Source organism: Adiantum capillus-veneris, chromosome 21, assembly GCF_014529385.1.
Source record: "Adiantum capillus-veneris isolate H3 chromosome 21, ASM1452938v2, whole genome shotgun sequence".
NCBI classification, from domain to species: domain Eukaryota; kingdom Viridiplantae; phylum Streptophyta; class Polypodiopsida; order Polypodiales; family Pteridaceae; genus Adiantum; species Adiantum capillus-veneris.
The window spans coordinates 18,754,042-18,826,130 of NC_140951.1; positions in this window are offsets into that span (position 1 = coordinate 18,754,042).

The window sequence follows — 72,089 nt, forward strand, 5'->3', positions numbered from 1 at the left end:
CTAAATAGTGTTAGTGAAGCAAATTTTCTGTTATTTACTTATGCATTGTCTTCATGTAGAGACTCAATCTATCCTGACAAGGAAAACATTGACCCCAAAGCCAATATAGGAAAGAGATTGAAGCCACTTATAAGTAGAAGCCTGGCAGCAGATATAGTACATGACAAGAAGTTTAAGGTTCTACAAAGAAATGTAGTGGACCGCTTTATTTCAGAGAACTCAGTGCCTGCAAAAGAGATACAAGGCACACTTGATTCACTTGGTGTAAGCAAAAGAGGATATTCGGCTATCCAAAAGTCTGTCTCATCCATCTTTGTTAGGAAGGGTATAAAATCCAAACTTCTACCATCAGCCTCAAGTGTTTGGAAAGAGAGGCTTCAGCTTAACGAGGCACAGGGAGACTATCTTGGACAGCCCTTTCATATTAAAGCAACTTACAGTGGCCATGGAGCGAACATGGCATATGATGAGTTCAACAATATTTTTATGGACCTGCGGATACTACAGAAGAGAATGGTGGAGTTTTACAACATCACATTTGAAGAGTCACGTGGACTATTACATTTTGTGTTAAAACTGGATGAGTGTGAGCTTGTTAAAGAGAAAAAGCTAGAGCGTGTTACTATTACTTTAATGAATAGAGCCCTCTCAAAGTGTCCCAGTGATGATCCTTTATATTTTAGTGTTCAATCAGAATCTAACATATGGTGGCTTGGTGCGTTTGAGGTAAGCGATATTCTCAAGTAAGCTCAAATGTTCAGATCTACTTAAGTCTCATTTATTTTGTGTTGCAGGTAAAGAAATAAGATCATGAGATTCTATATTGGGTGTTCCATCGAACTAATATTCCGGAGCTGATTGATCGACAGACTAACCAGGGAGAGGTACTACGTCTAGATGGAAGGGGAGACTTTCAAGTTCAGTGGCATCTTGCAGGTGACCTTAAAACATTAAAGTGCATGTATAATTGTGGAATGGGTGCAATGGCAAAGTCACCGTGTTTGTTCTGCATGGAGCCTGCAAAGGTCATGGACCCAAAGTGGTGGAGAAAAGCTCCAACACGTCACATTGAGGATCCTGCTTTTCGACCAGTTTTGAAATACCACTTGTGAATGTCCACATTTGTACAATGCATGCCCTTTGTAGAATTGTAGAGAAATTGGTCTACTTATACATCGGGTTTGCTTGGAAGATTAAGAACTCTGCAAAATGACAAGTAGCCTTGCAGTGCTTAGAAATGGTACTGTCGGATATGGGGCTTCATGGTGGCAATGTGAAAATCCAGCGGGATGAAAAGAGATCAACTGCTGAGAAGGATGTCCCATGCAAACCATCCATCGGTGGGGTGAAGGCACGGAGGTTTTTATCTAAGCCCCAAGGTACAAGAGATCCAAAGCTAACAAAACATGGAAAAATATATAACACATCTTATGTTAGCAAGGTAGAGTATCAGAGCTGGAAAAAGCTACATATTGCAGTCAAAGACCACGAACCAACTACTCGTAACGCGAAGGCTGAGGTTTGGCGATCAATAGACATCCTATTTTTGATGTGCAACAAAGATGACTGGTCACAAGGTGATATGAACAAGTTCAAGGAAAATCTCAACCTTCTGAAAAAATCATTCAAGACAGCATGGACAGACACCCAGATTACTCACTACATGGTATTATAATGTATTCTTTCTCTCTTATGTGCAAATATGTGACTGTAAAACATTCTAACTAATTTGTTTTCATATCCAGCACATCATCTTCAATCATTTGCCATATTTTATACAGAAGTATGGGAACCCGGCAATATGGAATACCCAAGGGATGGAAAAGTCTCATTACATGGCGAGAAATGCTTATTTCAGGCACACACGACATGGTGGCTCTCGAATCAAGGCTAACAGTTTGAGAGAACTATTTGAATGGTTCTATCGTAGAATCATTCATCGAATGCAGGCAAAAGAAGTCTTGGCAAATTCAGCAACAGCACAAGCCATCAGACATTTACAACAACAAAAAGCTAAAAGATCAATGGCATACAACAACTCCGGAGCTCGTGAAAGTCAACGAAGGTGGAGAGAGACAATGGTGTATGTGAATCACAAGTGGAGAAAGATACTCTGAGTGGATGACATTGTACAAAATTTATGTAATACATGATCTTATACAATTGGTACTTGAAGTGTATCAAGATTTTGCAGGTTCAATTTTGTTTTTTGGCACGTCACCCTTGTAACGAATCATGAGATGTTTGCCATACTCTAAAAGTTCATCTGGGTTTTGTCTACCAAGAGCTAGTGCCATTGCTGTGTAGGTGTAGTAATACGCTGCCCGACCACCTGTATAGCCTGGGCAGTAACCAAAACAATCTCTAGCAAACACTTTGTCCACAAGAATGACTTTATCTGCACTTTTGGGCAGCACCGGTCCACCCAAGAAGCGTGATAGTGTCTTGAATGTGTAAGTTGCTATTGAACCCTCTTGTGACATGGAATTGTGAAAAACTACTATCGGTGACTCGCAGAGCTTTAAAAGGTACTGTGCTAGGGCCGCATCCCTTCCTCGATACTCTCTTGTCCGGCGCCGAAGGAAGTCATCCTTGTCAGCAATCCAAGACTGCACATACAATGTCAGAAATGACACAAACAGAGAGAGAGAGAGAGAGAGAGAGAGAGAGAGAGAGAGAGAGAGAGAGAGAGAGTTACCATGAAGCTCTCATCCTGCAGAAAGAGGTTTTCTTGCCACAGGTCTACAGATGTAGTTGACCCCTGACCTGAATGGTTAAACCAATCCTCCACTTCTTTGTTACTTTTCGATGGTCTTAGGCTTTGTCTTATTGCTTGGAAGGTGGCTTCATCAGGTAGTGTCTCCTTGTATTTTTCAGCTTTCTCAAAGCATCTTCGAAGGCATTCCATTGGATTGCTGGATGTTTCCATTGCCTCATCATCACTACTATCCTCTGAAACAAATCCACTCCTCTCCTCTTGGACTCTGGAAATAATAGCTAGGGAGAAATCCTCCCTTAAATAAAACACACTTTGCACATCATGTAAGAAGATATAGGTCCTGTCTCCAATCCTGAAGTCAGGCACAGCTGGCAACATCATCTGAGCATGCTTCTCAGTGAAGTTACTGACATCCAATGGAAGTTTGATTTCTGTGGTTTTCACAGAGAGCATCTTACTTCTTTGTACTTCAATTGCCTCAACCTCAAGGTCGACTGTGTCTTCAACCTCCTCGACTTCTTGCATATGAGTTGTCTCCTCGCATTCCTCATCTGGTGCTGCATCCTGCTCCTCTAACACCTCATCAGGATTCTGCATGAGGAATCCAAACAGGCTGTTGAGGTAAATCATAAAGCCAAAGGCTTCCTGAATGAGTTTGCATTCTTTTTGGTGCAAAGGGCAGACTGAATGTCGGCAAGAGGGTGGTAATTCCCTATACTTCTTCACTCCCTGTCCCTTTCCACCACAGTCATTTAAATGCACAAGTGTCATAGTAGGCAGAACAACCCTTCCTACCTGCACCATCACTTCAAACTTATCTCTGTAGGACTGCAAGAAATTACTGTGCTGAGCTAACAGGTCTTCAATGTCAAACTTTGGATTAAACATAGAATGAACTAGATCATACTTGTCCCCAGCACCACAAGATGCTGCAAAATCAAACAGCCTCTCATCAGTTGCAGCTGGGTCTTCCAGAGAAGACACATCCTCCTTTTCTTTACATTTTGTACTTTCTAGCACATCTGCATCATCTGAGAAGTCTATATTTCTCTTTCTTGTATTTTTCTTGAGAAGTACTTTACAGGGCACCACACCCTTGTAGGGTGAGGGATCTTCTTGCCCTGGTGACCTCTCTGATTGATCTTCACCAAGCGACTTTTCCTCAGATATGTCCTGACAAAAGTCAACAGTTCTTTTGGCAGATACATTAAGCAACTGAGCCTGCAAGGTTTGAAATCCTGGCACAAGCTCTGGATCTGGTTTCAGCCTCTTCTGCCTACTGGACCTTAATCCTATTCATCAAGAAACATAACAAGTCAAAACCATGAGGAAACATGATAATTCTGCCAAAACCAATCCATCATGATCTCTCTCTCTCTCCTGATAGATATAAATATATCTATAAATATATATATATATATATATATATATATATAAATATATATATATATATATATATATATATATATATATATATTCATATATATATATACCTGTCTCTCACCAAAGCACAAACAGAAACACACCTAGTCTCTCTCTCTCTATCTCTCTCTCTCTCTCTCTCTCTCTCTCTCTCTCTCTCTCTCTCTCTCTCTCTCTCTCTCTCTCTCTTTGCATTTGTCTATTGGACTAAAGGCGCGCGAGGAAGGAAAAGTGCCTTTTGCAAACCTCTCCGCGCGCCTTAAGTACAACTGAGAGAGCAATAACAATACTAACGGCGCGCAGAGAGAGTTGCAAAAGACACTTTCCCTTCCTCGCGCGCCTTTAGTCCAATAGACAAATGCAAGAGAGAGAGAGAGAGAGAGAGAGAGAGAGAGAGAGAGAGAGAGAGAGAGAGAGAGAGAGAGAGAGAGAGAGAGAGAGGCTGTGTCTGTGTCTCTGTCTATGGAACTATGGGTATTGAGGTGTGTGTGTGTTGTTCAACACACACACACACACACACACAATTTGTACCAACTGCTGGAAATACAGAGAGAAAGAGTGAGAGATCACCTTTTTTTGGTGGGGTGTGCAGGAACTCAAAGAGAGGTGTCTCCTCCATTGCTTTTCTCTGTGTCAAGCGGACTCGGTCTTTCTCCCTCCCTCTCTCTCTCTCTCTCTCTCTCTCTCTCTCTCTCTCTCTCTCTCTCTCTCTCTCTCTCTCTCTCTCTATCTCTATCTCTCTCTCTGAGAGTAAGGACTCCCTCTTTCTATCTCTCTCTCAATCTGTGTCTCTCCCTCTCCCTATCTCTGTGACAATCTGATCACGCTTTCTCTCTCTCTGTCTCTCTGAGACTCTCTCTCTCTCTCTCCCTCTCTCTCTCTCTCTCTCTCTCTCTCTCTCTCTCTCTCTCTCTCTCTCTCTCTCTCTCTCTCTCTCTCTCTCTCTCTCTCTCTCTCTCTCTCTCTCTCTCTATTGTTCTCTCTCTTTCTCTCTCTCAAAATCATACTTATAACGGATACACACGGCGGCGCCCCACGTGTCACTATAAATTAAAATATATTTGCATGCTGTCGCACGTGTAGTCATTATTGAGACCGTATACTTTTTGTACGCCATATAAAGCGGTCAAGAGAGAGAAAAAACACACCTCGTGAAAGAGAGTGAGTGAGTGAGAGAGTGAGAGAGAGAGTGTGCAAGAGCATCGCCTGCGTCTCCGACGGCAAGGCCACGCAGCGACATAACAAGAAGGTCTGCTTCTCCCTCTGCCTTTGCCTAAATCTCTCTATCTCTGTTTCTGTCACCCACACACAAACACACAGACTTACATCTTTAAAATACAAACACACACACACACAGACACACACATACACACCCACACACTCACAAACACAGACACACACACACACACACACACACACACTCACAAACACACACACACACACACTCACAAACACACACACTTACACACAGACACACATCTCAAAAATACACACACACACATTCTCTCTCTCTCTCTCTCTCTCTCTCTCTCTCTCTCTCTCTCTCTATATATATATATATATATATATATATATCAAAGGCACGCGTAGAGAGCCATACCGGTAGTGCATGTGTCTATGCGCGTCGTTAGTACTGTCCATTGAGTAGAGAGAGAGAGAGAAAGAGAGTATGGGTGTGTTATTTTACCCTATACTAACGGCGCGCGGACGTGCTTGTTGAGGTTAAAAAGGGGTCCGTGCGTGCCTTTAGTAATGTGGATTCTCTCTCTGTCTCTCTCTCTCTCTCTCTCTCTCTCTCTCTACTTATATATGCTAAGCTATAGAAAGGAGAGAGAGAGAGAGAGAGAGAGAGAGAGTAAGAGAGAGAGAGAGAGAGAGAGAGATTCATAGAAAGAGAGAAGGGGATTGAGACTCTTCTTTTGGTGTACAGTAAGATGGCTAGAACAAAAGCCACTGCAAGGAAGGCAGGCAAGGGTCCAGGATTAGCATCGAAAGCAAGTGGTAGATCTGCAACCCCAAAGAAAAGACTTGGAAAACCAAATAAAATTCTGAAAGGGCCAAGGATGAAGAAGCTCCAAACCTGCATGGGACTTTTCAGAGAAATCAGAAAGGCATAGAAATGTGTAGATTTATGCATACCAAAGCTGCCCTTCCAGAGGATGGTGAGGTCCATATGTGATGAAGCTACCTGGGGCACCAAAAGGTGGAAGGTGGTGGCATTAATGGCTCTACAGGAAGCAGCTGAGGACTTCCTACTGGAGTACTTCAGTGACATGACCATTGTTGCAGCCCATGCCCACAGGGTTACTATAATGGACAAAGATAGTGAGACATTGAAAAGAATAAGGTGGAGGTATGACAAACTGCTGGTCCCCAATGTCTGCAAGGATAAGAAAATGAGGGAAATTTTGTATACAGCTAGTGCCACAGCTCACAGTTGTAGATGTCACACATATGTGCCAAGGGCAGAGACTATTGCTCGCCAAACAGAGGAAATGAGGGAAGCAGAGCTTCAGGAGAAAGCAAAAGTAGCAGTGGAGTCCCAGAAACAAACAGAGTGCAATGTGACCCTGTCTATAGAGGCAATGAATCAAGAAACTCTACTTTCAATGAAGAATGGTTTGCTTGCAGAGATAACATTTGTAGATGGAACCAGAAAGCTAGCTCTGGAAAAGGTGGACATTGATTTATTGCAGAATCCAGATGCTGAGATTTCAGACACAATTATCTATGCTTGTCTTAAGTAAGTGTTACTATCTTGCTAGCTTTGAAAACTCAGATAATAGGTTTGCTAACTCAGGTAGAGTCTCTGCAGCCTGATCAAAAGTCAACTCCCATTGCACACTCACACAGAGGTGTTTCTCCTTGATCCACAAATGTCTGTAATTATTAGACAAAAGAATAGTCCATCTGGGACCTTTGAGAGCTGGTTTCTCCACTGTGCTATGCTGGAAGTTACTGTGATCATCTTCCCATATGAGAACAACCATCACTGGAGTCTCATATGCCTTGATGTTGACCAACCAGCAGTGTGGGTGTTCAATTCAATAAAAGGAACCCACCCTGAAATTAGGCTGTAAGTGTTTTGTGTCAGAAAGTGTTTATTATAGATATCCATGTAAATTTGAAGCCTCATGCTAACATCTTGACATTGCTTTGTGCAGTTGTATAAAGAGGTTGTTGCTTGCCTATGGCAAGCTATGTGGAAGGTATGAACGATACAAGGCCCCAATCAAAGAAGTACCTGTCCCAAATCAAACCGATGGGAATTCTTGCGGCTGGAGATGTCTTCTCCATGCAGAATATGTCCTGCAAAGCTACTTTGCATTAAAACCTTTCATGACTAAGGTACCCATTTGGCAATGCATTCAGTTAGTTTTGGTTTAGTCTATAAAAGAATTCTCATCATGTGGTCTTTCAATTTTGCAGAGTGCTTTAAAAAACTACACATATGATTATTTGCAAAGATACCGGGTAAGTTTAATACAACACCTGCTTACTATGTCTAGCCCTAGAGAGCTTGAAGATAACGGCTTGGATGAGCGCACTATTGATCTTACAAAACATGACGTGCCACCACGACAAACCCCTACATCCGATACAGTGGAATCGCATCGAGCCGAGGGTGTCATATCAGCAGAAGATCAAAGAGTCGAGGATGAGGAAAGGACAAATGAGCATATGGAAGCTGCTAAGGTTCAACCGGAGGAGACAATGAAAGAGCCAAGTCAGCCAGTGGAACAGCCAAAAGAGCCTATGGCTGAAACCCAAGATGAGGAAAGCAGGCCTATAGATGAGCAAAAGGATATGGATGAGGAAAGCAGGCCTAGGGATGAGCAAAATGATATGGATCAGGGAAGGATGTATGAGGCAAGCCGATCAACCTTGAATCAGGCAGAAAGGGCCATGGGGGAGACCCCTGATGAAGATTTGAATGATGACTATGAAGATAAAGCGGAGGAGAGCAACAACGACATGAACACTACAGAGACCCAGTATGGACCCTTGCTACCTGTAGATACGGTTGTTCCGGTAATGTCTATTCAAGTATGGCAAAATATGTTCAGCTTCTAACTACTTATATGTACTTGTCAACTTTTACAGAGGTTGATTATCTTGGACGTCAATGGATTGCTGCTGATGCGGGTGCCTCTCGGTGACAGAGGACCCTTTGAGGATTTGCAAACGTTTCGGATGGGAACTTGTCGAGTCGTGGTTTGTCTAGGAACCAAGGAATTTATTGAGTTTCTTCTTCCGCGCTTCAAAGTTGGCATATGGTCTTCAATGCAAAGGCAAAACTTATCGCCACTAGTTGCAATAGTTTGCAGTGTATGCCAAGCTCACACGTCAGATTTTGCCTTTTTGTATGATCAAAGAAAATGCGTTACCGTTGAGGGCCACTACCACCCTAAAAAACCAGGATTACCTCTTTTGTACAAACCGTTTAGCCAAATCGGTGTACCCTTTGATGCAACTAATACACTACTAATTGATGATACTCCCGAAAAGGGAGAACTAAATCCGCCGGGAACAACTATCTCACCACCTTCTTTCGAGGGGCATTCCTTCGATTTTTACCTTGAAGACATTCTGATTCCATACTTACAGAAATTGTATCTCAGTCCATTGTTCACGGACGAGTTTGTACTTTCTAATGAATTAAGATGATTCTTCTATTTGTCTTTGTCTTGTCTAACATATATATATATATATATATATATATTATATATATATAGAGAGAGAGAGAGAGAGAGAGAGAGAGAGAGAGAGAGAGAGAAAGAGAGAGAGAGAGAGAGAGAGAGAGATAGAGATTTGACGTGGTAAAGAAATGTATTTCAAGCACACTTTTTCACAGGGCACAATTGAAAAATGAGATCAATAAACTTCATGTCTTGAAAGTCATTTGTATACACTTGGGTTTACAAGAATATCTGTTACATTGACACTACTTCAACCCGACCATCCAACTCTTTGCACAAAATATCTTTTTCTCTTCGCCGCATCACCTTACGGCCAGCTAAGAAAAAGGAAAAATCTGATAGTTCCTTGTCCATTGACTCTTCAATGATGTCATTTCGCAAATGCTGAAGACTGCATAGCTCCCTTATTGTAACCACCAATAGTAGGCCATTCTCTTTATCAATCACTTCCACATCCACAATAGGATTATCTTCCAAACCTGCAGAAACTTGGTCCATAGGAATGTACTTACCGTTTAGCATTTGTGATCGCATATACCAAAATGAGAGTAATAGTGATTGGCTTGCAATCATGTACTTGACAACTAGAGTATCAAGCGCGACCTCGCACCGTAAACCAATCTCTTCCTTTGCATACCATCCTTTGTCAAGAAGTTTGTCACAGGATGACTGCTGAAATGACTTGCACATGAACATAGTTTTTGTAACTCTGATGTTGTAGCTATGAAACAGCTCTATGAAGAGTGCAACAGGACAAAAGTTTGCAATTCTAACCAGTTTGGTAGGAATAGAGCTACGTAGAGACCTTTGTATATCCTTGTAGAGCTTACTTCGCATTGCCTCCACCATTGTTTCCTCGGGAACTGGCCAGTCCACAGTGTTCCAATTGGTCGGTAGAGGCAGTTTCACCAACATGCCATTCTTATTCCCTGAGCTGAGTTGGTAAAAGTGGTCATAAAAAAAGATTCCCTCATCAGCCAATCTTTTGCTGCTCCTCTCTGAGTACTGTAGAGAACCAATATGGGCATGTACAACATGGAAGAGGCCTATTATGCACTCCACAGGCTCCCATTGCTCATAAGAAGAGGGATAAACATCTGCAATATATATAAGAAGAGTTAAACTAAGAGTATCAATAAGTACAAATGACAAATCTAATGTAATTGAGTTGTGAAGAGTAGAGACATTACTCATAACAAGCGGGAGAAACATTGCAAAATATATAAGAAAAGTTATAATGAGAGTATCAGTAAGTTCACATGTCAAGAGTACTTACAATTGCAACGTGGTTGATGTATATTTGATACATTTCCACCGTTTGCTATCACCTCTGGATGGGTAAACACATGCTGAACAAGAACTTCCTTTACAGATCTTTTGCCGATCTCAACTTTGAAATCCAACACCCTGGCCTTCCATGCTGAGCGGTAAACATTGATACCACTAGACCTCTTGGGTCTTCTTGGTTGCATGAGGACCCATGAACCTTTGTTTATCCTTTGTCCAACCCATTGGTTGTCTGCACTTATTGAAGCTGGTATTGTAATTGAGGATATGCTACTACTTGGCCTTCTAGGCAAAGTGCCGTTGTTGTTTTTTGGTGTGAGAGACAGTAAACACCTTGAGGCTCTTGGGCGAGAAGACGTGGATGCCATAACTCTCAGAGAAAAGCTTTAGTGGAGGGAGATTCACTTTGAAAGCATTCTAATGGAGGGAAAGTGTTTTAAAATTCTAATATCTTGTGCAGGCTTAATGGTCACCCTCCAGTACGTTAATGACCATGAGAGAATATCAGAAGTGGGACCACACGCAAGCACCTAAAAGCTCGGTAAAAGGAAGGAAATTACTATGCTACAATCCTAGTTTCGTGAAAGTTTTATGCTATTTTCCTATTTTTTGAGTCTTTCCAGGTACTTTCCTACGTAACGTAGCCTTCATGCTCATTGGACGCGCTCTATTTTTCTCTCTCTTCATATGGCCCTCCAAATGACCTCCAAAATTTCCTAATGGTTCCTGAATCATACTACACATACTACCCTCATTGTTCCTGAACACATACTACCCTCATTGTTCCTGAATCATTGTCAATGTTGCTTTCTATCCTCCTTACCTCCGAGGAGAATACCTTGTTCAGTGGCAAGACTATCCTGAAGAAGATGCAACATGGGAAGATGAAGCCACCCTAAAGAAGGACTATCCTCAATTTTTCTCGAGATGAGGACATCTCGAATCCCTAAGTTGGGGAGATTGTAATGTACCCAACATTTTTCAATAAAAGTATTTCATTTACTTTGTAAATATTTGAGGCTTGCATTTTAATAGTCAAAGAGAATTCTAATGGAACGATAGGATCAAAAATCGAACTTTAGAACTATTAATTATGAACCTTATTCACTTGAAAACAATAAGGTTAATGGGAAACTTAAGCCTCAAGATTGTATCTAAAGATAAGAGTTGACTCTTTTGAAAAGAGAGAGTAATTTTAGGAAAGGGAGAGCAATTTTAGGAAAGGAGGAGTGATTTTAGAGGAGAAGGAGTAAGAGGAGTACTTTTAGGAAAGAAAGAGAGGAGGAGCTTAGTTTAGAGCTCTTTTAAGTTGGAAGCCAAGTTTCATCTGAGAGGTTTGAAATCGCGCATCGGAATTCAAGTCCAAAAAAAAACTTTTTTAAAAAAAAATAACAGCCGCAAACGTACGCAAGCTTATCTCTCCTTGCTTCTCTCTATTCTTACCTGGCCTTGAGAGCCTATATAAAGACCCCTCTCCTTTCACTTTGAGGACACACACTCTCAAAAGCGGAAGCCCTCTTTCCTTGCGTCGGAGTAACCTCTCTCTCTCAAGCTCTTACCCTCAAGCCATCTCCATCTCAAACTTCTTTCTCTACCATCATCGTGTTATCCCTCCAATTCTTGAGTTCTCTTTCTCACTTTCTCCTTTCTCTTTTGCAATACGATGGCCCCGAAGCGAGTGACTCGAAGCTCGAAGGACGCTCATGTCGCTCCTCCTCCGAGAAAGGTGCAGAGGAAGGCAGCAACTACTCCAAATGTTGCTCAAGCAGAGGTATTGGTTGCGGAAGAAGTCAAGGCCGTCCAACCTCAACCACGAGAGTTAGTCGAACATGTTGCTAATCCGGTAAGATGAATTTATAATTCTTCATCGTTATACATGATGACCGGTAAGTCAAGCCTAAGAATTCCCTTAAACTGTCCAGAAAACGTGATTATATCACAAGAAACAAGCATATGATTTCATAGAGTAGAGAAGGAATTGTTTGGATTATGATTATTGTTTCATAAACTATCTCTGTTTGATATTAGAAGTTAGTTAATCTTGTTTGATAAATCACATAAAGAAAACAATTGCTAAAAGAATATCTTGTTTCCAAATGGAACTCGCGGTTAGTGAGGTGATTTTGCGATTAGCGAAGATTAAGCTAAGGTTATTAGCTCTGCTTTTGTCTCTTGCAGTTAGCAAGATACCTTGTGCTTAGCAGGATGCCTTGCGGTTAGCGAGATGCTCCCTTGCGGTTAGCGAATGGAGAAGTATGTGCATTTCGTGGTTAGCGAATAAGTAAATCCTTTGCAAAGGCTTTGTTTGTTAGACAGAGAAAGTCCGCGAGTAGCGGCAAACTCTTAAGAACAATTGAAAAATTCATTTTTGTTGAAATATAGGATTGTCTTCAGTAGACCATGTTTGATAAAGAAATGTTTTGGTGATGTTTGAAGGACTGGATAAAAGAACCTGTGCCTAGAATTAAGAAAAGAAATTATTTGTGTATGTGGAATAGTGTGGTAGTAATTAGAGAACAAGCTGAAAAGTATGAGTGTGGGGTGGAAACTGGGGACTGGCTCAAGTTGCCAGTCAAGGATGGGTGGTCTCGATTAGTCAAGAAACTCTCCACTCCCTCTTATTAAGAGAAGTTAAATTAGAGACTCATTGTGCCAAGAGTCGAGATGGCCCAAATCTATGTGACACAAGATTACTATTTAGTTTAGACTAAATCTCATATCATATTTATGGTTTATGGATGGAGGCCGTGCCTCTTTAAAATGGAGAAAAAGGCATTGTTTATGGATTCTAAATATGTCAATGGGATTTCATCTTTATGTTAAGAAACAGCTTCATTAGAGTCCTAGATTTATCGACCTGGCTTGTGACGTATGACCCTTATAAACACGTAAATGATGGATAGAGGAATTCCTCTCTTGTGTTGCTCGTATCTCTACTTTGTGGAAATAGAATAGGGTGTCTTCAATGGAAAAGGAGAATAAAGGAAGGCCATCTATCAAGTCGCCCCAATCTTCTCGAGGTTAAGGACCTCACAATTTGGAAGCGTGTGTTAAAAATCAAAAATTTGGTCATTGAATTGTTACCATTTGTGTGTCTAGACTATGTGTGTTCAATTTGCTGCATAGTGGAAAAACTAGTGAAAATATAGCCGAGTGATTGCTTTGGTGATAAAAGGTGCTTGAGAGTGAGTTAATTAGTGTGTTTGAGATTGTTTTGAGAAGTGAATTAGGATATATTAATGTCAGAATGGACTATATTAGTAAGACTTGGAAGGCTTAGTCATCTCTTAGGTATTAGGCAAAATGGTGTCTGGTTCAAGAATGAGGAGATGTATCTATCTACTTAGGGAAGGAGCATACCCAAGGCTACTTATAAATGAAAAATTAAATGATAAAGTGCCTTCAGGAAAATTAGTGAGACAAGGCTACCGCATCATCCCTCTCATGTATGTTGTTTCCTCACATCCCCCTTTTACCTACTTGGAGAAGTTGGCTAAATACTAGGTCTTGCAAGGTCTTTTGATCCTCAATAAACAATTAATGGGACAGGGATATGTAGATGACACATTTATGTTCCTCAAGGCCAATAATGTAAATTTCAATAGAGCTACTACTTTTTTGGAACTGTTCTCACTTGCATTGGGGGGTTTACAGGTTGATCATGGTAAATCTTCCCTTGTGGATGTCAGCGCTAGGGACTTACATGTATTGATATGGAGGGGACATAGAATCCCTATTCGTACCATATTTAGGAATTTAGGCTATCCTATTGGAGTCCATGTTCCATGTGACTCAAAAAAGCTTGCAAGAATGGGTCCTGAATAGGTTGTATAAAAAGAGCTTCCTAACACTGTGAGGAGAGGCCTTTGTATGTTAGGGTCCAATAATTCAGAACATTTTGATTTCTTACATCCTCTACTTTTTGATGCTCAGTAACTGGTCCAAAACTCAACTACAAAAATTTAACTCCTCCTTGGCTAAGTTCTTGTGGGGAAAGAATAAATCCTCAGCTACTTTGGTCGCCTAGTTATCTGTCTCTCAACTCTAACATCATCGAGGATTGGACATATTTGCCAGGAGGGCAATGTAAATAAAGTATTTGCTAGATAGAAATAGAGATTGGGTTGAATGTATTTGGTTTGCATTTGAGCATTTTGTTGTGTATTTTTTGTGGCACTTGTCCTTTGACTGCATGGAAGAAACTGTTCTTTGCTATTAAAATGAAAACTTGGTACGAGGAGTTGAAAGATTCCAAAGCCAATAATAGTTTCACCTTCTTCATGCACATATTTTTTCCATTTTCTATGTATAGAGTCGCAGGCTCTCTATGCGTTCCAAGTTGTATCTATTACTTTACCTTATGTGCCTTGGGTGGGTGGACATTCATTTTTTAAACCCTTTGCATATAAGTGAGTTGTAGGTCATGTGAAAAGGGGAAATCATTTTGTAACCCTAGTGTAGAGAAGAGAGCTCAAGGAGATGGATCTGGAAATCGCCTCTCATGTACTCATTAAAGCTCAATGCTTGGGCTCAAAGCGTCAATGCTAGCTAAGTCTTTCTTGCTTTCCCTCTCTTGTCTTTGTTGCTTATTAGTGTTAATTGGGTGCCAATTAAGCTAAATGCTGCTTCTTGATTCCTTGAAACATGAAATACATTGTGGACTTTGATGTGAGCTGGCAACTTCAACTTGTAAGCTTGGGTTCCTATACACTTGGTCACTTCAGAAGGGCCACAAGAACATGGACTAAGCTTCTTGTACTTTCCAAGTGATAAGGTACTTCTCTTTGGATGAGTCCAAAGAAAACCTCATCACCTTCTTTAAATCTTCTTTCGGATCTCTTACTATCTACATACTGCTTTTGATGATCCTAAGCTGCCTGAATATCCTTTCGGATGGCTTTTGTTTGATTTTCCATTTCTTCCAGCATCTTCTTAGATGCTTCAACTCTGATGGTAGGGTTAGAAAAGTTGAGTGGAGAGACACATTCTTGACCATACAAGGCACAAAATGGGATCATACCAATGCTTTGATGATAAGAAGCATTGTAAGCATACTCCACTAGAGGTAAAAATTGAATCCATCGCTTTGGTTCTCTACTGCAATAAGCTCTAAGAATATCTTCGATGACTTCGTTAACTCGTTCTGTTTGACCATCTAATTGAGGATGATATGCGGTACTAAAGTTTAACTCTGTTCCAATTTCCTTGAAGAGTGAGGTCCAAAAGTTTGAAGTAAACTTCACATCTCAATCTCTTACAATCCGTTTGGGAAACCCATGCAATCTGAAAATCTCTTTAACAAATAGTCGTGCAATGTCAGAGGTGGTAAAGGTTGTCTTGACTAGTATGAGATGCGCAACCCTCGTGAGTAGGTCAACAACTACCATGAGTGAATTACAACCTCCTTGTACCGTAGGTAATCCGATGACAAATTATGCATTCCCATTTCATTTGGGGAATGTCCAATGGTTGAAGTTTACCGCCAGGAAGTTTAACTCTCTCACTTTAATCCTTTGGCATGTCAAACATTGACAAACATAACATAAAACATCTCCCTTTTGCCCAGTCCAATAGAAACTTTTCCGTACGGCATTGAGAGTCTTCGCATATCCTGGGTGTCCTGAAGTAGGGCTATCATGGGCCTCAAATAAGATAGCCTTCTTTAAGTTAGGGTCCTTTGGTACACATGACCTATCTCTATAGTAGAGACAAGGTCCATCGTGTGAGAAGTGTAACATTGAAGGTATATTCTTTGAATCCACAGATCAAACAAGGTTAAGCTGCCTTTGATACTTTGAATTAGATGATGCAACTTCCTTAATCTTTTCAATGATTGGGTTGTTGGGTATAGATATGAGGCTCAAAAAAGGTTTTTGACTGAGTGAATCTGCAAGCGTGTTTTCTTTTCCAGGACGATACATAATGTCAAAGTCAAATTCTTGCAAAAGTTCTACCCATCGTCTTTGTCGCATATTCAAGGTTGCTTGGGTAAAAATCCACTTTAAGCTCTTGTGGTCGTTTATAAGTCGAAACTTCCTTCCCAATAAGTAGTGTCTCCATAGCTTTAGAGTGTGAATGACTGCCAATAGTTCGAAGTCATGGGTAGGGTAGTTCTTTTCATGAACCTTAAGCTTATGTTAGGTGAAAGCTATTGGTCTACCTTCTTGAGCTAATAATCCTCCAACTACTATTCCACTAGCATCAGTAACAACTTCAAAGGCCTGATTGAAATTTGGTTGCTTTAGGCACGGTGCTGTAGTCACATACTACTTGAGTTGGTTGAATCTTTCTTGGTGTAGTGGTCCCCAGCTTATCTTCACTCCTTTCTTCAAAAGATCGGTCAAGGGTGAAGCTATCACTACATAATCCTTTATAAAGATTCTATACCATCCTGTGATTCCTAAGAATCCTCTAAGCTCACTTGCATTTGATGGCTGAGGCAATTCAACAATGTCTTGAACTTTAGCAGGGTCCACTGAGATTCCTTCATGCGAAATAATAAATCCCAAATATTCAATCCTTGGAGTGAAAAATGAACACTTTCTCATCTTTGCATATAGTTTGTGTTCTTGAAGAATATTCAACATCTTTCTCAGGTGGTCTTCATGTTCTTCTTCATCCTTTGAGTAGATCATAATATTATCAAAGAAGACAAGAACAAAGTCATCTAGGTACGCCTGAAAATATCCTGCATCAATCTATTGAATGTAGTCGAAGCATTAGTGAGACCAAATGACATTACTATAAAAATCTCTCTCTCTCTCTCTCTCTCTCTCTCTCTCTCTCTCTCTCTCTCTCTCTCTCTCTCTCTCTCTCTCTCTCTCTCTCTCTCTCTCTCTCTCTCTCTCTGTTTTGCGCTCTCTAACTCGCTACACACACACTCACACACACACACACACTTTGCATACAGAAAAGATATTAGACGTGCACACATAATATGAGCATACGTGCACAAAGAACTGTGCAATGCAACATGATTCTCTGTGTGTGTGTGTGTGTGTGTGTGTGTGTGTGTGTTTTGCGCTCTCTAACTCGCTACACACACACGCTCTCACACTCACACTCACACTTTGCATACAAAAAAGCAATTAGACACACACACACATAATATGAGCATATGCACACAAAGAACCGTGCAATGGAACGCCTCTCTCTCTCTCTCTCTCTCTCTCTCTCTCTCTCTCTCTCTCTCTCTCTCTCTCTCTCTCTCTCTCTCTCTCTCTCTCTCTCTCTCTCTCTCTCTCTCTCTCTCTCTCATTTTGGTTCTCAAATAACTGTAAGGTTTCCAGTTTCTGAAACCTTAAAGGTTGTATAAAGCTTAATCAAACTAATATGATTATTGAAAAAGCAATGTAGATTGTCCGACCATGGCAAATATTTGTATTTTTGGAATCTTAAGCACAGCAAACCCCGGGCTAGAAATTTTCAGAATTGAATTCCGATAAAAACTGGCATAGTTATGACCCCTGGAAGTTTACACTGTGAATTGAGTAAAATAGGTAAAATTGAAGGGTTGCAGTAATCATTTAAGCATAAACTTTATTAAAGGTCTCCCAGATATTTACAAGATATTTACCAATTAAGCAAAACTAGGTCAAAATATAGCATAATTGATATTTTAAAAGCTGGCAGGTAATGGGAGGGTCATCACTGACCTGCCAGGGACTCATTTAACAGCAGGGGTCGTTTTTTGACTTGCTGGGGGCTACTTGAACTTCAAGCAATTGCCTTTTTCAGCCGGTGAGAGCTTGTGAGTGCCAGAAAACTATAAATAAGACCCCTAGCTTCACATTTTACACAGACTCGGAGCCTTGCTACTCTCTCTCTCTCATCTAGAGAGAACACTACGTAAAAATCATTAGAGTTTAATCTCTAATTGATTAACCCTAACGGTAATTAACCTAATCCTTCTTAATTAGCAAGGTTAGATTAAGATAAATTGCTAATAAATCAAAGATTAAGCCTATGCATGCTCCTTAAACCTCTTTAAATTAATTAATCTCTTTTGATTATTATAATTAAGCTTAGTAATACTAAGCTGATTATTTATCCTATCATATTAAGGCGGAAATTAGCCAAATTAACCATGAATTAATGGTAGAAATATTAATCAGGATTAGATTAAGTTGAATTATTTATCAGAGATGCATAAGATAGTTATTAATCTAGAAAAATTATCCTATAATTTTCTGAGAAATTTTCCTAATTAATTAGGCATAATTACTCTATTTTTTGAACAATTTTAATAAGGGAAATTAGTAAACAAATTTCAAATGCCGTGATATAATTATCAGTGGTTAATTAGGTGTTTAAGAACCTGTGACAATTAGGAAAATCTCAGAAAGTTAATCTAGCTAATTATTTTAGCAGAAATACCCTATTTTCTGAGCAATTTAAATAGGGGAAATTAGTAAAATGATTTCAAATGTTGTGATATATTTATCAGTGGTTAATTAGATATTCAAAAACTCATGATAATTAGGAGAAGCTCAGAAAGTTAATCTAGCTAATTAATTTAGCAGAAATATCCTGTTTTTTGAAAAGTTTAAATAGGGGAAATTTAAAAAAAATCAAATGCTATGATATAATTATCAGTGGTTAATTAGGTGTTTAAGAACCCGTGATAATTAGTATAAGCTCAAAAAATTAATCTAGCTAATTACTTTGAAAGAAATACCCTGGTTCTTGAGTAATTTAAATAGGGGAAATTAGTAAATGGATTTCATATGCTATGATATAATTATCAGGGGTTAGTTAGGTGAGAAGGAACCTGTGATAATTAGGAGAAGCTCAGAAAATTAATTTAGTTAATGTCTTTAGCAGAAATACTCTATTTTGTGAGAAATGTAAATAGGGGAAATTAGTAAATTGAATTCAATTACTGTGATATATTTATCAGTGGTTAATTTAGTGTTAAGGAACCTGTGATAATTAGGAAACGTTCAGATAATTAATGTAGCTAATTAATTAGGCAGAATTAATCTATTTTTTGAGAAATTTAAATAAGGGAGATTAGTAAATAGGTTCAAATTGAATTGAGTTAATTTTTAGAGGTTTATTAGATGTTATATAACCTGTGATAATTATTCTAATCTTAGATAATTAGTTTAACTAATTATCTTAGTGGAATTACGCTATTTTTAGGGGTAAATTAAAGGGGAAAATTAGTAACTCATGCACTATAATTACATGCTATTTATCAGCGCTATATTATATAATAAAGAGGCCTTGATAATTATGACAAGGTTAGAAAAGTAGTGTAAATATTTATCTTAGTCAAATTACACTATTTTTAGCTAAAAACTAAAGAGGGAAATTAGTAAATCATGTTATATGATTATATGCTATTTATCAAAGCTATATTATGGGGTAAAGAGGCCGTGATAATTATTCCAAGGTTAGAAAAGTAGTATAGATATTTATCTAAGTCAAATTACACTATTTTTAGCTAAAAGTTAAAGAGAGAAATTAGTAAATCATGCTATATGATTACATGCTATTTATCAGAGCTATATTATAGGGCAAAGAGGCCATGATAATTATGTCAAGTTTAGAAAAGTAGTATAGATATTTATCTAAGTCAAATTACTCTATTTTTAGCTAAAAACTAAAGAGGGAAATTAGTAAATCATGCTATATGATTACATCCTATTTATCAGAGCTATATTATAGGGTAAAGAGGCCGTGATAATTATACCAAGGTTAGAAAAGTAGGATAGATATTTATCTAAGTCAAATTACACTATTTTTAGCTAAAAACTAAAGAGGGAAATTAGTAAATCATGCTATATGATTACATGCTATATTATAGGGTAAAGAGGCCGTGATAATTATGACAAGGTTAGAAAAGTAGTATAGATATTTATCTAAGTCAAATTACACTATTTTTATCTAAAAACTAAAGAGGGAAATTAGTAAATCATGTTCTTTAATTACATGCTATTTATCAGAGCTATATTATAGGGTAAAAGGGCCGTGATAATTATGCCAACATTAGAAAAGTAGTATAGATATTTATCTAAGTCAAATTACTCTATTTTTAGCTAAAAACTAAAGAGGGAAATTAGTAAACCATGCTATATGATTACATGCTATTTATCAGAACTATATTATAGGGTAAAGAGGCCGTGATAATTATGTCAAGGTTAGAAAAGTAGTATAGATATTTATCTAAGTCAAATTACTCTTTTTTTAGCTGAAATTTGAAGATGAAAATTATATAATTAAGTTAGAAAATAATAAGATAATTAACAGAGGTCAAAAATTACCTTATCTACTTGTGGTTAATTATACCATAGTTAATTGGTGAAGTTAGAAAATTATAATTGACCAAAAGTCCTATTTTTAGCAAATGATTAATTAAAATAAATAGACTTTGTGGTCAAAAGTTTTTAAGAAAATTATAGTAAGTGTAAACCTATGATATCAAGTTGAGGAAATGAAATCTTTAAGAGAAATTAAATACAATAAATATTAAGCTTGAAATAAGTAGATTATTAGCTTAAAAGTCGATGGAAAAATTAGGAAAAAGATATAGAAAATTATAAGAAAGTTAGGAGAGCTTAGAAAAACCTTAAGAAAGCGGTGGAAAAAGTTATCATACCTATATTGACAAATAAGAAATTACTAAGTCAAGCTATAAATTTAACCTTGGATGGATTACGGTTGAATACAAAGGTTAAGTTTAGATTTTGAACTATTTACCTAATGATTAGACGACCTTTTTATAAGGATAAGAAGTTATGATACCAAAAAGAACCCGACTAGCAACTCCTACATCTGATGATGAGGAAGTAGCTCCAAAACAAACTAGAGCGTCGCACGATGACGAAGCCGGGCCTAGTAGTAGGCCTACGGAGGAGAGTCTTCAGGCGCTAGCGCAGCAGCAGATGGCCAATCAGTCCCAGGTGGGTGTCCCATTGTTCAATTAAGTCTTTAATTAGTTTAAGTTATTTTATAAGTTAGCATTGCATACGTAAGAAGGATAATCTGGCTGAAAACGGAAGGTAACTTCCAACGTGCATTTGTTTATAATATAGGAAAGAATTGTTTGGGTTAAAACTAGTTGAATTAGGAAAGATATGTTTGATCATCCTTAAGACAGCTTGTCTCAAGACACCTCCGACTCCTTGATATAAATTGATGATAATGATTGGCTTTCTAGCCACGGTTAAGTCGGTTACCCCCATGAACAATGAGTTTCTACTCCGTGTCATGTCTTGATGTTTCTACATAAGTTAGGATACCGTTTTTATCCTAGGGGAGCCGCCCGGTTGTATGGGAAACTGGTTTGGTGTATGGGCACCCGGAACCTTGGGTGGGGGTTTATCCACTCCGGATTTGAATAAGGAATGGGTGCCGTTTTTTCACCCTTAGGTGGTCTTGAGACAAGACGAGTACTGGTCATGGTTATTATGGAAAATGTTTTGATTGACAATACCATGTCTTAAGTGTAAAGATGTATGTTTGCTAAAAGAATGCTTTCAATGCTGTCTTCAAGGAATTACCGTGATGGAACGTTAAAAGAAACCATTATTTTAAATGTTAAAACAATGTGATAATAAGATAAACGAATCTTGTGTGAGTGTGGGGTGGTAAGTGGGGATTGACTAAGGTTGTCAATCATGGAAGGGTGGACCTGATTAGCCAGGTAACTATCCATCTCGCGCACTAAAACGTTTTAGAAACTTCTCACTTGGAAGAGGAATCCACCAACGGCTATGCCCTCACATATGTTAGGGGGAAAAAAGCGTTGGCTAAGGAAACCATAATCTGAATGATGAAGTTATAGGGCCGGAATAAGAAATTTTTTTTAGGCCGTTTGAATACATTGTTCCGTTTCCGCTGCGAGACAGGACTAGGTCTGCTTCTAAGGCTATAGACCCAAGCCATTGTCAATGGTAAAGGTTTATTCCTTGGATTTTTTTTCTTGTTTAGAGACTCCGATTTTTATAAGGCCTAGAGACCTGTCAAGGATCCCATCCCGATCTCGGTATAGGCGGGTTGGGGACCTTACAATAACTTTGCAACGCACTCTCTTTCTCTATGAATACACACATACACTCAAGCAATATCGCAGTCACTCTCACACATGCCATCATAAGCACATACACTTACACACACAAGGCCTGGCTCCAAACCTACAACAATCAACCCTCTCTCTTTCTATTGCTCTCAAGAATGAGTTCAGCAGAATGACACACACTCTCTCTAATTCTCCTGCATTGCAAAGATAAATTCTCTCTCTAACTCCCTACTCGACACACACACACACACACACACAATAGTTTTTTTCTCTCTCCCTAGGTCTCCACTAACACTCACAACGAGTCATCTTTCTCCCTATCTCTCTAAAATGATGCACCTTTTGTCTCTCTAATTTGCGCTATAGACCAACATACAGAATGTCTCTCTCTTTCTAGTTCTCATACACACACACACACACACATACTAACAATTGCATGCACAGGAAATATCGCAAGCATTCACACACATACACACACGCACACGGAAAAAAAGTCCATAGCTCACTTTCTTGCACTACTTCCTCTCTGTCCACATCAACTCCAGAGCACTCTCTCTCTCTCTCTCTCTCTCTCTCTCTCTCTCTCTCTCTCTCTCTCTCTCTAACTATTTTGTGTTACAGCCAAGAAATTCCCTCTTCCTACTCTCTCTTAATGGGATAACACAGACCAACTCAACAAATTCCCTCTTTCTCTCTATCCTACTGCTAATTCCTCTCTCTCTTTCTCTCTCTCTCTCTCTCTCTCTCTCTCTCTCTCTCTCTCTCTCTCTCTCTCTCTTCTCTCTCTCTCTCTCTCTCTCTCTCTCTCTCTCTCTCTCTCTCTCTCTCTCTCTCTCTCCTCTCTCTCTCTCTCTCTCTACAACTCTCTCTCTTCACTCCTGCTAGCGCTATAGACAAGAGGCTCTCTCCTTCTCTTGGTCACGCCTTGCATAGTGCAGCCTCCTTTCTCTCTCCTTGATTACCTCTCCCTCACTCGCGGACCCCACACATTCTCTCTCTCTCTCTCTCTCTCTCTCTCTCTCTCTCTCTCTCTCTTCTCTCTCTCTCTCTCTCACTCTCTCTCTCTCTCCTCCTCTCTCTCTCTCTCTCTCTCTCTCTCTCTCTCTCTCGTTCTTGGGCTCCCTTTTGAGGCTCACAAACGACTCCCTTCAACTCCTGGTAACCACTAACTCCATGGTGGCCCATAACAGAAGAAGAAAATAGATTTTAATTTTTATGTTAAAAGTCAATGAGTTTAAAACATTTTAAGATCCCCTTCACACATGTTGAAGGGATAATCCCCTCGAGACCTCAAAGATCTAGCATGGTGATTCTTGATCAACTTAAGACCTCTTCTTTGCTCTCTCTAATAAAAACTTATTTCTCTCTCTCTCTCTCTCTCTCTCTCTCTCTCTCTCTCTCTCTCTCTCTCTCTCTCTCTCTCTCTCTCTCTCTCTCTCTCTCTCTCTCTCTCTCTCTCTCTCTCATTACTATCACCCCTTCTTCTATGCGTATCTAGGAACCCTCATGAGTTAACTTATGTCAGCAATCCAAATATGCCTAGCAGTCTTAACATCCTCAAAAGACCTCAAAAATATGTCCGTCAGATTTAGGAGCTCCAGATTTCTCCCTAAAGACGGGATAACACTAGCAATCAAGATTCCCAATTTTCAAACTTGGGTAATGACAAAGTTATTTGAATCTCTTCTTCTTATACGGATACTATCCTACAACTTGCGTAGAAAGAAGCTAAGCGGAAGCTTATAGAGTCTGATATTATGGCCATAGCTTTAAGCTAGTATCCATGGCCAGCGTGCTTTCAAATGGAACTCATAAATATCATCAAAGCAAGAAATGACAGAATCAAGCTTAAACACGATAGTAATGCAACTAATTAGATATGTATGCTTCTAGTATGCCCATGCATATCTCCATATTAACCCAAGTTTGGTACAAAATTTCAAAATATTGACAGATTAACATTCCTCCCCCATTGAAATGAGAAGTCGTCTTTGATGAACATTTGCTACACTTCATTACTATAGCTCCCCAGTTCTACAACTATACTTCACAGCAACTTTGAAAAAATAACTTCCTCCTCTTCTCAAATGTGAACGCCCTCATGAGCACTACATTCTAAAACACATCATACATTGCACCATAGTTTGTATGTCCTAACTTGCTAGAAAATATAAAAAAGTTTCATTTTGTAACAACTCATTAAGTCGCACAATCAATCAATGAAGTAGTCATTGATCACTGAAAAATTAACAAACACTGAACATAGTGATATAAACCAACTAACACTAGGAAGTGTACATACCCTCACTGACAAACATTTATAGAGAACTACCAATCACCAACCCAAACCTCACCAATAGAAACTAAAAATAGATAATAAGGTGATCAGTGAATCGAATAACTATAAACTGCCCTAGGCTAGACAATAAACTTATTCTTGTTCAATGGAAAGAACAACCCCCTTCCATGGCAATAGAGCTTTATAGGGGTAAAGCTATTAACCCCTGTATTACAGAAAATATAGTTGTATTCACAGCTAAGTGGAAGTCATCGCCTTTAATTTATTTTTCTTCTTTTGAATTCCCATATTTTTATTGGTTTCTTTCATGCATTCTTTTTTTTATTCTTTTTGTACTTAATTTATAGCAAATCACATCAAACTTGATTGCTTTTTCCTTTTTTTAAAAAATTGCACACATTCCACTCTCATTGCTACGTCAAGCAAGAATTATTAGCACTTTGCACTTCCACCCCATACAAAACATGGATACGGCTCGTGGATCTAGCACTAGAGACAGGTTGGACCCACCCGCCTACCAAGCTTGTACGACGACGGTCACACAACATAGAACATAAAGTTTTGCTTTCCCGCCCCCCCCCCCCCACCCCCAAGGCTCATCACTAGTGTAAAGAATCTAGAATATCACCCATAATCTAGAGTTTAAAGGTATATAATTCCAAACCATAGAGACTTGCATCACTTCTAAGGATTGCTAAATCACCATTAAGAGCATAAATGTGTTGGCATAGCTAGATTAGCTATAGTGACTCTATTGAATAATCACCCAAACTATCACTCTCAGCCACTAATCAGCTTGGTCATGAATCGATGATTAATAAGTCTATACAAAGGGAAGTTAATGAAAAAATATAAATCCCCTAATATAGCAGGTTTATCAAAACTATGGATAGTATAGTATTAATGAGTCACTGACAATCCTCATGCAGTAAGCAAAAAATGATGAAAACTTTTCAGCATTTAAAGTAATGATGAAAAGTAGACCACCTCTTTAGTTTTCTTGAACATGTTCCTTTGAATAAATACATCCCTAGATACAGTTTGGACATGTTGTCTCCTCACGTCGCAACAACTACCGCCCTTCATTCAAAATTACTTGGTATGCAAAAAGGATTAGACTACGCTCCCCCAAAGGAGTGTAGGTATCCTACTCCTAATTTTTATGGATTTTTGTTGTTTTTGTTTTGATGATTTGATTGTTTTAGTGTTTTTAGTGTTTTTTTAAATAAAAAGAAAATCAAGCATTAAAAAAACGTTTGTTTTGGAATTTTTTGAGTTTTTATTTTGTTTGGATTTTGTGAATTTATGACTTTTTCTTTTTAAAAAATTCACCTATGTATGCAAGGCTAGGGTAATTCATAGCCCATCTCCCCCTTGACATCATCATCAGGTCTCTCACAAACTTATGACGAAATAGTGCAAGTGCATTGGCTACACCAAAAGGTGCTACACGCTTTATTGTTACAAGTGGCCTTTTGTTACGAGTAACCACTCCCCATTATGTATTAAAAGTGGTCGTTGGTTCCTCTTCTACCTGTATCTAAATTTGATTATAGCCACTAGACCCATCCATAAAGGAATAAAGTTCATACCCAACCACACAATCTAAAAATTGATCCGTAAAGGGCAAAGGAAAATGACCCTTCTTTGTTTTTCCATTGAGCTTCGTATAATCGACACAAATGCGAATCTCCTTATTTTTCTTAGGTACCACCATTATAGGGGACACCCACTCATTGTAAGAAATTGCATAGATAAATCCCACATCTAGGACTTTCATTATTTTGGCTTTTACCAACACTATGAATTGCAAACATTTACCACGTGTCTTTACCACAGTTTATAGAAAGAGAGTCCAAAATGGCTCACCAAAGAAGAGAGAGGAGGATGGAGGGTGTATTTTTTGAACTGCTAATATTATCGCTAATATTACCGTACTAGTTATTACCACAAGCATTATAGGATTTTTCCACAAATATTATCGAGAATATTACCTAGGGCGGAGCTTTGGTGCTATGACATTCAAATTTTAGTTTCTTTCTATCTATATAGTTTTTGTTTCCGAGAAAAAGATCCTTCTATTAGTTAATGAAACTGCCCATAGGGCTACAACCACCTCTACAAGAGAGGGCTACAACAATCATGACGGAGAGACTCTCCCAATGAAAAAACAGCATATGTACAATGAGGCTAAATTAAGAGATGGGAGGAGGGAAAAGCCATGCAGGTAGACGATAGTGCCATCTGAGCACACCATGGACCATGGTGAAAAAGGTTGAGGATGCTAGAGTCAAAGGAAAGCCTCTTTGCGCTCCCGCATGCGATCGGAGCTGCCTTGGAGTCTCTCAAACTATCCTCTGAGAGTACAAATCAGCTCTAGCCAAAGATCCCGAACAGTCTCTGTTGGTGGTATAGGGCAAGCCTCAAAGATGCGAAAGCAGAGGGCCCGCCAGATGAACCAGAGTGTCAGGCCGCAGATGAGCTCCCAACACTCCTCTCTCTCACTGCACCACTCCTATAGTAAGCTCTGTAGCAGGCTCGAGTGTAGGTCGACCCCCCTGCATCACTATCATCCTGCTGGTAGAGGATAGCTCAAACTAAAGGGTCGGGCCCGTGAGAGTGGACCAAGCAGCTGCCTCCCAAGTGTAATGTCGAGCTATGGAAAGAGCGGGCATTAGCCGAAGAATATGAATCCAAACATGTTGTGCCAAAGGACAGTCCCAAAGACAGTGACACTGACTCTGCACAAGATGGTCACAAGCTGCACATGCAGTCGGGAGACCACTATGTACAAGCCAGCTCCCAACTGCTGTAGCTCGGTGTGCAACCAACCACTGGAACAAAGTGACTCGCCTCGACTGTCTGGAGTCCCACAACCTCTCCCAAAAAACTACCAAGAACTCAGCTATTGTGAGACCCTCCTCCTGCCAATGAGGTGTTGCAGTAGGATGAGCCTCTCTCTGCGCTGCCAGTATGTGACGTCCCAGTCGAACAGTGTACTGAAAGAAAGGGACGCATGGATGGTCTGTTAAGGAGAAAGGGTCCCTCCAAATCCACTCTCCAGGATCCACTATGCTCGTGCCAGTGAACAGCTCTCCCAAGCCCACACTCTCCTGTGGCCAATCCCAAGAGCATCTGGGTCAGGATCTATGACACAAGTCCTCCCATAGATGCCCACCACTCGGATCCTCTGAAAATAGCACTCTGCCACCTGTGGGGCCTCTACTGCAACTCGGTGTAAGCGTCCCTCACCCTGTAGCTCAAAAAACAGGGAGGGTACAGTCTCTGAGCAAGCCCGAACAGAGATGAGAACCTCCAATTGCATGAAGTCCCCCATCCATTTGGGTGCTACTGACTTGAGAGGTGTGAGCACTGACCTGGCTGATGCAAGAACTCAAAAAGATCTAAGAAGAAGTGATGTAACACATAGTAGCCAACAACACCTGGTTGGCCACTACAACTCTGCCTGCCAGAGAAATTCGTGCTGAGATCCAATGTAACAACTTCCTCTTGATGGACAGGAGGAGGGGAGGAATCTGCTTCTTGGGAGACAAGTTCAATCCAACCTGACAGCCCAAGTATCGAACTGCAGTCCATGGGAAATCCACCTGAAACCCTCACATGGCATCCAATCAGGCATAGGAGCACTACCAACCGAGAAACCCACTATCTTTCTCCAATTGATTAGCACCTGATGCACAACAAAAAGTCTCAAGAGCCTGGTCCCACCAATGAAGGTTGGCCTCTAGCCATCCAAGTACAAGGGTGAGTCGTCTGCAAACTCAACATCCAGTATCTTGTCTCCCCTAATAGGGAGCGCTAAGCCACGTAAACCAACCCGCTGTGAAACCAAAACCTTCTCATTGCCTCAAAATAGAGCAGAAAGAGGAAGAGGGCAAGAGAGCAACCCTGTCTGACCGATTGTGTGAGCATGAAATGATCACCCCTACCTCTTGACAAAAGTACCTCCAGCAAGACCCTCTCAACAATGGGTAGCATTGTGCTCCCCCTCCTCTGCCTATTTCCTACAATCGAAAAGTGTGGCGCCCCTGCAAAATACTAAAATACAACATATTGCAATCCATGAAACACACAAATATGCTTACCTGACAATTCCTCTAGCACATATTCTACGTCATACATCGGCATAGAGAGACAGAGAGCGAGAGAGAGTACAAGAGCACATGCAGATGTACCTCCTAGACCTAAGTGCTACGCCGACACAACAAGAGAGAAGAGAGGAGAGGAGAGAAGAATAAGACGGACGTTGGGTGCAATCTCTCCCCATGCAAGAGTGACCATTTCCTTCTTGCACGTATTTCATTTATAGATTTCTTGAATGGTCAAATTGAGTACAAACTGGCCGGCTGATCATAAGTGGCCAATAGCTCATAAACAAGCACTTGAATAATAAAATGTACAATGTATATATTTCAATTCGCATAGGCCTAGCTCGGTCCAGTCTTTTCACTTGTCAGCTACAAAAATAGTAAAATATCAATTCCATAACATACCTTTCCGTTAGAAAGCAACTGTCCCCAGTTGCAAAGATAAGAATCTGCAAACAATACTTGTAAAAAATAGTGATTAGTATTCTGTGTTAAAAATAGCACGGTGCTAAATAAAAATTTTATGAAACAAAACAAAATTTCTTATGCCTGTCAACATCCACATACTACCTATTCTAGTGTCCCATACCACTAGAATAAGCAGTATATGTCATACCCTGATGAATCAGGATATCCGCGAATAAAATCATACCATTTGCAGTGGTGGCTAGCCATTGCGGCATGATTTTGTGATCGGTGTTGTCTCAACGAACGACTCTACACCAATAAGACGTGCTGCCTAAATCGGTGAATCTATACTAACGCATCCTAAATCGGCAAATCTGCATTTGATATTGTTTAAAAATCATGAATCTGCAATTTGTGGTTGTGCTACCTAAATCGGCGGATCTGCACCAAGATGAGTATCTACACACTGCTTAAATCGGTGAATCTGTATGTCTGTGACCAATGGACTAGGCTAGGCATAAAAATAGAACATTTATCATATGTGTGAGACCAATTTGGAGCATGTTTGAGTAGGAGAGTACTTACAAATTGTTGTTCACTGTCCCAGAGCACCTTAGCTCACATGAGTAGCTGTATAGCTTAATGAACTATGATTGTAATGAAAAATCCTTTAAATTAATGAGAAACAAAATCCAATGCAGTGTGTGCATGCATAGAGAGCTATAATTGAAAGGATGACCATTCGGATTAGGGAGTCTCACAAAAATAGAATGCTCGTACAAGCTGGAGAGGGTTGTAACTGTGTTTTTCTCTTTTGGAATGGGGACAGTAGACACATCCAGAGTTGTAGACAAGAGAGTTAGCATACTTAACAAATAAAGTATTGAGAAAGAGATTAGGTTAGATAGTGGATCGGTACATAAAGAATGCCAGCTGAGAATCTTTTAGAATAGTGTTAGTGGAATATGACCTGAATGTGATAATTATTAATACTATAAAAATAAAAGAAGGGGATTTACGTTGTGATTAGTGAGCTTCATGACAACGTAAAATTACGTACCTAGAGGCGGTTTGAAGAAGTGACTAGTATCCAAATCATCAAATACTGAAATAAGTTCTTGAAAATAAAGGGCAACATCAAAATTCATCATTTGAGTAATGTCATGCTAGATAGAACAAACCAAAGTACAGATGCCATAAAGTTCAAGTCATACAGATGGGTGTCATATATCGATGAGGTGGACTGTATATGTGAGTGAGTTTTTTTTAGACCATTGATTGTTGTCACAAGAAAATTAGAAGCTAGTAAAATTCCACCAGTGTAATTGAAACTAGCTAAAATAGCAAAACATCGGCTAGATTTCATGCTTTCCTTCACGTAAATTGGCAAAGGTTTACAAATTTTAATGTGAATACCTGAAAATCTTTGAATTTTGACCTAAAATTTTAGTGTGAATACCTGAAAATCTTTGAATTTTGACCTAAAAAACAAAAGAGTGTTAGGTGTGCCTTTATTTTCTTCAGTTAGGAAAATTGTTTTTTTGGCAAGCCCTAACTCGATCAACAAACATTGCTATGATTATCTGAGCCAAAGTTTAATTTCCAATATTGCATTGTCAAAGGGAATTTCTCATGAAAAATTTCGTAAGAACTACTTTCGATGGTCATCTTTGAACAGTGAAATACCAAGAGACATAGCAACGCTTATCTCCATCTTAAAAATAGACACACAAATCTCAAAGCCAAAAATGCATGCACCAGCAAGGTTGAAAACGGCACCCTTCCCCCTTGGGAAAAGTGCATGTGTCTCAGCTTACAATCATGCTGCCTAGAAGGACAAGTATGCCCCTTAGGAGCAGGAGGAAAAGGAATCATTCCACTTGAAATTTACGAGAAATAGTGGAAAAAGAAGAAAAAAATGCAAGTCATTCGTCTAAACTTGCCTTATGGTTAGGAAAATGATTTGTCTCAAACACTGCTTCCCACCACAAGCATGCCAAACTATTATACCTCTCCCACCACTGACGCGCAAGGTGCTCAGCAAGCAATTTCTCTAGGATAAGAACCCTACACAATGAAGGCATCTTTTGGAAGCCCTTCAAATATCGACTCTTAGATTTTAGTAATTTTATAAGTGGATAATGGTTATATAGTCTTGTGAACAACTACAATGCATCTGATAGAACAAGAGCAGAAAACCGTGCAACAAAAAAGGCAAGCCCTAAAAATCGTGTTTATTAGAAGTACAGGCCCGAGCTTCAAGTTGCAACTAGCACCTACTGATATCGACTAACTCCTGTATTTACCATAATTGAGAGAAGCATTTTTTGAGTTGCCAATGTCTTATCTTAGCTGTATTTTATCGTTGCTTATTCATGCACCTTGATAAGAATTGGGTATTCAAGCAAATTAACGTATACCACAATCTTGGATTTGTTGCACTGTTTAAATTGCAAAAAACCTCCTAGCTAGAAGTGAGGTTTCCTTTATCCTTGATCCCGCATGGAGCGGCTGCACTTGACTCTTGAGTATGACAAGCGGGGAGGGGATCTTTTGCCAAACGATGCAGAGAGTGAGTATGTGAGCAGAGGAAATAAGGCAAAAGCTAAACTCGTTGTACTAGTGTTGGTTGCCAAAGCACGTGCTCGTGTGAAGAAGGCTTTTCTACGTACATCACGTGACCGCATCTCGATCATTGACGCAACTTTCGTACATGCTATTGTAGAGTCCTAAAACACGGTTACCTCCAAGGTTTCGACCACAAAAAAAAGTCTTAAGAGGCAACAAAAGAAAGAAAGACAAGTTGGACACTGCATGGTAGGCGTAGAGTGGGTATTGTCAGCTACTGCCTGCAAAAGCAAGGGTGTTGGTGGGCGGTACTGGGAGTCGTTGGGATTATCATGATGATAAAAAAGAACATCCCCCCAAATGACAGAAAAGGTATCGTGGAAGGGTACGGCTCCATCTTCAGCTTCTTGCAAGCTGCTAGCTCTCACGCCACTCTGTTGATTAATCAGTTGGATAGAGAAAGCGGCCACCCATAATTGTTAGTGGTAGGAATGTAATCACAGACCAAGAGGGAGGGAGATAGAGAGAGTGAGGGTTTGCAGAGATTTGAGCGGGTAGATCTTCATTCTCATGGTATATAAGCAGCTAGCCACTGTCAGAGAAAGCAGAGGGGGATTGCTCTTCGTTGAGCCCTCATGAGCTGCACCTAGAGCTCCACAGAAGGCCATACACTTGCAACGTAGTAATCCCTGGCTATGGGGAACGCAACCCACCACCTGAGTTGTTGGTGATCTCATGGCCCCGAGCCCCCGACACCCCTCAGTTTTGCTTGTCGCTTGGAGAAACTCTCGAATGCTCAAGTCAAGAAAGGTGTTCGGTCATGTGTGTAACAATTGAGGGGGAGAAAATAAAGGAGGAGTTGGATGACAGCGTGTGCATGCGCACGAGAGAGAGAATTTGATGGTTGCTGTGAGATAAAATCAAATCTACTGAGTGAGGAAGAAAGAAAAAGGGATTGCCAGCAGCCGCATGCAAGTTGGGGGGTGGTTGTTTGCATGGTAAGGCACAGAGCCGCTGTGTCATCACTTGAGAAAGAGAGAGAACAGTGTTTGGTTACGAGTTGGCGCCGCCATGCAAGAAGGAGAGAGAGGTTTTCATTATTATTATTATTGTTTTATTTTATTTTGGTAGGCTCTAATTAGTGGGCACCTGAGAGATAAAGAGAAATTCGATGGCACCAATTGGGCCGCTGCTTTCAGCGGAGAATGCGTGTATCTAGGTTAGTGGTAGGAGAGAGAGAGAGAGAGAGAGAGAGAGAGACGGTTGCGGCTGTGGCGTGCACTACAAAGAGCTGGCTAGTCGTCAACCTGTGATCATCCACCTCTAAAAGTAACGGCGCCACGGCATTACCAGTGCTTGTCGGGAAAAAAAAAATGCAGTTGTGGTAGGTGAGAGAGGGAGTGATGCAGGAGACAGATTGTGTGTGTATGACCAGCGTTGTTGTGAGCTTGTTGTGGGTGGTGAAAAGCGGTGTAAGTCCTGGGAAGATAGACGACGCCGTCAATCGCCAGACCGTCGTCACCTAGCATTGTCCATTGTCGTCGCTCACTACCGTTTGACGATTGCTGACCCGATTGCTTCCGCACTTCTATGATTGCTACCTTCGATAATTACATCCCCATTATAAAACGCAACTGCTCCTATAGTATAAAAATTGTATATGTTTTCGGCTAAGTTCCCATGCAAATTTGTTTGTTGAACCCTATTCCTTCTCTATAACATGATCCTGGGCTCCAGACTCTTGCCAGAGTGCCTTGATTCCCTTAGGATAGTTTGCCGAAATCCATATCACCAAGATGAGAAGTCTCAAGGTCTTGTCAAAAAAATTTAAAATACTATTACTATTTTTTTTTATTTTTTTTTTTTGCGTCTCCTTTACTAATTGCTCTTCTTCTTCTTCTTCTATTCGAGAAACTAGTAAGATCTCCTCTATTTATAATTCTACCATTTTAGATTTAATGTTATATAAGCAATATGATGGCCTAATCTCTTTCTCTATATACTTGAGTTCAATTGCATGCATCAGATTCACTGTTATTATGCTCTAAATTGTACTTATCATATGACCGATTAATTGTATTTATATAGTTTTTTCATTTAATCATAAAAATCCAAAATCCCTAAATAATCTGAAATACCTATGATCCGTAAAGATTCATAGCAATCACATACATACAGCTTGTATATATATATGTATAACAGGAATATTAAGTACAAGTGAGCATGACTTATCTTTGTTCACAATAATCTCGATAGCCATCATCGCTACAAGTCCAAGAGCGTAGCCATAGCTCTGATACCACTGCTACAACCGGAAGGTGTGGCGTCCCTGCAAAATACTTAAATACAACATTTGCAATCCATGAAACACACAAATATGCTTACCTGGCAGTTCCCGTAGCACATATTCTACGTCATACGCCGGCATAGAGAGACAGAGAGCGAGAGAGAGTACAAGAGCACGTGCAGGCACACCTCCTAGACCGGAGTGCTACGCCGACACGACGAGAGAAGAGAGGAGAGGAGAGAAGAATAAGACGGACGCTGGTGCAATCTCCCCCTATGCAAGAGTGACCATTTCCCTCTTGCACGTATTTCATTTATAGATTTCTTGAATGGTCAAATTGAGTACAAAAACTGACCGGCCAGTCATAAATGGCCAATACCTCATAAACGAGCGCTTGAATAATAAAATGTACAATATATATATTTCCATTCGCATAGGCCTAGCTCGGTCCAGTCTTTTCCACCTGTCAGTTATAAAAATAGTAAAATATCAATTCCATAACATCAGTCACTTGAGGATCACTAGTGCATAGTCCGAAAAGGAAGTCCCAGCCAGAATGCCAATTGTCCCAGCCAAGTCACAGAAGTGATCACTAGTGTTTATGCTTGGGAACGTAGAAGCTAACATAGAGTAGCTCCAAGAATACAAAGATTGGGACTTTGGCCTCTTGCACACTGAGACGACTAACTTTAAAGAGTTACTAAACCAACCAATAACCTGAACATAAGAAGAAACACTTGTTGTCGATATTGTTGTCGCGCTCCGCATCCATCATCTGTAATTCAAGGTCCAAGTGCAACAATTACTGTAAAGCGAGCTAACCTAAGATGGATTATCGGCAAGTTGGCCTACGTAAGTAGAGCAAGACCCCTACTATGACCTTTAATAACCCAATTACTTCAGTCCCTTAGGGAGACTAAGAAAGACAATATTAAGATTAAGCAAGAAACCTTAGCGATGGTATATGCCGCACTAAAGGATTTGTCTTGACAAAGGCTACGTGACTGTGTGTGTTGTATGAGCGGAGTAAATTTGAGTAGAAGAGACGATCAAACTAGGACTAGAGAAGCATGTACGAAGAGGCAAGAGGAGCTAATTTCTCAAGACCTTGCGAATCAACTTGAACAAATTAACGAGCTGCTTTTACAGCACTCACAGGGAGTTATCGTTGAAGGATTGAAAGAGAGAAGATTACTGGAGCAACCTACACCGGTAAGAGAAGTGGTGGAACGACCCTTTAACCTCGTTCATTGCGGAGACCTAAGCTTAAGGAGGTTATTTGCTAGACCTAGGCATAAACAAAAAACGCACACATTGAGAGAGGAAAAGAGAGAGAGAACATGCATAAACAAAAAACGCACACATTGAGAGAGGAAAAGAGAGAGAAAACATGCATAAACAAAAAAACGCACACACATTGAGAGAGAAAGAGAGAGAAACTAATTTAACGTCGTAGAAAACTAATTAAAATTAAAAGACCTAAAGATCTAACCGACGAGGAGTTGAACTCAAGACCTATTATTCAAGAGGGAAATGGCATAACCAATCTATCATACTTGACATGGGTGATAGAAAGGTTATACCATTTATCTCTTTTTATTGGCACACACATCCACACACGCGCACACACACAAGAAGAAGAGAGTTATAACGTCGTAGGAAACTATCCTAAAAGACGTTAAAGATTAGGTTAGATGTAGACTTACGTTAAATTAGATTTAGGTTTATTTAAGTTAAATTAGATTAGATTTAGGTTTATTTTTAATTAGATTTACGTTTATTTACGCTAGATTTAGATTTACGTTATATTAGATTAGATTTAGGTCTCCATAGACTGCGATGCCTGCATGAAGCGGGTGAAGAAAGCCCTCAATGGAATATAGGGTATTGCTGCCTTCACTCATGGTGGGCTCCATCGATCCAAAAGTACTGGTGAAATGTCTTCAGAAGATAGGGAAGAAGGTGGATCTTCAGGACGGCAAGAGTCACTACATCCCCGACACAATGACCATCTAGACAACCTCTAGTCATTCAACAGCAACTTCAAAGTTAGTAACAAGAGCAAGAACGGTCTAAAGGGCCAATTGCTGTCGTCAGATGTGGATGGAGATGAGGCAGCGTCACCGTCGGAAGTTAACTCTCACATCTTTAGTGATGAGAATGCCAACTCTTGCCGAGTTATGTGAAAAATTATGTGTTAAATCAGTTTTAAGGTTCTTATAATCCCTGTTAGTTTAGTTCTTTGTTTTTAATATAACATAATTTATGTTAGATTTAGATTTATGTTATATTAGATTAGACTTAGGTTTATTTAGGTTTACCCACACACCCACACACAAGAAGAAGAGAGTTTTAACGTCGTAGGAAACTATCCCAAAAGACGTTAAAGATTAGGTTAGATATAGACTTACGTTAAATTAGATTTAGGTTTATTTTTAGTTAGATTTACGCTTATTTACATTAGATCGAGTCCACGCAAGAATTACTTACGGTTTAGGGTTTAGAGTTAGACGAACAGTGAAAATATCTACTATGAAAAGATGTTAAGATGCTGTGAAGTGCTACAACTAGAGAAGAGGCAAAGGGGTTTTGTCCACTACATGCATTATCATGTAGACGTGGGTCTGTAGATTTCTTGTACCCACAAATATAGGTATTGACCAATAAAGACAAGATTATAACCCAGTGGTTCTGATCTCCGTGCACCTCTAGACCGAGGTGTGCGGGGATTGGACATGACTAGAGAATGTGAGGTAAAGAGAGAGAGAGAGAGAGAGAGAGAGAGAGAGAGAGAGATAAGACGAAGAATGCCAATAGAATATTAAATTTGTTGTCCAGGTTATAAGATTTTTATCCTCATTATGAGTAGTGACTAGGATGTGGGACCGTCCAACCGAAACACCTATCTCTCAACGAGGGTCTTATGTCCTTGTAATCATTGCAAGCATGCTGTGCGACGGACAAGACGTGTTTCTTTGCAGCACGTTCGCGAATTTGGCGAGTTCGATCCATCTATTATAGATCGAGTTGTTGCCAATTATAACTCGTCGAACTCTGACGCTGGCCAACAAGCAGCAATCTTGCAACCCAATAGACGTGTTCGCAGGCGCTTTGGTCAAGCAGCATATGTGAGGCCACAAGATGTAGCCTCTGACAGCTCGGGGGATGATCATGCAGAGCACATTCCCAACGAGGCAATGTTTGAGCCCGAGATTGATGAAATGATCGAGACGATCATGGATTCAGAAAGGCTTATCTATGATGATATGAAAAGTGAAGCCGATACGCCATTGTATAATGGAGCACGTATGTCTAGATTGAAAGCACTCCTGGTTCTTCTCAACATGCAGGCAAAGTTTGGATGGAGTGACACTAGCGTCACAGCGCTTTTCAGGTGATCTATTACAATTAGTTTACTTTAATAAAACTCTAAATGTATAATAATCTGATAGATTTTTACACGACTGTATCGTATTTTTATGTTGTGTAGATTGCTTAAAGAGCACATACTACCAGCTGACAATGTGATGCCAGATTCCCGAGATGAAGCAAGAAAGATTTTGCAAAACTTGGGGATGGATTACAATTCTATCCACACTTGTCCTAATGACTACATTCTTTTCAAAGGGGAATACATAGACATGGAGAAGTGTCCGAAATGTGATTCCGAAAGATATCGAGTAGATCTCCACGGGACAAAAATTCCACAAAAGGTTTTGCGACATTTTCCTCTACTTCCTCGCATCAAGCATTTCTTCGAATGTAAGTCCATGGCCGCCCTAGCATCATGGCATGAGGAGAATAAATCTTCGGATGGTGTGCTACGAATTCCTGCAGATTGTGCAGCCTGGAAACATATAGATGGAACATGGTCGGATTTTGCCAGGGAAGCTCGAAATTTGCACTTAGGCCTGGCTATGGATGGCGTAAATCCATTTGGTCAAAGATCAACATCTTACAGTGTATGGCCCGTTAACATCGTCAACTACAACATTCCCCCGTGGTTGACTACGAAGAAGGGGCACCTATGGCTAAGCTTGATTGTGCCAGGGCGATATAAAGTGGGGAATATGGATGTGTATCTTCGTCCACTATTGGAAGAGCTACAACAATTGTGGATTGGCATAGAGGTGGTGGATATGAGCCGACACACAGGACGACGGAATGCTTTGATCAGAGGCATTCTAATGTGGACCATGCATGACTATCCCGGGCTAACAGAATGCTCAGGTGATCTATTGACACTCCTCACTCAGACACAGTAAATCTTGTTTTTTCCCATAGTTGATCTATTATCATGTGTATACATGCAGGGCTTCAAACAAGCGAATACAGAGCATGTGTCACATGTGGACCTAGACTGAATGCACGTAGGGCGCCCTCACTGAAGAAGCAAATCTACGAAGGTCATCAAGCGTATCATCCAGAGAATCATGTGTTACGCGACGGCTTTTTGGGAAGAGAGCCACCAAGGATGTCTGCACAAGCATGGTTAGAGCAGAAGGAGATGTGCGATGACGGATTGCCTCCAGGGATGAAGAGACTATCTCTATGGTACGAGTTACCATACTGGCCCCGACTCATGATCAATCACTTGCTCGATCCAATGCACATATTCAAGAATGTGGGTAATCTACTATGGGACCATCTGACCGGTAAGAAAGATACTTTGGGAGCCAGAGTTGACCTTAGAAATGTGGATCGTATGGAGCAATATTTGCCGCAAACAGCGTCTGATGGATCGATAAAACTCCCTAAAGCACCATGGATTTTCACAGGAGCCCAAGAACGCAAAGTAAAAGAGACCATTCGATCTTTGCGGACCCCCACTGGCGTAATGCACTCGCTCCGAACGTGTTTTACTAAAGAAGGAAAGCTTACCGGTTTGAAGTCACACGATTGGCATAAAATGTGTCAGGTACGTTCATAGTGGACTTTAATATCATTGCATAAAATGTGGACTTAAATATCATTGCTGCACATACTTTACAGTTTATTTTACCGGTTGCCATTGAGGGATGTTTGTCTTTCGACATCCGTAACACAATCTACAAACTTGCAAAGCTGGTGCAATGGATCTCACAAAAGGAGATCAACGTAGACTCCATACCATTCGCCAAACTAAATGTTGCGGAGCTTGTGTGCATATTGTAGTATAAGTCATACACAGCAGCATGGTGTAAAGGTCGACATTTTAGGGTGGAACGAATCGACAAAAAGAGTTTTACTCAAGATTGTGGAATCATGGCAAAATTTGAACAGTCTAGTCGACGACGTTCCTCTGATGCAGATCCTGTGGTGGCGGAACTCACTTACTTCGGCACGCTGCAAGAGATTTTGAGGATCGATTACAGAGGTTTTTTTGTCGACTTGTTCGACGTGCAATGGTTCAAGATAATCATGGAGGGTCGCAACGCTACTGTGCGTAGAGGAGAGTCTGGTTTTCTTGAGGTGGATTCTACTAAGAAATGGACTGACCTAAGAGACACTTTCGTACTACCCGAGCATTGTGAACAAGTAAGTATGTAAATAGTTAACATCCCCCTTTTACAAGTTATGTGCTTGAAAGCTCTCATGTAAGTTATGTGGCTCTGGCAGGTAATATTTCATCCTACAAAGTCTACATCAAACTGGTGGTACGTCATAGAGGTAGCCCCTCGTAGTGCAAGGACGTATGAAGGCTACCATGTGCCAATCACAACGGCATCAATGGAGGAGATCAGAGAAGATGCTCAATCAGAAGCCGCTGCGGTGGTGCCAGACGAGCATCAAGATGCTACTACTCTATATGGGGTGCATGCAGAGGAGCTACAAAATGAAACAGAGGATATGTGTTTAAACTGAGAGCTCTATATAGATATAGGAAGTTATGCTGAGTTATGCGAGGATGAGAGAGAGATCTCTTAAAGCCACAAATATTGTATTTGAACAATTTTGCTCCGTGTTGTAAAAGCTCTGGCTCTCTAAGTACCTTCCATGGTGTATAACGCTCTTTTCTACTCGCGCTCACATCTTTTGATTGAAAATTCTGAGTTTTCGACTTACCTCTTCTATCACTCAATTCATTGCGTCATTGTATTTATATGCGTCATTACGTCATTGTATTTAATGGTCTTTGCGTCATTGTCTACTCTATTCATTCAATATTAAGTTTAAATATTTGTGTGTTTAATGCAGGTATGGATGATGAGGAGTTTCTTTCTTCTTTGTCACCGCAGCAGAGACAGTGGTACGTGGAGCGTCATCGCTCTGGCGCATCATCGCGCGTTCCTACTCCATCCGCATCTCCCTCTATTTCGGAGCATTCGGCACGCTCCGAAGCTTCGGCGTCGACGAGACGAGCTTCACACTCGTCTAGACACCGGCGCTCTAGTGGTGGCGGTGGCGGTGGCGGTTGTTGTGGGGATTCCGCCACCGATGCCTCCACACCGCCTCGTGTTCGACGAGGCTCTTTACCCTCCCCTTCTTTGCCCGCCCCCACACCAGCCACAGCATCGCCATCTACGCCAGGTTTTGCACAGCTGACTGTTCCTAGCAGCTACACACCTCTACCTACTCCGCCAGGAGCCACCCCACTCGACACTCCTCGCTTCGGGGCCCAGACGCCGGTGGAGACACCTGACGTCCGTACCCCCATCGACACGCCACTAGAGACACCTGTCGGGACACCCAGGTTCACGCGTCACCGGCCAGAGGGCTTGCCTTACTCCGTCGACTTCAGCGGCGGCATCATCATGGATGATGACGGCAAGAAGGTGATCTCGCGCATGCGTGGTCTTTGCTCTCAGCTGTTTAGACACTACATACTAAACAAATGGAGTGAAGTACCAAGTGATTTAAAAAATAGAGTCATCAGCATACTTCATGATGAGTTTCCCGTTCCAACACGGGATCAGCGCTTCAATGAAGACCTGATGAAGATTCGAATGCGCGAATACTGCAAACACAAGCGTTCCGAAGTGCAAAAAGCAATCAAGCATGGGTGGAACAGGCCAGATTGGCTGGCCAAAGAAGATTGGAAGAATGCAAAGAAAGCAGCGCGCGAGAATCCCGACAAGTGGAAGCAACAAAAGGATGCAGCCAGAGCGCAAGTAGAGGCAGGGAGCTCGCACCACTTGGGGAGCGGTAGATGGGCATCATTTGAGGCCGATTTTGTAAGTGTTTTCGCATTGCTCTTTATGTTCGATAGTTTAGGGTTTATGAGTTTTTTAATTCTAACATAATGAATTCTTTGTATGTTTTGACAGTGGTCGATGACAGGACGTGATCCCACACCGTACGAGCGCGAGTACGCAGGCAGGAAGGGCTTAAACGCCCTGATGGACATTCTCAGTTCTCGCGGCGGCATGGTTAGTATTAGGGTTTACTCTTTTCTATTTTTTGTATTGTTTTATAAATGTCGTTATATGTTTATACTTACTGAAAGCTGTCTTATTGTCTTTTTTTGCAGAATCCGACAGATACGCCGCTTGGACGCGATGAGACGTCTAACTAGACGACGTCAGTTTAGCCGTAGCTAGATAGCATTAGTTTAGGGTTTCTCATAGCTTATGTATCATGAGACGGATTTTATACGTCTTTTTGAACCATGTATATTATTACATTTGTCACCGCAGTTCATTTTGCCAATCAATTGTTTATGCCTATGATGTTGTACAATTGTCATTATTACATTTGCCAATCAATTCATTTTGCCTATGATGTGTACAATTGTCAATTTTACGCTTGTCAATTTTGCAAACAATGCGTCTTGTGGGTGACTATTTTGGGTCTATTATCTACCCTTGCACTTTTTTTAAAAAGTGAATCAAGTACAATATGGTTGATGGGTGGCAGGGCATTCAATGCCCTATCACCAAAAAATATTTCTCTCGGGTGTCGCTATAACCGTCGGTATTTATGGCTCTGTAGCGTCGCTATGAGCTTCGCTATAGACTTCTGTGTAAACGTCGCTATGAGCGTCTCTATATAGCGACGCTCTCGTAGCGACGCTATTAGCGAAGGTTTTAGCGACGCCGGGGGTTATAAAAACCCAGTGTATTTCCGTCGCTAACAGCGTCACAAGAGCACACAACCTCTTGTAGTGAGTGACATGTGTAATTGTCCATGCAACAAGAAACATCCTCTGTACCACCACACCAACATTGTTGTCCCCAAGCAATTCAAGTTAACTGCATCAAATGCCATGACACAAAGGACAATCCCTTCACCCATGCACTTGGTCCTACCTTCATTCCAAAGTTGAACCCCACTTATCTTTCCATAATTCTTTGATAGACATGTTATCTTGCATAGATGATTGGAGGTCTAGTTCACTTTTGTGTTCAACATCAGCAATTGGACTAATGGGGTTGCTAATTGGCTCATAATCCATGTCAATGACATGTAAACACTTTTGACTCCACTTCACTACACTATCAATTGCATCACTTATCATAGATGCATCCATGGTTGAAAAGGGTAGTTGAATTTCATGACAAACACAATCCTCTATAACAATGGTGACATTTCCATGACCAATTGTAACTCCATTGCACAATCCATTGGGGTCAATAGAAATCACAAACCCTCATCCAGTCACTTTCTAAGAAACAATGAGTTCCACCGTTGCACCTATGGAAAGGGCCATTTCTGGACCATGCAATACAAGAGAGAGTATGTCAAAAAGAGATAACATAGCAATTTCATCATTATAAATTAAAAAGGAACTAGTCACATGAGATTTGGCCAGTTGTCCAACCTTGTACATACACTTTACTCCCTAATGATAACCCTCATACTGTTTGAGCTTGTCCACGCACATAAATTGTTAAATAGCGACACGTCCATTGGGTGTAATAAGCTAAACTATGAACATTAAGGTTGTTGTGATTTGGATGGCTAGACAAATATTGTGTAATCAATTTTTGATAGTAGAAACACACTATAATAGATTTTAGTAAGAACTCATATTTATTAGAGTCCAATGAGATTTTAACAGCCGTCCAATTTTCATACCCTAAACGATGAGTTCACATAGATTCTAAAGCACACACTTGTAATACGTTGGGAAGCCACATGATACCATCTTGAACCTCTGCAAACCAACTTAGATATCACTAATTCTCCATAAAATTTGGCCAGTTGTCAAAATCTTGCATAATCATTATCAAGTGCCATTAACCTTTGTTGTTTGTGAGGGGTGTAAAGGTATTATGACCAACATGCATAATTGGGCTCAAGATAACCATCTTTCTTTGAGCGTTTAGGAAATTGAGATTTGGCCAGCCGTCCATTCTCAAAGAACTATTTTTTGATAGAATCAAGCTACTTAACAAGGTAATGCACCAGAGTCAACATGCCTCAAATGTAATGAAAGATTGTCTCTAACGTACCCACTCTTTGCAAGTAAACTCTACCAACCATCAAGCTTCATAAGATTGGACATGTTGTCCAAATTTCATGTATAATTATCACTTTGTGCAATCAATCCTCAACCCTTGCACATAGTGAATGCATTCAAATTATTAGACGTTGGAAAAGGGTTATATAAAGCTAGCTTGAACTTACCAAAGTTCCTTTGAGCATATTAAGAGTTTCAACCATTGTGGATTACACTAGTTTTAGCACACATACTTATTCTGTGTATCGGACCCATATGGTAGCATCATGAACCATTGTGTGCCATCTTAAATATCGATCGATTCCTTTGAGATTTGGCCGGTACGTTTTTTAGCGCTAGACTTTGAGGCCAATGCATCAAAACTCCACCATGCCGTGTCAACTCTCCTTATCTCTCATCGTGCCACATAGAAAGTACTGGAAGAAACTGCTTCAGTCTACGACAAAAACAAATCATCACTTATTTTTGCTACAGACGGATGTGCTTCGTCCCTGCAAAATATCAAAAACAACATACCACAAGCCATAAAACTGTCAAATCTCCATACCTGACGAATCCACAAGCACGTGATTGAGTTATACGAAATAGAGAAATAGTGAGCATGTGAGAGTGGAAGAGCGCGCGCAAGTGCACCTCCTAAAGCGGAGTGCTACACTGGCACCGCAAGAGAGAAGAGAGGAGAGGAGAGAACAAAGACACAAGCACCGGGTGCAATCGCCCCCGTGCAAGAGTGACCATTTCCCTCTTGCACGTATTTGATTTATAGATTTCTTGAATGGTCAAATTGAGTACAAACTGGCCGGCCGGTCATAAATGGACAAAGCTCACAAAAGAGCACTTGAATAATAAATTATACATAAAATATAATATCCTTTCGAGATACTTTTGCATAACCCTTAGGCTTTTCCACACGTCAATTGTACTAAACAGTAAAATATCAATTCCATTGCATACCTCTCCGTTAGAAAGCAACTGTCCTCAGTTGCAAAGATAAGAATCTGCAAACAATCCTTGTCAAAAATAGTGATTAGTATTCTATGTTAGGACATGTCATAATAAAAGAAAAAAATTATTAAACTAAACAACATTGTTTATGCCTATCGTCATCCACATACTACCTATTCTAGTGTCCTATACCACTGGAATAAGCAGTATATGTCATATCCTGATGAATCAGGATATCATTGGTCACACAGCTCATCATCCAATAATCTATGCTCATCAATATCAAGTTCGCTTTCATAAATACTATTGTGACAGGGAACCATCGTATACCAATTCAATATCCAAATCAAATAGCTGCCAACATATACCCATTTCAAATTCAAATCCAAATATCCTTCATTTTGTATACTCGGGTAACAAAATCATACCAATTGCAGTGGTGGCCAGCCACTGCAACATGATTTCGTGATCGATGTTGCCTAAATAGGTGAATCTACACCAATAACACGTACTGTCTAAATTGACGAATCGGCACTAATGCTGCCTAAATTGGTAAATTTGCATTTGATATTGTTTTAAAAAAATCATGAATTTATATTTTATCAATGTGTTGCCTAAATCGGTGGATCTGCACCAAGATGAGTATATACACACTGCTTAAATCGGCGAATTTGTGTGTCCATGACCAATGGACTAGGCTAAGCATATATAAAAATATAACATTTAGCACATGTGTGAGACCAGTTTGGAGCATGTTTGAGTAGGAGGGTACTTACAAATTGTTGTTCACTATCCCAGAGCACCTTAGCTCACATGAGTAGCTATATATCTTAATGACAAATGATCTTAATGAAAACCCCTTTAAATCAATGAGAAAGCAAGGTCGTAGCAGTGTGTGTGTATTCAGCTTAGAAGACAATTAGACAAACAAAATATGAAAAGAACACTAATGTATTTGTTGTACATAACAGCACGATATTGAATGGGTATCTATGTATGCGTGCCGAGAGAGTGTGTTGTCTCTTTAAATGGTATAAGCAAACACATCTAGGAGTTTGGCACAATCTTGTATGACAATGTTAGTATAGTCGACCAATAAGTAGTAAGATATGGATTAATTAAGATATTTGATTGATTAGCCAGGAAGGTAGGTATTGGAAAATCTAAGAGAACATGGTGAGTGTATTATCATTGAAGCCTTTAAAATAAGTTTGCAAAATAAAGTAAGGAGATGACTTATCTGACTGCGTCACATTATGGTCTACATCGATTTGTGGGAATCTTACACAATAAACAAGTTAGAAATTGGCAAATAAAATTAAAAAGTAAAGAGCATTATCAATTATTTTGTGAAGTGGATTTCAGATGGAGACTAGAATTTCCTTAAACTTGTGGTAACCCTAAGAAAGGTGATGGTGTTGACTAGTGCTATTGGAATTAACAACAAAAATATAACAAGGAGTTGTTTGAAGAAGACAAAATCAAGAAAATCTTCACAATGCTATAAGTGCAACAAATTTTAAGCCCTACATATGAGGCCATGACTTTTTATACGTCAATTGATGAAATAAATCACAAAAAGAGCATGTAGTGTCATCAGCATACAAGCTGCAAAAAGTGGTCACATCCCAAGTTTACAGTAGGGGTGTTGTAGAGAAAGAATTCTTGGGTATTTGGTCAAATAGAATGTTAAAACTTAGCATAATTTAAAGGAGTGACCAACTTTTACTGATATAAATGATGAGGTTGCTAAATTAAGGAACAAATTCTCACATCAATCATGTTTTGATAGAGGTAGTTACACTATTCAAGCCAGTAATATTGAAGGACTTATTGACAAAGTATGGAGCTTCTCCCAAACAATCGTTATGCATATCTAAAAGTGTGTATAAATGTGACTAAACTTTCCTTAATTACCACCATATCTATGAGCTTCTTGGAAGTGAGAACCTGAGGAATTTCTATAGCTGAAGTCAAATGGGGATCCACTTCATATTTAAGACAAAATCCCAGGGATACCACAAGCGCCTAAGAAGAAACAGTTTCTCACAAAAATACATCACAGAAACAACAGCAACAAGAATCCACTCGATATTGCCGCTTGAGTGTGACTCGGATGAAGAAGTATTGCAGTGAGCAACAGTCACACAAGATTGCGGTAGCCTAGACTTCACCGTAGCCCATTGTTAGCCGCATCGTGAGTGGGAGGGTGTTCTATTTCAAAGTTGAGGGGGTGGGGGGGGGGGGGGGGGGAGAGAGAGAGAGAAATTAAATGAAATGTTATATTAACCGTCTTCAGAAGGCCATGAGACCAAACTAATACAATCGTTGCGGATCTAAACCAATGCTTGGGTACAAAAATAAAATTAAGTAAAGTGAAATATTGAAACTAAAAGTCTAAAATTGTTGGAGTAAACCATTATCATCATCGTCACTTCCCGCAACTATAAGCAGCCATACCGGGGAAGAAAAAGAGAGAGAAAGAGTGGGATGTGATGTTTATGGTAGTCAGATGACTGGTGGCTTCACCTTACTAGGTGGGGAGAAAGATTTTTACTTTGGTTTAGGTGGGCACGTCGCTTGTTATGGATGATGTGTCGATTGATTGAGAGAGACGGAATGGTCAATTATAAGCATGCTGCTACGTGCAAAGCTAATTACGGTACTTCAATGAGGAAGAGAGGCAGATCGTCTTGTGATGAAACTGGGAGGCCATAGCAGAAACTTTATATAAGCCGCAACGAGGCAGTAGGTAGCTTTTCTCGGAGTCTCGCATGTCCATGTCAGTAGAATCTTCTCCTACACGGGAATGTTGTAGCATCATCCTCATCTCAACATGCAACCTGCAGGCGCTAGAGGCAAATGAGATGGCATTACACTTTTTCAACTGCATGGGCGGGCAAAGAGACCCCTCTGTCATCCAATCAAGTGCTCACTCCTCTGTGTGACAACGGGCTTTGCAGCCCCTTCTTGCGTAATCATTTGAGACTGCTTTCATGAGCAAGAAGTGTAAAAAGAAACTTAGAAACTCTGGGCTTATACATGAAAGAATGGCTTTAACAATTGACTTGTATAAAGGCTCCAACCAGATGCTCCAGGTGAGGGATTCCATGGCTTCCTTGCAGAGGCCAACTAATGAAAGTGGGCAACTTGCATAGTGAGAGGCATCATAGCTCGCCATTGCCATTAGTATGCCTCTTATCGTGGGCAGGGGGAGAGAGAGAGAGAGAGAGAGAGAGAGAGAAGGAAATGGGAGATAGGAGCGTGCCAATGTGGGGCAACCAGGTAGTGTGCAAGTGCGTGGGTCATTGAGGGTGTGTGTGTGGACGCCATGCATGAGTATCATATCTCTGTAACCGCTACCACGACCTGCATGTAGCTCACAAAAAGCAAACTTGGTGTGGATTGGCGGCTCTCAAATTGCATGGCAAGCTGTAGATGTGTGTGCATATCGATAGCAAACAAGAGAGATATTGGGTGGTTGGTGGGAAAACTGGAGCCTCCAAGTAGGGAAGTAGAGGCGGGAGAGAGTGCGAGTGTCATGCATAAGTGAAGTGTCGGCCGCCGCAGGTCATCAACAGTCGGTTGGTGGGCGATGATGGTTGGGGGTTGTTGACCACACAAGATACCAGCTAGTTGTGGTCTCCTCTCCCAGATGTGTATGCGCTCATTATATTGCATGGCCATCATAGAGTTTATCGACATCACTAACGCCTCCGATGGGGTGGCGAAGGAGGCGCCATTTTCCAAGGTGGTGCTAGCGGCACCATGGCACGAGGACCTATTGCGGTAGAGGAGGAAACTAATGAGTGTTGTTTCAAGCTCTATCCTAGCTCCAGTAAATGTATTATTGGTTTAAAAATTTATTCATTTTATATATATTTTTTAGACAGCTTTCCCACTACTAGCTCGGGATCTCTTTGAAATTGAGGGGATCTCTTTGAAACTGACCCATAATTTGTTGCCCTCAACAATTTTATCACACGTTTTGTTTTTGTTCTTGGGGTTCTTTGCTTCATCGCAGGAAGAAATGAGAATTAAATATGTACATATGTTTATACATCATCGGTTTATTTAGATTCACACACAATGTCCTTTACCCTATGACCGTAAAACGTCAAATTCTTCGTGTTCTTGTTCTACTGCTTCTTCTTCTTCTTCTTTGTCATCTACTAAAGATATCCCCGATCAAATTAAGAATTTATCTTAATCAACTATGCACACTAGCTATTTTAATATTATTAGTAGTATTATTAAGAGTGCTGAACACTATGTTAGCAATGTTCAAGCTTTTTCTTAGTATATAAAATTAATGAAAAATTAAAGTACAATTAAGGTCTTCACAAGTTTTACCACAACAAAGAGAGAGACAAAACAATAAAATTAACTGAAATGGAAAAGAATTATGTAGATGTACTTATCTCTAGTGCAAGATTGAAAAGATCTAATTTTGCTCGGATGTCAAGTTGTAGGTCTCTCCGATTGTTTGTTACCAAGAGTGTAACCTTGTGCTCTAATACCATTGCTATAGACGGATGCGCGGCATCCTTGCAAATTATGAAAAACAACATATTGCAAGCCATAAAACTGAGAAATCTCCATACCTGATGAATCCACAAGCACATATTTGAGCTATATACGAACAAAGAGAAACGGTGAGCGCGTGAGAGGAGAAGAGCGCAGGTAGGTGCACCTCCTAAAACAGAGTGCTACACCGGCACTGCAAGAGAGAAGAGAGGAGAGGGGAGAACAAAGACACAAGCATCAGGTGCAATCTCCCCCGTGCAAGAGTGACCATTTCTCTCTTGCACGTATTTGATTTATAGATTTCTTTAATGGTCAAATTGAGTACAAATTGGCCGGCCGGTCATAAATCACCAAAGCTCACAAAAGAGCACTTGAATAATAAATTATACATAAAATATAAAATCCTTTCAAGATCCTTTTGCATAACCCTTAGCCTTTTCCCTTGTCAGTTGTACTAAACAATAAAATATTAATTCCATTACAATTTCCTCCCCATTTCTTGTGTGCAGTGCGATGTGTGTGCTTCAAAAACCTCACTAGCCCTATTGTCCATGGGTGTGACTTGTCTCTAAGGGTTGTGTCACACTCAAAGGCTACAACACAGTCCCGTCATAGGTGCATAGATTGCATTGGACGTTTTGCTACAAACCTTAAAAATAATCAATTCAAACGCGCATGAGAGTATCAGGTTCTTGATGCACCAAGATCATTGTATAGCTATCTCATCCTTCCCGAAGTCTTGTTGCACTCACAACAGTATCCAACCATCTCATCTAGATAGACATCTTAATGCACTAGAATTTCATTCACTTAGGCATCACATCCAGATCTCACTGGTCTCTAATAGAAAAGTAGATGCACTTAGTTCAAATCATTCATCAAACAAAATGCTCCACACATTTCACCTTTCTATGCATGTCTCATAAAAGAGCTTCATGTTTTTAATTCAATCAAGGAAATTTCCAGTTTAGTGTGCAAAATTCATAAATTTGTACAACAAAATATTGTCAACCCATCAGTGTCCTTAAAATCACAAAAGAAATTGATGACTTTATTCCATCTGGGTAATCTATGACAAAGGAGCGGGGTAACTTACCTCTTGTGCAGTCTTAACTACACTAGATTCAACCAGCTAATCATCAAAAACTCTTCAAATAGTTGAAGCTAGACCAAATGTCTCAGGGTAAAGTTCCAAAATTCAGAAGTATATGCTAGGTCCTCCTCCTCCATCCACTTTGCATCCAGTGCCGGATAGTTCTTGACTAAGAATTGACATATCACTTTACATTTCACTTTCCTTTATTTGTTCCTAGGACGTGTGGGTAGCCTTGCTAGCCTCCCTTGTCCATTCGCAAGTCAATCTCAATCGTCAAAACCTTGAGATGCACTATCATCTCATCCCTTTTCTTCTCTAGATTCCTTTGATGAACTTGTATATGGTTCCCTTAGTTCGTTGGAACCCTTGGATGTGCTATCATATGATTCTCTATGATGAGTTGTCATCCAGTTCCCTTAATTCATTTTCTTCACTGGAAGACTCTTGTCGTGGTGAGGTGGATGCCATCCTATCTGTAGGATAAGGCAATGATTTGACATGCATTTCAAATCCTTTTGAGAGATTTAAAACCTCTTGTAGCCTCCATGCACTAGTTGAGTCGATTCCATCCCGTGGTATGACATTTATGTTCGTGGTTCTTACTATCACTACAATAAGATAGCAACCTTGGCATTCAGAGAGCCTTTGGTTGATAAGGGAATACTTTTATGAAGGCACAAGTGGTTATAACTCCATTTGGGTACGAGTCCTTTCTCTAAACAAATTGACAACTGAAGGTGAAGAAAGTTAATAGAACTTGACCAAACCTCTTGGCAGGTCTTTAAACACCTTGTTGCAACTGTGCGAGGTGAAAGATTGGAAAAAAATGCAAAAAATCACCACCTGGGTAATAAACATTGTTAATATCTAGGAGGCTAAAAAAGCTAGTCTTTGACCTTTTTTCAACTCCACTGGTATCAGTATAGTGTAAGGAGGCTTTGATACAAGTTTGGTAGAATTTGGACTTGTAAGTTGTCAAATAGGCTCAAAAATCTATGAAACCAAACTGCATGCACAGAATTTGGCTTGGAAACCTCAAAACTGAACCAAACTACATGAAACTTGGTTTGTGGCTTGCTTAGAGTATATACAACCCGTGTAAGCTAGAAAAGTTGAAAAATCACCTCATTTTGACCTTGGAGATAATAAGCATGCTTAATACCTCCTACCCTAAAAATTGAACTTTTATAATTTTTTTCAAAGGGGTTTGGGTCTAGGGAAGCAATATAGTTTTTGGAAGAAGTTTCAACCAATTTGGACATCATTTGACTTACATGACCACTAAAATTGCATCTGAAACTTCTAGATGCAAAAATTATTGGGGATTGAGACCAAATTGACAAAAAAATGAAATAAACTCTTTCAGAGCTTGTTGGGAACATACTTGACCATCTAGACAAGAAAAAGTGCAAAATTGTCATTTTTTTGTCCTAGTAGATAATAAGCACGCTTATTATCTCCTACCAGTCAAAGAAGTCAAATTTGACATTTTTTTTGTTTAGATAGTTGGTAGACACCTTAAGCAACTAGCATAGCAAGTTTGAAGTCAATTGGACATTGGTTTCCATTGAAGTTGAGTTTTCTAGAATTGAAGGTTGCAAGTGACATTTTGGCTATTTTGATAGAATTGAAGAAAAAATTTGCATCAAGATTTCTTGTGTATTATCATGATCAATAGACTAACTTATATACTCTTGATTTCACAGAGAGATTAGAAATACCTTGAGAAATTTTCAGGTTGAAGTTGAGACACCTGAAACAGGTTGGTATTGGTACAGAAAGCCAGGTATTCATTTTCATTGAGAAGTTCAAGTCTTTATGTACCTAAGATCATGCCGTTTGTCGCAATTTAAGGTTATAATTGAGAGACTCAGAGTAAAATGTCTACAGAAGAAAGCGTAAACCAAGGGAAGCCTCTAGAGACTATAGCAAAAGAAGTTCCAGACACTTACTCCGACGCAAGTTCTGAGATGTCTTCCTTATCAACCCAATTAGGGATTGAAACCTCTCTCAGGTTCAAACACATTTTGACCTTCTATAGGACTAACAAGCATGGGGCTCAAATTTACTTGGATCCTCATGAGAAGTATGTAGTAAAGGTAGATGACCGTATCGTTGAGTTTGAAGAGGAGGTTATAGCTAATAAGCAAGCCACCTTCTACATGGACCGAAACAAAGTGCAATATCTCAAAATACAAAATCTTGACCCCGGGGGATTCACCATGGAAAACTTACCACACCACGTAAGTGCAGGGGAGGGGGGTTTTTCTACAAGTTACATAAGCGTATAAGTTAGGGGTAGGCCCCCAAAAATTTATCTCCAAAGTTGAAAAATAAGAGAGGGGGGTATCATATTTAGGGGGGGGGGGGGGGGGGGGGGAACCTGACCTAGGTTGATTACTTGTAATGATTGGTCACTAATGTGCACTAGAACCTGGATGAATTTAGGGAAAGTTTTTTATCAGGTCACACAATAAATTTTGCATCAAGCCGTTCATAGATAAGGATTGATTTGGAGCGGGTGAAGGGTTGATTTACACCAGCTTTGGATGGGTCAGAATTGGAGAGTAGCCAAAGTGCAAGTTGATCAGGCACATAGTTTGAAAGTCAAACTAAGACACATTGAGGGTACATCTAATTATCAATAGAAGTGGTTCCTTAGTACATTGCGAGTCACTATGCTACACACTCTTTGATTAGTTTTACTCCATTAGATCATGTGAGACCTAGATTTTATATGAAAGATAGGGGTATGATAGTTTTCTTCATTGATTGCCGTATAAGCGTAGAAAGGGGGGTCATATTCCCTAATATGAGTCGTATATAGGGGTTTTATCAAAGTTGTCTGCTCTCAGGTGACGTCATGTTTTGTATATAGAGTGAATCCCCCAGGATCCTGACATTGTAGATGGGTGGGGGTTAGAATTGATACTCTGATTCCAAACATGGCCATAAAAGAGGGACCACCATTGCTAGAGTTAGAATGATACAACTTGATAGATACCAAACCCTTAAAGTGCATACCTATCGACAACCCACGGGAGTTTGGGAGGACAACAATGTTACAGACTTGATTCAAACTGCTCATGTCAAATCGGGGTAGATGACACCCTTGAAAATCATGTATATTTTCAAGATAAGAGAGAAGGGATTAGCAAGCCTTCTCGTCCATCTCTTTAAGGATTGTTGCAACAAAAACTTTGTTGTGATGGCTCCGAAAGAGACTGAACAGACAAAATACTAGGGATACTCAATTCAAGAATTCATTATCGGTACAATACCTAGAAAAAAACATAACCTAGGTCCAAATAGAAGTGCATTTGGTAGCATGGCCAATGAACAGGGAAGCACGACCAAGGTAGCCACCTCAATGATGAAAATTGGGGTAGAGATGTGGAAACCACCATTAATCAAAGAAGAACGGGTGACACTAGGACAATATGAGGTCTATATGAGTCACACCTACCAAGAATCTGGGTTGAAGGCTTAGTGGGGGAAACATCGGCCAGGAGAGCGGGTGTTAAACATCATCGTAGAGTCAAACTAGTTGATTTTCAAAAATGGGTCAAAAAATACAGCGGATTTGGGGATCCATGACCATTTAGCAAGCTTCAGGCAAGTTCCGAGAGTTGAATGCATAACAAGCTTCCATACTTAGTTTGAGGGATTTGGGATGACTTTAGAGGGAAAGGCTTTAACTTGATTCCAAACCATACCTCCTGGATCAGTTATTGATCTACCAACATTGGCTGAGATTTGTTGATGCTTGTTCGAAAATGGGAATTTTAACACAACACTATAGCACAACTCTGCAACTTCAATAGAAACAGGGAGAAACAGTAAGAGTTTGTGTGAGTCAGATGAGGCAATACATTGACAGATATTCAAAGCTAAACAAAAGATTATCGGGGTCAATCATTCAATATACTCAAAGAATGGGATAGCTATAATCCATTGGTGGAAGGATGTCACAATGGCTACTACAGAGTGCATTATGTTAAGCCATTAGAACTTATCAAAAACTTTTGAGACACATTGTAGCTTTTTGAACCTCAAAATTTTGCGATGTAGAATTGATTTAATTTATTTGCTATTCTTTCTCCTACTCTCTTTGTCTTATTCTCAACTGTCTATTTTATTTTGCTAAGAGGACTTCAAGGGGATTATGATATTGTACAAAAAAAATGACCTTGGTTGGTATGGTTGAATAAATTACCATGCCTCCTAGAGGAAATGTTGTTACTGCTAATGCCAATGCACTTATTCCACCTCAACAAACCATCATTGATAGGGATATTGATGCTATACTTTGTAAGACTCAACTTGGAAACTTTAATGAGGAAGGCAAAGATGTAGGCATTCTTGAAGATTGGAATGAGCGCATGGATTATTACTTTGTCTCATTTATCTACAAAGAACAAAGCTATTATTGCTAAGTTAAAATTAGAAAATATAGCCAAGCGTTGGTGGAGAGACCATTGTGCAGAGAACAATGTTGATCCTAATGCAGCAACTTGGGATTATCTCAAGACTCAACTCAAGAAGAACTATCAAAAAAAAGTTTATCATTCGAATCGTATGAAAGAGTTCCTTGATTGTACTCAAGGAAGCAGAGATCTGGAATCATACTATTAACATTTCTTGACCCTTGTCAAGTATGCTTCAACAAGGATGACTCAAGAGGTCAAGGTATCTTGATTCATGTCACGGTTACATACTCCTATGAAGACTAGATTCCCGAGTCTTTTTCTTACCAATGTTGTAGATATCCATGATGTGGGAAAGCCTACTGAGCTAAAATTATCAACAAACAGCAAAAAGAGGAAACTAGAACCTGCTCATGAATTCAAAACACCTCGTCCCAAGGAAGAACAAAGGTCTAGATATTCACAGCAAAGAAGACTCAAGAACTTATTACATATGAAGGCTAGATGAGATCGTATGTGTTATACTTGTCTTGATCCTGACCATCAGCCCAAAGATTGTCTATTCAACAATTCAAGCTTTACAAGATTTTTGGACAATTATGAATCCAAAAACTTCAACTCAAATCAAAATTTTAGAAATTTTAGACCTAGGCCGCCCGCAGCTTAGTGGAACTTCAATCAGAAGAACTTTAACCAAGTTCAAAGACAACCTCAAAACCAAGGAAACTTTAGACCAAGGAATCCACCTTTTGTTGGAAATGGACCACCCGCCAACAACAACAACAAAAACAACAATGGGAATAACTTCAATCGTCAACCTCGTCCAAGAGGAGGACGAAATCAAAGACCTCAAGGAAGACCTCAAGCTAACAGATCTCAAGGTGCTAGAGGCAAAGGGAATTTGGCAAATGCGTATGTTCATGCTGCAATTGAACATCAGGGAATGAATGAAAAATTATCAGTAATTCAAACCCAAGCAAAGTATCAAGGTAACCATTTTACCTTATTGATTGATTCTGGGAGTACACATTGTTTCATATCTCCTAGTTGCATTAGAAACCTCATTTTGCCTGAACACCCTGATTCAGACCTTACATTGGAATTAGCTACGGGTAGGAAGGTTAAATCTTCTACTTTAGTGGGTAGCTTGAAGTTTGTTTTGGATGGTCACAATACTTTTGCTCACTTTTGAGTCTTACCCATAGGAGTCTATGATGGAATCCTAGGAATGGATTGGCTTAAGTCCAATGATGTTCACATACATTGTAAAGATGCTTCATTGACTTTTGTAAATAACAAAAACTCCAAAGTTACAATTATTGAAAAAATGGGGGAAACCTAAGCTTAAACTAGTGAGCTTTACCATACTTATGAAGAGTTAAAGAAAGAATGAAATGATTTATACAGCCTCTCCTGTGATCCACATGCAATGGGTAACTTGGACCACTCCTGGCACCTCTCGCAATTACCAGCGAACCCAAATGCATCACAAAATCTCGCTCTCGAAGCAAAATCTGACATCCACAATCTCGTAACTGTCTGACTGAGATCAAATCTTGTCTCAGATCTGGCACATAACGCACATGACGCAGGGTAAATCTCATACCACTGGGCAAGGACAAACATACGTCTCCTGCACCCTCAATGTCATACACAACACCATCAGCCATGTGCACACAACCAAGTCTCCCACTAGAAAACGTGCTAAACCACTCACGATGCGACGTGACATGGAAAGTAGCATCTGAATCTAGTAACCAATGTGAAGACAATGTGCAATCCGATATGTAATCCGTAGACATAAGATCGTCTGAAGACAAGCTAGATGTAAATGTGACATCGCCATCACAAGCATACTCAGTAACCACGTTACTGATCTCACTAGCATCTGTCATGCCCAAATATGCATCACGCATATGTCTCCTCCGTTGTCTCAAACGCCTAAAACATCGACGCCTAATGTGCCCTCTATGTCCACAATGCCAACATGTCAAGTCTCTATGCCGTCGAGACTTGCGTGTGGGACCAATCTCTCCCATGGACATAGAAGTGGGACTATACTCCCCTGTAGACATGGATGTCGCGTACATAGCATGTAAACTCTACCATAAAGCATGAGTTGTAGTCTCCATCGAGACCTGCCAGTAAACAGACTCAACCAGATGCAAACGAATCGTAGACATGGCTAACTCATCAAGATCCTGCCAATCATCATCACTCATAGACTTGGGCTTCGCCGATAAACCACACAAGGGTTTATCCTGCCCCAAATCCTCCAATGCAACAAGCATATGCTCCTTCCAAGCAACAAAATCTGCACCATCAAACTGTGTCAGACCATAACGCTGGAAGTCAAATGAAAAATCAGCCATAATGCTCTCAAAAGAGCAACCAACAATGAGTAGCAAATGTCAACCAAATCAGCCCTAAACTGGCTCGAATCGCATCAACAAAAGTCTGCAAATATGGCTGTAAAATCTGATGCAAAGTTGCACCAATAACCGTGCAAAGCCTTGCACAAAATCACACGTCAATATGACTCAATCGCGCATAAATATCTGACAAAATTTTGGCAGAGTCTCCTTTGTAACTAGAGCAAAATCTCAACAGTAAACCTCAAAGAGACAATAATATATGCCACAATGGCCAATCCGAGAATAAACTCGACCGGAATCACCTCACAAAGTCATACATATGAGCATACCCGCTCTTGCCGGAGTACCACTCAACGGCACCTCAAATGACATACATGTGAGTGATGATTGCTGCCAAAATACCTTTTAATCGATGACCAAATGTCTGCCAGATAACTATAGCAACATTTCGCAAAACCTTGCAAGATCTGTCGCTATGCGCAATACGAAATACGGCACACAAGGGCATACACAAGTGACTCCAAACTCCAACCAAATGATGACTGAAAATCACCTGTCAAAGTGGGAGTAAACTCAACCACTAAACTGTCAAAGAGCAACCTACGGATACGTAGAAGCTATGGCGAGAACCTGGATAAAATCCAACAGATTTCTTCTATAAATTGAGCCAAATCTCAAATAATCTCAGCCACAAACAAATACACAAATCCATATATGGCATACATAAACCGCCAAGACCATGGCACTCTGACTCCGAGCTCTGGAGTGACTCCTCGTGCCCACCACATATCACATGTGTACCAAGAGTATCCATCTGTCCTGAATCTACATCAAGCTCTGGCATAAGCATATCAAGAAATGACTCCACAATAGCCGACATCTTGGTATCAGAGCCAGCCAGTGGGCATCGGTTGAGAGCGGTTTTCTCTCGCCTTTTGTAGTCTTTAGACTAGGTTCTCTTGCTTAAAGGCACAGTCGCCTTTAAGTGGGAGGTTGTTGGGGTATAGGCACCTGTGCCTTGCCCGACCGCCCAGAGTCTGGGCGCCCACTGACTTGTATACCTTATACATAGCATAAGTGTATAGGGGGCTTTTCAGTCTTTGAGTCTCCCCACCCACATCGTGTCTATCTCCTTCTCTCTCTCTCACTCTCCGTCTGTGGTGCTCCCCGATCCCCTTCAATTGGTATCAGAGCTTGATGTAGATTCAGGACAGATGGATACTCTTGGTACACATGTGATATGTGGTGGGCACGAGGAGTCACTCCAGAGCTCGGAGTCAGAGTGCCATGGTCTCTATGATAGGGGACAGGATTGCCATGAGTTGAGTTCTGAGTTGGAGGTGGCAGAGGTTGCCATGGTTGTATCAACGTTCGGTGTCCTCATGTACGAGATGCTGATCTCGAGGCCCGACATAGCAGCTGCAGTGGGAGCATTTGCAGCAGGGTTGATTAGTTGTTCGATGACTGATCTCGACATAGAGCATAGGGGAGGTTTGCAGGTATTGGACCGATACTTGCAGGAGTGCATGAGCTCTTGTAGACTCTTTGCAGAGCTTGGAGCTAGCTCTGTGTGGCTTCTGCAGCAGCGAGATGTTTGTCTATCAGTAGAGCCGGATGCACTAACTCATCGAGAGTCAGTGGGCATAGGTTGAGAGAATATCTCACCTTCTATTAGTTGTACACTAGTAGATCTTGCTTAAAGGCACATTGGCCTTTAACTGGGAGGTTGTTGGGGTTAAGGCCTATGTGCCTTGACCGGTCGCCCAAGTCATGGGCGCCCGCCCACTATTATAGTGAGTATACTGTATAGGGGGAGCTGCCACTCTTTGAGCCTCCCCACCCATATCTGTGTGTCATGTGTCTCCCTCTCTCTCTCACTCTCCGTCTGTGGTGCTCCCCGATCCCCTTCAAGGACCACATTCAAATGATCAAAGTTAAATTTACTCCCAAGGTGAGGTGCATGAACTTGAGATCTGGTAGGGTGTTACATAATCTCAGTAATTTGGGAGAAAATTTGAGTAGGGCATCCACCAAAGAGAGTGTAAACTAAGGGGAACCAACGAGTGTGAAAAATAATGGTTTTTTTGCCCAGTAGATTATAATTGCAATTATTATCTTCTGATAGCCAAAGAAGGACTTGTTCACCTTTTTGTTCACTAGTGTTAATAGACCCATCATGCAGATAGCCTAGCAAATTTGGAGTCATTTGGACATTGTTTGCTACTAGAAATTGGGTTTTTAGGAGTTGAAAATTGCAGATTGGTCCTTTGGCTACATTTGCAAAAGTGATACTGAAAATTTTGACCAAAAATTGGAAAACCTTTAAGATCAAGTCATGATCTCTTCAAATAGCAAGAATATCCTTGTTCTAGCCCCATTCAAAAATTTGAGTCACAGTTTGGACAAAGAAACACCACACATGAGATAAAGATTGATCGTGCAAGCTAAAACTTTGCAAACACAACCATTGCATATTGGAGCTTAATACAAAGTAATTCAAAACAAGGATCGAGACCAAAGGTACATGTAATTGTAGATTAAGCTATGTTAAGCCATATTTTTTATCGTTTCAAGGGGTTGCAATCAATTTTAATGCATTTGAGCTAGAGTTGCCCAACTCTTTTGTGTTTAGAAAGCATACAACTACCAAAATGGCTTTGGAATAAGCAATATTTTCAACCTGAGAAGGAGAAATTTTACCATGCAACAATAGAATCTACAAGGGACAGCTTTACAGACCAAACACAACATGGATTCAATCCAAGCAGAAAGTTCAAGTGCACCAGATCTAGTCAATGACATAGCATGAGCACAAGTACAATAGAGCAAGTTTTACAGCTCTATGGCTATGTTGGAGATAAGGTTTTGAATACAGATTTAGAAGGTATCTAATGAGCAACAAAAGAAGCACAAGAGCCAAGATCCTATTGATCAAAGTAAAGCTTGATTGACCCAAAAAAAACCCAAATGTTCATAGACTTAGAGGAGCCAGGTATTGCAAGATCAAAGATGAGGTGCAAATAGAAGAGAAAAAAATAGATTCATGTGCTTATCCAAAAATTTGCACAAGTCAGCAAACCATATAGTTTGTGCATATGCAATCAGGATCATTGTATATGGACTACATGGTCAAATACACAGTCGAGAGCCATAAATGGAAAATCCAACAGATCAACCTATAGAAGCAAGCCTAATTGGAGAACCAAGTCAACGGTGGTACAAAGGTCAAGATGGACCAATATAGCTTGGTGCTCAGTGTTAGCAAAGCATAGAAGCAAAAACTCCTCAGTAAGAGCTTGAGATGACAAAACCAATTGAAATACCACCATTAATAATATATTGCTCAAATTGTGGAAGAAAAGGTGGACATTTCCCAAAGGATTGCTTGATAAATCCAGCCAACAAGGACACGACAATTGCAAAGCAAAGTACTAAGAAAATTGGAAAAGGGAATTGCGATGTAAGTGCATCTAACTTGTCATTTTTTGTGCAATCAGATGATTTGTCATTACCATTAGAAGCACCAGTAAAAGCACGACAAAGTCAAAATTTTGCTTAAAGATGCACGAGCACCTAAAAAGATTAGAATTGATCCTCTAAACAAAAAATTCCTACATGAATTTGGTCAAAGTGTCCAGTTATCACCGTAGCTAGGTTGCTTCTTGCTCAACCATGATATACATGAACTGCCAAGCATGAAACAAAAACCACTTGTGGACACTCTCGTGTCAAAACAACCAGCCCAATCTGAGTCTGAAAAAGCATGTAAGTCTGGCGGCAATGATCCCCCCTTGGGATAAAACAAGCCAAGATGTAAAGTGTCACTAAGGTAGCGGAAAATCCTCTTGACAGCCTGCCAATGCTTCGACCCTGCGCTATGCATAAATCTGCTGATTTGTGAGACTGCAAACTGAATATCCGGCCTCGTGTTGCATACATAAATGAGGCAGCCAACAGCAGTTTGGTAAAGAGTGACATCAGCAGGATCACCAGCATCATGTAGACTCAACTTCAAACCTGTTTCCATGGGAGTGGCAATAGGTTTGCAATCCTCAAGTCCAAACTTACATAGCAATGTCTCTATGTAACTTTTCTGACACAAGGCAATACCACCATTACACTACTTAAACTGTATACCCAAATAATGATGCAACAGCCCCAAATCTTTCATCTTGAAAGTAGCATTCAGATCAGCCTTAAATTCAACAATATGTCTCTCATTTGGTCCAGTGATCAGCAAATCATCCTCACGCTTTACATACAATGTGCTTTCTGTTGGACTGTTACGAAAGCCTTGTTTGACCAAATGAGTGTCAGCTTTCTCATACCAAGCACGAGGAGATTGCTTCAACCCATACAAAGCCTTGTTACATTTGCATACTTTGTCCTCTTGTCCTTTTATGACAAAACCGCGAGGCTCCGTTACATAAACTTCCTCAAATATGTCACCATTCAAGAAAGCAGTAACAATGTCTGATTGATGTACATCCCAACCAAAATGAGCTGCCAATGCACATAGAAAACGCACAGTAGTCATACGACAAGTGGGAGCAAAATTCTCTTCATAATCTATGCCTTTTTGTTGTGCATAACCCTTTGCAACAAGTCGAGCCTTATGGCGATCGATCTCACCATCCGGTTTGCATTTCAACTTGTAAACCCACTTCGTACCAATGGCCTTTTTTCCAGGAGGCAAATCACATAAAGTCCATGTGTCATTTTCTATAAGTGCATCATATTCTGATTGCATGGCAGCCATCCAATTTTCTGAATTTTGTGCTTCATCAAAAGTCAAAGGCTCCTCAACATCATGTAAGCTAGACACAGCCAAAGCATAACAATCTGATGCATAAGATGCATGGCGAGAGCCTGAATGAGTACGACTAGACAAAGGTGCATCCAATTTACTGTCACGCAAAGTGTGCACCAGCCATTTTGGCATACCTCTAGCCTGCTCATTTTCAGCCCTTTCCTCATCAAGTACATCATGTACATCTGCATCAGTAATAGGCTGATCTAAAACATTTTCAGAAACCCCCATAGGCTGTACATTTGCCTCATTGGAACTTACATTCGTATTTCCACCACTGAAAAGAGGCAACAAAGTGTCATAAATGTCCTGTGAGCTTACATTACTGTCTCTAGTACATGACAGCAAGGGCTGAACAGAATCTTCCACAAACACTACATCCCGAGAAACCAGAATACGTTTTGTTTGCGGATGATACAACCTGTAACCTTTGCTTTCAGCACTATAACCAACAAAAATACATTTGACAGCCTTATCATCCAATTTTCTGCGCTGCACTTGTGGCACCAAAGCATATGCCAAACAGCCAAAAACATGCATGTGCTCAATAGAAGGCTTTCTATCATGCCATGCTTCATATAAAGTAATAGACTGCAAAGCTTTCGTAGGACACCTGTTTAGTACATAAGTGGCACACATGATGGCCTCAAGCCAAAAAGAATGCGGTAAAGCTTGACTTTTGACCATACATCGTGCCATTTCCGTCAGTGACCTGTTTTTCCTCTCAACAACACCATTTTGTTGAGGTGTATAAGGCACTGTACATTGGTGTTTTATCCCACGACTAGCCAAAAATGCATTAAATTCATGAGACATATACTCCCCCCCTCGATCGGAACGGAGGGTGCCCATAGTACATTTTGAGACATTTTCAGCCATAGCCAGAAATTGTTTGAAGCACATAAAAACTTCGGACTTCGCTTTAAGCGGAAATACCCATGCATGCCTGGAGTAATCATCAATGAAAGTCACGAATTACAGGTAATTGCCCAAGGACGGAGTTTGCATGGGCCCACAAACATCACTATGCACAAGCTGCAACCTGCATGTGGCCCGAACTGAACCATCCTTTGGAAATTTAGAACGCTGCATCTTACCCAAAATACAGCCTTCACAAACATGTTTGACAGGTGCTTCAAGAGGCGGTAAAGAAGCAACCATATCAAATTTCTGCAAATGCAGCAAACTGGCAAAATTCAGATGACCAAAACGTGCATGCCAAAGTTTTGCATCTGAAATAGCCCTTGAATCTGCAACAACATTTGCAAAATTTTGTCCACACTTGTCATACAAAGTGATCTTATACAGCCCACGGCACAAAAGGCCAGATGCAACAATTTCATCACCAAAACTGAGATCATGAACTGTAAATCTGTCATCCACAAATTTGACTACAAGTCCAAGTCTAGCAAGTGCGGATACAGACAAGAGATTCTTCTTGATCCCAGGTACATAAAGTGCATCAACAAGTGTGAAGGAACTGCCATTAGCAGCAGTCAGCACAATCTTTCCAACTCCCTGAACTGGATAAGAGGCATTGTTGGCACAAGTGACTGAATTCCCATGAGGGACAGACTCGAGAGAGGTAAACAAGTCACGATGTGAGGTAATGTGCTTTGTAGCACCACTGTCGAAATACCACACATGTGAATCTGCAGCAACTGACAAGCATGCATCATAGACAGCAAGATTGTAAGTGCACTCTGTGCTAAAAGCCCATTCTGCATCAGCATCAGCATTACAGTCTCCTTTCACAGAAGACTCAAGAATGGCTGCATTTGTAGTGGAACCAGCATTTGCAGTGGAACCACCCTCTTTCTTCTTAGCCTCTTTGGCCTTCAACTTAGGACACGACTTGATCAAGTGATCATTGGCTTTACAATAATGGCAACGCATCTTCTTTTTTCCCTTATCACCAGAATTTCCAAACGAAGTAGTGCCAGCAGAAGCATTAGGAACATAATTTTTGCCACTCGCAGCAGAACCATAAGAAGTGGCTGCATTGCTGTTACCACCCTTTCTTTGAGAAGCAATAAAAGCCTGTTCAACTGCACGTTGTCTAGTCCTGTTTTTTCTGGACAGTGACTCTTGCAACAGCAATGTGCATAATGCATCAAACTTGACAACTTCTGGATTTCCTTGGGTCATCAGTCTCCAAGTACTAGCAAAAGTCTGGTAGGAATCTGGTAAGGCATCAAGAACAGTCTGCACAAGGGAACTGTCTGAAATGACTTCACCTGCAGAAATAAGCTGCTCATTGATATCCTTGACACTAGCAAGGAAAGTGTCCATATCATCTTCCTCATGCATAATCTTCGACTCCAGCTCTTTACGCAGCAAAGCAATTTTAGCCTCATTGCGGCTGGCATAAAGACCTGCTAAAATATCCCAAGCCTGTTTTGCAGATTTTTCTGAACGAATGTGAGGAACAATGGTGCGCTTCACAGACAACGCAATCAATGCATGAGCCTACACATCCTTAACATCCCAACGAGCTTGTTCTGCCGTAGGCAAAACAACTCTAACAGCTGCAATCCTTGCAGCAAGACCTGCAACATCCTCAACATCGCCTCCATCCTCAGAACCAGGACGTACATCAATGCCCTGCACAATGTTCCAGACACCCTTTGACACAAGAACATGTTGCATCATATAAGCCCACATAGGGTAGTTGTCCCCATCCAACCTGTCCTCAGCAACAAACATCTTGAACACATCTGTGTTGTTGTTGTCAGCCATGGTAAATGCTGCCTTGATGTGAAAACTGCCCGAAAATAGGAGAAACAGAGCGGGAACAACCTGTGCTATATAGCACAAACCGTAGAAGACTGTAAGGCACCTGTTATGCAGAAAACGGCACTGACAGAAATTCTACACAAAATGACGAAATAGCCTGTGCAGTACTGCCTGTAGTGGAAACGGAGGCCGAAATGAGCCCAAATCAAAATTCTGAGCAAATCAAATTTTTGTCGACCTGCGAACGCTCACCAAAGCTCACTAAAATCGGAGAAATTGAGCAGGCGTGTGCTGGAGCAACTGGCGACTAACCCCGGGAGGACATGACCTGCTCTGATACCAATTGTTGGAATTAGGGTTGCAGAGAAACACACACAGCTTATAGAAGACGAAGGAAGCTCAAGGCATACAATAGAGAGTGTATTACTTAGTGTGCAATGGAAAGATGGATAGCCCTAGAGTGATGGGCGTATATACAATGCACGGGGGAAAAAAACCTCCTAAAGAGGGAAAAAATGCCCCGGCGGTCCTAGTGTGTTCACACACATCACTACCACATGTATATGGTAACAGAATTTATTATAACCCATCCTCTCCATAGCTGAATGATATTGCCCAAGTGAACCCAAAAATCTGTTTAGAGCCAAATACTCCCCCATCAAAAATTAAGCTTCAACATTGTGACCAAAAGAGCATATATTTTGACAAACATAGTCGTAGATATAGATGAGAATCTAAATCTGTGATGCCTTGGCTCCTGAAACCACAAAATTTCATATCATAGGAGACCCATGGTATAGACAAGATCAGGGCAAAGATGACACTACCTACAGATTGACTTGGGGAATTATTTGTCATGTCTCACGAAGGTACATAGGGAACTATGCAGAAGGTTTATAGATGCCAAAAGTCAAACAGTCTTGAGCCCAGTTCATGGATAAAGCTTTAGTGATCACCCTAGGAAGGGGGAGCTACAAATCCAATAAACTCAGCTCTTGTACCAGAAATGGGATTTCAGTTAAAAGCCCTAGAAATTCTAGCAAGTAGACCCCTTCAAAGCAGAAACCATTGAAAGATCATATGGTTGTTGGAAGTCCCAAGTTGACCCAAATTCCACGAGAGTCTATAAATAAATGTTTGTATGAAGATCATCAAGGACAAAGGTTTCAGTTGATCTCCACATGTCAAAGTCAAAATCCAACAAATCCCATAGTGTTCAAGCAATTGCATGTGAGCAAGCTCACACATGCATATCAAGATGTATATGGAAATGAATACTAGCAAGTTTATGACATTGTACAAACCTCCATGGATGGTAAGCCTGACGTCAAATATTATCTCAAGTTAATGCAAAGCCTCAAGCTACCAAGACAGGTGAAAGATAGGTCAAAATCAATGGCAATTGAAGCTCAAAAGGCTGCACAAAGGTCACCACCAAAACCTCCTCCAAAGAGACAGAGTTTTCCAAAAAGTACAATGGATCTTATAAAATCAAAGGTTACCTAGATGCAGGCAAACAATGCACAACAGTTGCAAGCAAAAGGTGCAATTGCACAGCTCAATACAAGCTAACATCAACTGAAGCAGGTGTCAAAGCAAAGGAACTACAAAAAAAGTTTGACTCAAGGACACAACCACAATAAGATCATTCAATATAGAAAGAAATATTGAGAAGATCAAGTGCAACATTACTGTGAACATGAAGAAAATCTATCAAGCACAGTAAAGCTAGATTTTCAGCTGGACAAGAATCTTATGTCTTTTTGCACTTGGAAAAAATGTGGCCCACCATAGCTAGAAGATTCTCCTGATAAAATTAGCATATCTAGAAACAAACAACGAGAATGTTGGGGAATCAGTTCCACCACCATTCAAATAGGTTCACATATCATCATAGCTCATTTTCATGTGATAACAGTAAAAGATATATCAAATAACACCATATTGGGAATGACAATGGCACAAACGGTTCTAGAGATACAAAGTTCAAACAAGATGCAATCTTCAAAGACAATAAAGAATAAAGACAAGGATTGGTCACCCATGGACGACAACACAAAGTCCTTGAGACAATGACAAAGAATATTTTATTGGAGATGAATCATATCCACCCAATAGAACCTCCAACGAGCATAAAGAAGATCAAGCAATAGCAAGTGCAAATAAAACAGAGCAAATAGCAACCACGAAGGCTATTGAATAGAGAACACCGTCAAAGCCAGAAGTAAAAAAGGACAAGGTTGCAGACAACCAGGAAGCAATAGGAAGTCCAAAGGTCATTCAATCATTCCCAGAGTCAACAAATAGTTTAGTCCTAGTGGAACTCAAAGTCTCAAGTCACCTTCCATAGAGACTAAGCTAGATCAAGATGAGACCATGGGAAAAGACGAATAAAAGTCTTCAATAGAACCACCAATGGGAAGAGATGTATTCCTCAGTAGTACAAATGGCTAGTGTCAAATTCAATGATCTATTGGATAAAGAAACATAGTGCAATATGATTTCAGAGAGCATCCAAAAGATCCTTGAGAATACTCCAGGTAAACAGGATAGTCAAGAAGAAAAGGTTTCTATTCTTAGCATTCAAAAGCATGAATAGCAGGTAAAGTTTCACATAAAGGAAATGCTTGCAAATTTCATCCTTGGACATCAGTGGTTAGACTAGCACAAGGCCTACAAAGATGATATAGTGCCATTGCTCCTCTTTCCAATGATAGCAAGCAACAGTTATAGGTACCATTAATGTTGGACTCAAAGTTTCAGAAGTCACAAGAATCATTGTTGATGAATCTTGCAGACAAAGGTAAAGCTAACGTGGACCTACAACCAACTAGTGCAAAAGGTGGGACATCGTATGCCTCAACATCAAAGAACCCTCATGGATCAACTTCTTTGAGCAAATCAAGCTTTAGAAACTTCAACTCAATTGCGCCTGGCTGTTAGGCTACGGAGCTATGGCGGGTGGAGCCTTGGGCAGGCCATGGTGAGCAAGAAGGTGTGCTGCAAAGAACGAGAGAGCGAGAGAGAAAGGCAATAGAGATCGTGAACAAAAAATAACTCTACTTTTGATTGATGATTACTTTCTAAAACACCTTACAATATATAACATAGGCCATGCAGACTAGAAGTTATGTGCATGCCTTTAGGAGGTATTTCCTATGGCGAGTATTGGGCTTGAAGAACCTAACAATCCCCCCCTCAAGCCTGAACTAGACAGACCTTCTCATGATACCTCAAGTTTTTGGTATACTCGACAACCATGAGTTTTAGGTTCTCTCACAACCAAGGATTTCTGGTGTATCCATAACTTGATGCTAGATCAGTAACCCCCCCTTGAACAGATAGCGTGTAGGCCAAATACGTAGCTACCAAAAATGGAGTTTTTGGTTCACTGCCAAACCTTGGGTTTAAGGTGTACCCAGTAACCTCACGAGAGATGGGAAAAATAGGCTAAGAATAGATATATTTTTGGGAGGTCTTACCACTCATGTGTGGCAGTGTCTATAACCCGTACAACAAAATTGACAAAATAAAACTATGACATGGAAATAGTATTCTAAAATTGATAACAGTATGTCTCACTGTAAAACTGGGGTATACATAAATATCACTTGCTTATGAGGCTTCATGTTTACCGTGTTCATCCTCATGATTGCCAATATCCTCCATAAAACGCATCATTAAAGGACGAGCCATATTTGCCGACATTAAAAAATCTATGTATGTGGCTCAAATGCCGATGTAAGCTTGTAAAAACCCATGCAGCCTTGGCAAGTTGCAATGAAGCCTTTATGTCATTATTATTTCCTAGATCGAAACCAGTGAATAACTGCAACTTCATTGTTTCGCTTATATCATATACCTTTGCATGTACAAAATGCCTAAAATCTTTTTCCTCATCTAGCAACTGTCCAACCTCCACATTGTGAACTGAAATAGTTCAAAGAGATCTCTGCCAATTGAAGAGGCATGCTTTAAGAGGTGATAACGACTCCTCAAGCTTTATATGCACTAGCACTAAATTACACACATGTATGAAGAGATTGTCCACGGTCACAATAGCCTGGAGGAGGAAGGGTTCATGGAGTCGTGGCTTCAAACCGGACAATTTAATCCACTGAATCTTGAGAATCCCAGCTGTAAGGTAGGCTAAGATGCCAAACAGCATAGGCGTAGGGCTATCTACTCGAAGGAGCATCGAGCTCGGCACCGGAGGGTGTGACTGTCCACTGGCTTAAATGGTTAATTAGGTTGGCTAATTTAAAAAGAAAGTGGGAAATAAGAAACCAATTGACGGTTTCTGTAGCAGACAATGCGCGATGGCGGTTTGATTCATAGCGGGCTGCAGAGGCCGATGTAGGAGGCGCTCAAGAATCGAAAACTTACCAGCAAGCCAAGGCGAATACGATCATGCAAAGATTGTGCGAGTTTGTGGAGATCAATGCGCTGCTTCTTCCCACAGTAAAAGGCCGCTCCCGCAAGCCGAGTTGAGCCAAGACCGAGTACACGCTCTGATACCAGTGTTAGGCTACGGAGCTATGGTGGGTGGAGCCTTGGGTAGGCCATGGAGAGCAAGAAGGTGTGCTACAGAGAACGAGAGAGTGAGAGAGAAAGGCAATAGAGCTTGTGAACAAAAAATAATGCTACTTTTGATTGTTGATTGCTTTCTAAAACACCTTACAATATATAACGTAGGCCATGCAGACTAGAAGTGTTGTGCATGTTTTTAGGAGGTATTTCCTATGGCGAGTATTGGGCTTGAAGAACCTAACACTGACCAAAACAAAACCTCTAGGGAGCCACCCAGAAAAGCAAAGGTATATCAACCCAAGTACCCAAGAAAGCAAAGGAAAGTCAAGAAAGTGTTTGTTTTGAGTATTTTAGTAAAAGTAAATGATTGAATGTGGATTGCGGACGAAAGATCAACATAGAAAGACAAACACATGGGATGGATATCATCACAATGGAGCTTAGCGAACAAGAGTATTGTAGAGGTAATAGACAGATATGGATACCAAAACCAAAGGTCAGGGAATATGAAGTTCAACAGAGACCCTCCCAAGGAATACGGCCAAATGGATATCAACCTCAACAATATCCTAGTATACCAAAGAAGAGGTAGAACAAACTTGACAACATCAAGTTCTACTAAATGCAACCACAACCTGCAAAGAAATACAAAACACACGTGGACTACAAAGAATCTTCCCCTTGCACAAAAGGTTCTACAAAGGCTATACAAATAATTGGCTACAAGTCAACCAAAGACCAATTGTAGATGAGACAAAACTACATGAAGATCTTGAGAGCTCAACAAGACCTAGTGTTGGGTAAAGTCATCAAGGAAGTTACAAAGGTCATAACAAGATTTGGATTCCTAATTCTTCCAATACTCCGTGTCAAAAGTCAAATGTCAACAATCAACAAAGGCCTAAAACAACATCAAAGTCTCCTTACAGCAAGCCTAACAGGACAAACAAACAACAAATGGAGTCTTCACAATCAAAGAAGGACGACTTGACCAATAAAGCTGCAGATTCAAAGGTGATTAAATAGGTATGGAAAAAGAACCCTTCAATGCCACCTTGGCCCTTCAACAATCCTGTTTTTGAGGATTTGAGGTTACTTTTACCTAAAGAAATGCTTCTAGTAAGCTCAAGAGTTTAAAAAGTCAAGTTGGTGCAAAAAACACTCTTCAGCATAGTCAGAGTCCCGGGCCACCGATCCGAAAAATGAGCAAAGCGTTAGTCCCAAACATTTGATTCATATTAAACTCTATGCTACAAGTCGTAGTTATTAGGCTTATGCTCAAGCTGGAAGAGTTGAGCATATCTAAGTCGTCACTCATGTTGGATGAGATGAGCATAAGAGTCGAAGTCTTAACTTAATTATGGTGGAGTGATGTAGAGTCCAACACTCATGAACAATGCACAGTAAGATGAGAGCATATATCCTTGACAATGAAAACCCTTCTTAAAGGGGTGCCAACTTGTAAAGCCACAACATAGGCTTTTATAACTACAACTTCTTTCTGAAGAACCCATGGTTTCTAGCTTGACTTTTTTTTGGTTTCTTGCACTAAGTAGGTGCTTTCTAGTAGTTATTGGGAGGTTTGTACTGCTTGTTGATAGGTTTCTAGCTGCGGCTATGTGGTTTGTTACACTGAGTAGATGATTGGTAGTTCTATGACAAGGTGGTTTCTAGCAATAAGACATATGGTTTCTAGCTTTGACGAGGTGGTGTCAAGTAGCAATTAAACGGTTATCAATAGTGCTTGGGAAGTTTCTAGCAGTAGATTCTTGTTTTGGAAGATTATTAGCAGTTCTCTAATGCTTTGTAGCATTTTTTTGCTTTGGTGATTGGACTACCGGGTTTCTAGCACTGAGTAGGTGTTTCTTAGTAATTCTTGACAGGTTTGTACGAGTGTTTTTTGGTAGTGCTTGACTTCTAGTTTCTAGCACTAAGTAGGGGATTTTCTAATTGTTATTGAGAGGTTTGTACTGCTTGTTGGCATGTTTCTAGCTGTGACTACGTGGTTTGTTGTACTGAGTCGATGATTGGTAGTTATATGACAAGGTGGTTTCTATCAATGTGACATATAATTTCTCGCTTTGACTAGGTGGTTTCAAGTAGCAATTAAATGGTTATCAATAGTGCTTGGGAGGTTTCTAGCGGTAGATTCTAGTTTTCCACCACTGCTTAGAAGGTTATTAGCAGACTTCAAGAGGTTTTTAGCTTTTCTTGTCAGGTTTATAGTAGTTCTCTAGTGCTTTGTAGCACTATTGTGCTTTGGTGATTGGACTACCGGGTTTCCAGCACTAAGTAGGTGTTTCTTGGTAATCCTTAACAAGTTTGTACGAGTGTTTTCTGGTAGTGCTTGACTTGTTTCTGGTTTCTAGCACTAAGTAGGTGCTTTCTAGCAGTTATTGGGAGGTTTGTACTGATTGTTGATAGGATTCCAGTTGTGACTATGTGGTTTGTTGCACTAAGTAGATGATTGGTAGTTCTATGACAAGGTGGTTTCTAGCAATGTGACATATGGTTTCTCGCTTTGACTAGGTGGTTTCAAGTAGCAATTAAATGGTTATCAATAGTGCTTGGGAGGTTTCTACTGATGGATTCTTGTTTTTTATCATTCTTGGAAGGTTAATAGCAGTTCTCGAGAGGCTTTTAGCTTTTCTTGTTAGGTTTCTAGCAGCTCTCTAGTGCTTTGTAGCACTATTGTGCTTTGGTGATTGGACTATCGGGTTTCTAGAACTCAGTAGGTGTTTCTTAGTAATTCTTCATAAGATTTTACGAGTGTTTTTGGTAGAGCTTGACTTGTTTCTGGTTTCTAGCACTAAGTAGGGGATTTCTAGTAGTTATTGAGAGGTTTGTACTGCTTGTTGACATGTAATTTCTAGTTGTGACTATGTGTTTTGTTTCACTGAATAGATGATTGGTAGTTCTATGACAAGGTGGTTTCTAGCAATGTGACATATGGTTTCTCGCTTTGACTAGCTGGTTTCAAGTAGCAATTAAATGGTTATCAATAGTGCTTGGGAGGTTTCTAGCGGTAGATTCTAGTTTTCCACCATTGCTTGGAAGGCTATTAGCAGTTCTCAACAGGTTTCTAGCTTTTCTTGTCAGGTTTCTAGTAGTTCTCTAGTGCTTTGTAGTTCTCAAGAGGTTTATAGATTTTCTTGTCAGGTTTCTAGTAGTTCTCTAATGCTTTGTAGCACTATTGTGCTTTGGTGATTGGACTATCGGGTTTCTAGCACTAGTAGTTCTCTAGTGCTTTGTAGCATTACTTGTCCTTTGGTGATTGGACTATCAAGTTTCTAGCACTGAGTAGGTGTTTCTTAGTAATCCTCGACAGGTTTATACGAGTGTATTCTGGTAGTGCTTGACTTGTTTCTGGTTTCTAGCACTAAGTAGGTGCTACCTAGTAGTTATTGGGAGGTTTGTACTGCTTGTTGATAGGCATC